This window comes from Pagrus major, chromosome 15 (assembly GCF_040436345.1).
Source record: "Pagrus major chromosome 15, Pma_NU_1.0".
NCBI classification, from domain to species: Eukaryota; Metazoa; Chordata; class Actinopteri; order Spariformes; family Sparidae; genus Pagrus; species Pagrus major.
Window position 1 is genome coordinate 14,902,111 of NC_133229.1, and position 72,089 is coordinate 14,974,199.

The 72,089-nt window shown below is 39.6% G+C and overlaps 3 protein-coding genes across 11 annotated transcripts; 1 reads left to right on the plus strand and 2 right to left on the minus strand.

The window, feature by feature from the left end:
• Nucleotides 1-19,200: 19,200 nt before the first annotated feature.
• ttl (tubulin tyrosine ligase) lies at nt 19,201-27,396 on the minus strand. The gene is made up of 7 exons (XM_073482486.1): nt 26,648-27,396; nt 26,339-26,417; nt 25,970-26,202; nt 25,573-25,708; nt 25,204-25,473; nt 22,591-22,734; nt 19,201-22,070 (listed from the first exon to the last, which is right to left on the minus strand). The coding sequence occupies exons 1-7, from the start codon at nt 26,814-26,816 to the stop codon at nt 21,869-21,871; spliced, it is 1,233 nt and encodes a 410-aa protein (XP_073338587.1). The 5' UTR covers nt 26,817-27,396; the 3' UTR covers nt 19,201-21,868.
• A 330-nt stretch (nt 27,397-27,726) lies between these two features.
• Nucleotides 27,727-31,556, plus strand: fignl1 (fidgetin-like 1). Of its 3 annotated transcripts, XM_073482095.1 has the most exons (3): nt 27,973-28,269; nt 28,356-28,467; nt 29,052-31,556. In XM_073482095.1, the coding sequence occupies exon 3, from the start codon at nt 29,069-29,071 to the stop codon at nt 31,010-31,012; it is 1,944 nt and encodes a 647-aa protein (XP_073338196.1). In that variant the 5' UTR covers nt 27,973-28,269; nt 28,356-28,467; nt 29,052-29,068; the 3' UTR covers nt 31,013-31,556. The 3 variants fall into 3 exon arrangements, with proteins under 3 accessions (XP_073338198.1, XP_073338196.1, XP_073338197.1); XM_073482097.1 differs by lacking the exons at nt 27,973-28,269; nt 28,356-28,467 and adding an exon at nt 27,727-27,775; XM_073482096.1 differs by lacking the exon at nt 28,356-28,467.
• A 4,143-nt stretch (nt 31,557-35,699) lies between these two features.
• ikzf1 (IKAROS family zinc finger 1 (Ikaros)) lies at nt 35,700-56,428 on the minus strand. 7 transcript variants are annotated; one of them, XM_073482553.1, is made up of 8 exons: nt 53,901-54,012; nt 49,500-49,553; nt 49,217-49,330; nt 42,138-42,407; nt 40,405-40,572; nt 38,416-38,541; nt 37,773-37,907; nt 35,700-37,235 (listed from the first exon to the last, which is right to left on the minus strand). In XM_073482553.1, exons 2-8 carry the CDS (start codon nt 49,537-49,539, stop codon nt 36,532-36,534), a joined length of 1,557 nt encoding a protein of 518 aa, XP_073338654.1. In that variant the 5' UTR covers nt 49,540-49,553; nt 53,901-54,012; the 3' UTR covers nt 35,700-36,531. The 7 variants fall into 7 exon arrangements, with proteins under 7 accessions (XP_073338654.1, XP_073338660.1, XP_073338659.1 ...); XM_073482559.1 differs by lacking the exons at nt 42,138-42,407; nt 53,901-54,012 and adding an exon at nt 56,363-56,428; XM_073482558.1 differs by lacking the exon at nt 42,138-42,407 and having other exon boundaries at nt 37,803-37,907; nt 53,901-54,030.
• Between the last annotated feature and the right edge of the window lie 15,661 nt (nt 56,429-72,089).

Genomic DNA, 72,089 nt, shown 5'->3' on the forward strand with positions numbered 1-72,089 from the left:
TGTTATACTGGTAGAATGAGACACAGCAGTTTTTATTGGATTTTAGTGGAATTTCTATTTTTCATGAATATTTGAATGAAAAATCAGAATTTTTGGCGAATACACCGCCCGATTTTTTCAATAACTCCCAGGTCATTTGAGCCATCGACTCGAAATCAATGGCCAAATGTCTTGTTATACTGGTAGAATGAGACACAGCAGTTTTTATTGGATTTTAGTGGAATTTCTTTTTTTCATGAATATTTTTTCTTCAAAAAATCAGCATTTTTGGCGAATACACCGCACAATTTTTTCAATAGCTCCCAGGTCATTTGAGCCATCGACTCGAAATCAATGGCCAAATGTCTTGTTATACTGGTAGAATGAGACACAGCAGTTTTTATTGGATTTTAGTGGAATTTCTATTTTTCATGAATATTTGAATGAAAAATCACCATTTTTGGCGAATACACCGCCCGATTTTTTCAATAGCTCCCAGGTCATTTGAGCCATCGACTCGAAATCAATGCCGACATGTCTTGTTATACTGGTAGAATGAGACACAGCAGTTTTTATTGGATTTTAGCGGAATTTCTATTTTTCATGAATATTTGAATGAAAAATCACCATTTTTGGCGAATACACCGCCCGATTTTTTCAATACCTCCCAGGTCATTTGAGCCATCGACTCGAAATCAATGCCGACATGTCTTGTTATACTGGTAGAATGAGACACAGCAGTTTTTATTGGATTTTAGTGGAATTTCTATTTTTTATGAATATTTGAATGAAAAATCAGCATTTTTGGCGGATACACCGCCCAATTTTTTCAATAGCTCCCAGGTCATTTGAGCCATCGACTCGAAATCAATGGCCAAATGTCTTGTTATACTGGTAGAATGAGACACAGCAGTTTTTATTGGATTTTAGTGGAATTTCTATTTTTCATGAATATTTGAATGAAAAATCACCATTTTTGGCGAATACACCGCCCGATTTTTTCAATAGCTCCCAGGTCATTTGAGCCATCGACTCGAAATCAATGGGCAAATGTCTTGTTATACTGGTAGAATGAGACACAGCAGTTTTTATTGGATTTTAGTGGAATTTCTATTTTTCATGAATATTTGAATGAAAAATCACCATTTTTGGCGAATACACCGCCCGATTTTTTCAATAGCTCCCAGGTCATTTGAGCAATCGACTCGAAATCAATGGCCAAATGTCTTGTTATACTGGTAGAATGAGACACAGCAGTTTTTATAGGATTTTAGTGGAATTTCTATTTTTCATGAATATTTGAATGAAAAATCACCATTTTTGGCGGATACACCGCCCGATTTTTTCAATAGCTCCCAGGTCATTTGAGCCATCGACTCGAAATCAATGCCGACATGTCTTGTTATACTGGTAGAATGAGACACAGCTGTTTTTATTGGATTTTAGTGGAATTTCTATTTTTTATGAATATTTGAATGAAAAATCAGCATTTTTGGCGAATACACCGCCCGATTTTTTCAATAGCTCCCAGGTCATTTGAGCCATCGACTCGAAATCAATGCCGACATGTCTTGTTATACTGGTAGAATGAGACACAGCTGTTTTTATTGGATTTTAGTGGAATTTCTATTTTTTATGAATAGTTGAATGAAAAATCAGCATTTTTGGCGAATACACCGCCCGATTTTTTCAATAGCTCCCAGGTCATTTGAGCCATCGACTCGAAATCAATGCCGACATGTCTTGTTATACTGGTAGAATGAGACACAGCAGTTTTTATTGGATTTTAGTGGAATTTCTATTTTTTATGAATATTTGAATGAAAAATCAGCATTTTTGGCGAATACACCGCCCAATTTTTTCAATAGCTCCCAGGTCATTTGAGCCATCGACTCGAAATCAATTGGCAAATGTCTTGTTATACTGGTAGAATGAGACACAGCAGTTTTTATTGGATTTTAGTGGAATTTCTATTTTTTATGAATATTTGAATGAAAAATCAGCATTTTTGGCGGATACACCGCCCAATTTTTTCAATAGCTCCCAGGTCATTTGAGCCATCGACTCGAAATCAATGGCCAAATGTCTTGTTATACTGGTAGAATGAGACACAGCAGTTTTTATTGGATTTTAGTGGAATTTCTATTTTTCATGAATATTTGAATGAAAAATCACCATTTTTGGCGAATACACCGCCCGATTTTTTCAATAGCTCCCAGGTCATTTGAGCCATCGACTCGAAATCAATGCCGACATGTCTTGTTATACTGGTAGAATGAGACACAGCAGTTTTTATTGGATTTTAGTGGAATTTCTATTTTTCATGAATATTTGAATGAAAAATCACCATTTTTGGCGAATACACCGCCCGATTTTTTCAATAGCTCCCAGGTCATTTGAGCCATCGACTCGAAATCAATGCCGACATGTCTTGTTATACTGGTAGAATGAGACACAGCAGTTTTTATTGGATTTTAGCGGAATTTCTATTTTTCATGAATATTTGAATGAAAAATCTCCATTTTTGGCGAATACACCGCCCGATTTTTTCAATACCTCCCAGGTCATTTGAGCCATCGACTCGAAATCAATGCCGACATGTCTTGTTATACTGGTAGAATGAGACACAGCAGTTTTTATTGGATTTTAGTGGAATTTGAGCCATCGACTCGAAATCAATGGGCAAATGTCTTGTTATACTGGTAGAATGAGACACAGCAGTTTTTATTGGATTTTAGTGGAATTTCTATTTTTCATGAATATTTGAATGAAAAATCACCATTTTTGGCGAATACACCGCCCGATTTTTTCAATAGCTCCCAGGTCATTTGAGCAATCGACTCGAAATCAATGGCCAAATGTCTTGTTATACTGTTAGAATGAGACACAGCAGTTTTTATTGGATTTTAGTGGAATTTCTATTTTTCATGAATATTTGAATGAAAAATCAGCATTTTTGGCGAATACACCGCCCGATTTTTTCAATAGCTCCCAGGTCATTTGAGCCATCGACTCGAAATCAATGGCCAAATGTCTTGTTATACTGGTAGAATGAGACACAGCAGTTTTTATTGGATTTTAGTGGAATTTCTTTTTTTCATGAATATTTTTTCTTCAAAAAATCAGCATTTTTGGCGAATACACCGCACAATTTTTTCAATAGCTCCCAGGTCATTTGAGCCATCGACTCGAAATCAATGGCCAAATGTCTTGTTATACTGGTAGAATGAGACACAGCAGTTTTTATTGGATTTTAGTGGAATTTCTATTTTTCATGAATATTTGAATGAAAAATCACCATTTTTGGCGAATACACCGCCCGATTTTTTCAATAGCTCCCAGGTCATTTGAGCCATCAACTCGAAATCAATGCCGACATGTCTTGTTATACTGGTAGAATGAGACACAGCAGTTTTTATTGGATTTTAGCGGAATTTCTATTTTTCATGAATATTTGAATGAAAAATCACCATTTTTGGCGAATACACCGCCCGATTTTTTCAATACCTCCCAGGTCATTTGAGCCATCGACTCGAAATCAATGCCGACATGTCTTGTTATACTGGTAGAATGAGACACAGCAGTTTTTATTGGATTTTAGTGGAATTTGAGCCATCGACTCGAAATCAATGGGCAAATGTCTTGTTATACTGGTAGAATGAGACACAGCAGTTTTTATTGGATTTTAGTGGAATTTCTATTTTTCATGAATATTTGAATGAAAAATCACCATTTTTGGCGAATACACCGCCCGATTTTTTCAATAGCTCCCAGGTCATTTGAGCAATCGACTCGAAATCAATGGCCAAATGTCTTGTTATACTGGTAGAATGAGACACAGCAGTTTTTATAGGATTTTAGTGGAATTTCTATTTTTCATGAATATTTGAATGAAAAATCACCATTTTTGGCGGATACACCGCCCGATTTTTTCAATAGCTCCCAGGTCATTTGAGCCATCGACTCGAAATCAATGCCGACATGTCTTGTTATACTGGTAGAATGAGACACAGCAGTTTTTATTGGATTTTAGTGGAATTTCTATTTTTCATGAATATTTGAATGAAAAATCACCATTTTTGGCGAATACACCGCCCGATTTTTTCAATAGCTCCCAGGTCATTTGAGCCATCGACTCGAAATCAATGGCCAAATGTCTTGTTATACTGGTAGAATGAGACACAGCAGTTTTTATTGGATTTTAGTGGAATTTCTTTTTTTCATGAATATTTTTTCTTCAAAAAATCAGCATTTTTGGCGAATACACCGCACAATTTTTTCAATAGCTCCCAGGTCATTTGAGCCATCGACTCGAAATCAATGGGCAAATGTCTTGTTATACTGGTAGAATGAGACACAGCAGTTTTTATTGGATTTTAGTGGAATTTCTAATTTTTTATGAATATTTGAATGAAAAATCACCATTTTTGGCGAATACACCGCCCGATTTATTCAATAGCTCCCAGGTCATTTGAGCCATCGACTCGAAATCAATGGCCAAATGTCTTGTTATACTGGTAGAATGAGACACAGCAGTTTTTATTGGATTTTAGTGGAATTTCTATTTTTTATGAATATTTGAATGAAAAATCAGCATTTTTGGCGAATACACCGCCCAATTTTTTCAATAGCTCCCAGGTCATTTGAGCCATCGACTCGAAATCAATTGGCAAATGTCTTGTTATACTGGTAGAATGAGACACAGCAGTTTTTATTGGATTTTAGTGGAATTTCTATTTTTTATGAATATTTGAATGAAAAATCAGCATTTTTGGCGGATACACCGCCCAATTTTTTCAATAGCTCCCAGGTCATTTGAGCCATCGACTCGAAATCAATGGCCAAATGTCTTGTTATACTGGTAGAATGAGACACAGCAGTTTTTATTGGATTTTAGTGGAATTTCTATTTTTCATGAATATTTGAATGAAAAATCACCATTTTTGGCGAATACACCGCCCGATTTTTTCAATAGCTCCCAGGTCATTTGAGCCATCGACTCGTAATGAATGCCGACATGTCTTGTTATACTGGTAGAATGAGACACAGCAGTTTTTATTGGATTTTAGTGGAATTTCTATTTTTCATGAATATTTGAATGAAAAATCACCATTTTTGGCGAATACACCGCCCGATTTTTTCAATAGCTCCCAGGTCATTTGAGCCATCGACTCGAAATCAATCGGCATATGCATTGTTATACTGGTAGAATGAAACACAGCAGTTTTTATTGGATTTTAGTGGAATTTCTATTTTTCATTAATATTTGAATGAAAAATCACCATTTTTGGCGAATACACCGCCCGATTTTTTCAATAGCTCCCAGGTCATTTGAGCCATCGACTCGAAATCAATGCCGACATGTCTTGTTATACTGGTAGAATGAGACACAGCAGTTTTTATTGGATTTTAGCGGAATTTCTATTTTTCATGAATATTTGAATGAAAAATCAGCATTTTTGGCGAATACACCGCCCGATTTTTTCAATACCTCCCAGGTCATTTGAGCCATCGACTCGAAATCAATGCCGACATGTCTTGTTATACTGGTAGAATGAGACACAGCAGTTTTTATTGGATTTTAGTGGAATTTGAGCCATCGACTCGAAATCAATGGGCAAATGTCTTGTTATACTGGTAGAATGAGACACAGCAGTTTTTATTGGATTTTAGTGGAATTTCTATTTTTCATGAATATTTGAATGAAAAATCACCATTTTTGGCGAATACACCGCCCGATTTTTTCAATAGCTCCCAGGTCATTTGAGCCATCGACTCGAAATCAATGCCGACATGTCTTGTTATACTGGTAGAATGAGACACAGCAGTTTTTATTGGATTTTAGTGGAATTTCTATTTTTCATGAATATTTGAATGAAAAATCACCATTTTTGGCGAATACACCGCCCGATTTTTTCAATAGCTCCCAGGTCATTTGAGCCATCGACTCGAAATCAATGGGCAAATGTATTGTTATACTGGTAGAATGAGACACAGCAGTTTTTATTGGATTTTAGTGGAATTTTTATTTTTCATGAATATTTGAATGAAAAGTCACCATTTTTGGCGAATACACCGCCCGATTTTTTCAATAGCTCCCAGGTCATTTGAGCCATCGACTCGAAATCAATGGCCAAATGTCTTGTTATACTGGTAGAATGAGACACAGCAGTTTTTATTGGATTTTAGTGGAATTTCTATTTTTCATGAATATTTGAATGAAAAATCACCATTTTTGGCGGATACACCGCCCGATTTTTTCAATAGCTCCCAGGTCATTTGAGCCATCGACTCGAAATCAATGCCGACATGTCTTGTTATACTGGTAGAATGAGACACAGCAGTTTTTATTGGATTTTAGTGGAATTTCTATTTTTCATGAATATTTGAATGAAAAATCAGCATTTTTGGCGAATACACCGCCCGATTTTTTCAATAGCTCCCAGGTCATTTGAGCCATCGACTCGAAATCAATGGCCAAATGTCTTGTTATACTGGTAGAATGAGACACAGCAGTTTTTATTGGATTTTAGTGGAATTTCTTTTTTTCATGAATATTTTTTCTTCAAAAAATCAGCATTTTTGGCGAATACACCGCACAATTTTTTCAATAGCTCCCAGGTCATTTGAGCCATCGACTCGAAATCAATGGGCAAATGTCTTGTTATACTGGTAGAATGAGACACAGCAGTTTTTATTGGATTTTAGTGGAATTTCTTTTTTTCATGAATATTTTTTCTTCAAAAAATCAGCATTTTTGGCGAATACACCGCCCGATTTTTTCAATAGCTCCCAGGTCATTTGAGCCTTTGACTCGAAATAAATGCCGACATGTCTTGTTATACTGGTAGAATGAGACACAGCAGTTTTTATTGGATTTTAGTGGAATTTCTATTTTTCATGAATATTTGAATGAAAAATCACCATTTTTGGCGAATACACCGCCCAATTTTTTCAATAGCTCCCAGGTCATTTGAGCCATCGACTCGAAATCAATGGCCAAATGTCTTGTTATACTGGTAGAATGAGACACAGCAGTCTTTATTGGATTTTAGTGGAATTTCTATTTTTCATGAATATTTGAATGAAAAATCAGCATTTTTGGCGAATACACCGCCCGATTTTTTCAATAGCTCCCAGGTCATTTGAGCCATCGACTCGAAATCAATGGGCAAATGTCTTGTTATACTGGTAGAATGAGACACAGCAGTTTTTATTGGATTTTAGTGGAATTTCTATTTTTCATGAATATTTGAATGAAAAATCACCATTTTTGGCGAATACACCGCCCGATTTTTTCAATAGCTCCCAGGTCATTTGAGCCATCGACTCGAAATCAATGCCGACATGTCTTGTTATACTGGTAGAATGAGACACAGCAGTTTTTATTGGATTTTAGTGGAATTTCTATTTTTTATGAATATTTGAATGAAAAATCAGCATTTTTGGCGAATACACCGCCCGATTTTTTCAATAGCTCCCAGGTCATTTGAGCCATCGACTCGAAATCAATGCCGACATGTCTTGTTATACTGGTAGAATGAGACACAGCAGTTTTTATTGGATTTTAGTGGAATTTCTATTTTTCATGAATATTTGAATGAAAAATCAGCATTTTTGGCGAATACACCGCCCGATTTTTTCAATAGCTCCCAGGTCATTTGAGCCATCGACTCGAAATCAATGGCCAAATGTCTTGTTATACTGGTAGAATGAGACACAGCAGTTTTTATTGGATTTTAGTGGAATTTCTTTTTTTCATGAATATTTTTTCTTCAAAAAATCAGCATTTTTGGCGAATACACGGCACAATTTTTTCAATAGCTCCCAGGTCATTTGAGCCATCGACTCGAAATCAATGCCGACATGTCTTGTTATACTGGTAGAATGAGACACAGCAGTTTTTATTGGATTTTAGCGGAATTTCTATTTTTCATGAATATTTGAATGAAAAATCAGCATTTTTGGCGAATACACCGCCCGATTTTTTCAATAGCTCCCAGGTCATTTGAGCCATCGACTCGAAATCAATGGCCAAATGTCTTGTTATACTGGTAGAATGAGACACAGCAGTTTTTATTGGATTTTAGTGGAATTTCTTTTTTTCATGAATATTTTTTCTTCAAAAAATCAGCATTTTTGGCGAATACACCGCACAATTTTTTCAATAGCTCCCAGGTCATTTGAGCCATCGACTCGAAATCAATGGGCAAATGTCTTGTTATACTGGTAGAATGAGACACAGCAGTTTTTATTGGATTTTAGTGGAATTTCTTTTTTTCATGAATATTTTTTCTTCAAAAAATCAGCATTTTTGGCGAATACACCGCCCGATTTTTTCAATAGCTCCCAGGTCATTTGAGCCTTTGACTCGAAATAAATGCCGACATGTCTTGTTATACTGGTAGAATGAGACACAGCAGTTTTTATTGGATTTTAGTGGAATTTCTATTTTTCATGAATATTTGAATGAAAAATCACCATTTTTGGCGAATACACCGCCCAATTTTTTCAATAGCTCCCAGGTCATTTGAGCCATCGACTCGAAATCAATGGCCAAATGTCTTGTTATACTGGTAGAATGAGACACAGCAGTTTTTATTGGATTTTAGTGGAATTTCTATTTTTCATGAATATTTGAATGAAAAATCAGCATTTTTGGCGAATACACCGCCCGATTTTTTCAATAGCTCCCAGGTCATTTGAGCCATCGACTCGAAATCAATGGGCAAATGTCTTGTTATACTGGTAGAATGAGACACAGCAGTTTTTATTGGATTTTAGTGGAATTTCTATTTTTCATGAATATTTGAATGAAAAATCACCATTTTTGGCGAATACACCGCCCGATTTTTTCAATAGCTCCCAGGTCATTTGAGCCATCGACTCGAAATCAATGCCGACATGTCTTGTTATACTGGTAGAATGAGACACAGCAGTTTTTATTGGATTTTAGTGGAATTTCTATTTTTTATGAATATTTGAATGAAAAATCAGCATTTTTGGCGAATACACCGCCCGATTTTTTCAATAGCTCCCAGGTCATTTGAGCCATCGACTCGAAATCAATGCCGACATGTCTTGTTATACTGGTAGAATGAGACACAGCAGTTTTTATTGGATTTTAGTGGAATTTCTATTTTTCATGAATATTTGAATGAAAAATCAGCATTTTTGGCGAATACACCGCCCGATTTTTTCAATAGCTCCCAGGTCATTTGAGCCATCGACTCGAAATCAATGGGCAAATGTCTTGTTATACTGGTAGAATGAGACACAGCAGTTTTTATTGGATTTTAGTGGAATTTCTTTTTTTCATGAATATTTTTTCTTCAAAAAATCAGCATTTTTGGCGAATACACCGCACAATTTTTTCAATAGCTCCCAGGTCATTTGAGCCATCGACTCGAAATCAATGCCGACATGTCTTGTTATACTGGTAGAATGAGACACAGCAGTTTTTATTGGATTTTAGCGGAATTTCTATTTTTCATGAATATTTGAATGAAAAATCAGCATTTTTGGCGAATACACCGCCCGATTTTTTCAATACCTCCCAGGTCATTTGAGCCATCGACTCGAAATCAATGCCGACATGTCTTGTTATACTGGTAGAATGAGACACAGCAGTTTTTATTGGATTTTAGTGGAATTTGAGCCATCGACTCGAAATCAATGGGCAAATGTCTTGTTATACTGGTAGAATGAGACACAGCAGTTTTTATTGGATTTTAGTGGAATTTCTATTTTTCATGAATATTTGAATGAAAAATCACCATTTTTGGCGAATACACCATCCGATTTTTTCAATAGCTCCTAGGTCATTTGAGCCATCGACTCGAAATCAATGGCCAAATGTCTTGTTATACTGGTAGAATGAGACACAGCAGTTTTTATTGGATTTTAGCGGAATTTCTATTTTTCATGAATATTTGAATGAAAAATCAGCATTTTTGGCGAATACACCGACCGATTTTTTCAATAGCTCCCAGGTCATTTGAGCCATCGACTCGAAATCAATGCCGACATGTCTTGTTATACTGGTAGAATGAGACACAGCAGTTTTCATTGGATTTTAGTGGAATTTCTATTTTTCATGAATATTTGAATGAAAAATCACCATTTTTGGCGAATACACCATCCGATTTTTTCAATAGCTCCTAGGTCATTTGAGCCATCGACTCGAAATCAATGGCCAAATGTCTTGTTATACTGGTAGAATGAGACACAGCAGTTTTTATTGGATTTTAGTGGAATTTCTATTTTTCATGAATATTTGAATGAAAAATCAGCATTTTTGGCGAATACACCGCCCGATTTTTTCAATAGCTCCCAGGTCATTTGAGCCATCGACTCGAAATCAATGCCGACATGTCTTGTTATACTGGTAGAATGAGACACAGCAGTTTTTATTGGATTTTAGTGGAATTTCTATTTTTCATGAATATTTGAATGAAAAATCACCATTTTTGGCGAATACACCGCCCGATTTTTTCAATAGCTCCCAGGTCATTTGAGCCATCGACTCGAAATCAATGGGTAAATGTCTTGTTATACTGGTAGAATGAGACACAGCAGTTTTTTTTGGATTTTAGTGGAATTTCTATTTTTTATGAATATTTGAATGAAAAATCAGCATTTTTGGCGAATACACCGCCCAATTTTTTCAATAGCTCCCAGGTCATTTGAGCCATCGACTCGAAATCAATGGCCAAATGTCTTGTTATACTGGTAGAATGAGACACAGCAGTTTTTATTGGATTTTAGTGGAATTTCTATTTTTCATGAATATTTGAATGAAAAATCACCATTTTTGGCGAATACACCGCCCGATTTTTTCAATAGCTCCCAGGTCATTTGAGCCATCGACTCGAAATCAATGCCGACATGTCTTGTTATACTGGTAGAATGAGACACAGCAGTTTTTATTGGATTTTAGTGGAATTTCTATTTTTCATGAATATTTGAATGAAAAATCAGCATTTTTGGCGAATACACCGCCCGATTTTTTCAATAGCTCCCAGGTCATTTGAGCCATCGACTCGAAATCAATGCCGACATGTCTTGTTATACTGGTAGAATGAGACACAGCAGTTTTTATTGGATTTTAGTGGAATTTCTATTTTTCATGAATATTTGAATGAAAAATCAGCATTTTTGGCGAATACACCGCCCGATTTTTTCAATAGCTCCCAGGTCATTTGAGCCATCGACTCGAAATCAATGGCCAAATGTCTTGTTATACTGGTAGAATGAGACACAGCAGTTTTTATTGGATTTTAGTGGAATTTCTATTTTTCATGAATATTTGAATGAAAAATCACCATTTTTGGCGAATACACCGCCCGATTTTTTCAATAGCTCCCAGGTCATTTGAGCCATCGACTCGAAATCAATGCCGACATGTCTTGTTATACTGGTAGAATGAGACACAGCAGTTTTTATTGGATTTTAGTGGAATTTCTATTTTTCATGAATATTTGAATGAAAAATCAGCATTTTTGGCGAATACACCGCCCGATTTTTTCAATAGCTCCCAGGTCATTTGAGCCATCGACTCGAAATCAATGCCGACATGTCTTGTTATACTGGTAGAATGAGACACAGCAGTTTTTATTGGATTTTAGTGGAATTTCTGTTTTTCATGAATATTTGAATGAAAAATCACCATTTTTGGCGAATACACAGCCCGATTTTTTCAATAGCTCCCAGGTCATTTGAGCCATCGACTCGAAATCAATGGCCAAATGTCTTGTTATACTGGTAGAATGAGACACAGCAGTTTTTATTGGATTTTAGTGGAATTTCTATTTTTCATGAATATTTGAATGAAAAATCACCATTTTTGGCGAATACACCGCCCGATTTTTTCAATAGCTCCCAGGTCATTTGAGCCATCGACTCGAAATCAATGGCCAAATGTCTTGTTGTACTGGTAGCATGAGACACAGCAGTTTTTATTGGATTTTAGTGGAATTTCTATTTTTTATGAATATTTGAATGAAAAATCAGCATTTTTGGCGAATACACCGCCCGATTTTTTCAATAGCTCCCAGGTCATTTGAGCCATCGACTCGAAATCAATGCCGACATGTCTTGTTATACTGGTAGAATGAGACACAGCAGTTTTTATTGGATTTTAGTGGAATTTCTATTTTTCATGAATTTTTTAATGAAAAATCAGCATTTTTGGCGAATACACCGCCCAATTTTTTCAATAGCTCCCAGGTCATTTGAGCCATCGACTCGAAATCAATGGCCAAATGTCTTGTTGTACTGGTAGAATGAGACACAGCAGTTTTTATTGGATTTTAGTGGAATTTCTATTTTTTATGAATATTTGAATGAAAAATCAGCATTTTTGGCGAATACACCGCCCGATTTTTTCAATAGCTCCCAGGTCATTTGAGCCATCGACTCGAAGTCAATGGGCAAATGTCTTGTTACACTGGTAGAATGAGACACAGCAGTTTTTATTGGATTTTAGTGAAATTTCTATTTTTCATGAATTTTTTAATGAAAAATCACCATTTTTGGCGAATACACCGCCCGATTTTTTCAATAGCTCCCAGGTCATTTGAGCCATCGACTCGAAATCAATGCCGACATGTCTTGTTATACTGGTAGAATGAGACACAGCTGTTTTTATTGGATTTTAGTGGAATTTCTATTTTTCATGAATATTTGAATGAAAAATCACCATTTTTGGCGAATACACCGCCCGATTTTTTCAATAGCTCCCAGGTCATTTGAGCCATCGACTCGAAATCAATGGCCAAATGTCTTGTTATACTGGTAGAATGAGACACAGCAGTTTTTATTGGATTTTAGTGGAATTTCTATTTTTCATGAATATTTGAATGAAAAATCACCATTTTTGGCGAATACACCGCCCGATTTTTTCAATAGCTCCCAGGTCATTTGAGCCATCGACTCGAAATCAATGCCGACATGTCTTGTTATACTGGTAGAATGAGACACAGCAGTTTTTATTGGATTTTAGTGGAATTTCTATTTTTCATGAATATTTGAATGAAAAATCAGCATTTTTGGCGAATACACCGCCCGATTTTTTCAATAGCTCCCAGGTCATTTGAGCCATCGACTCGAAATCAATGCCGACATGTCTTGTTATACTGGTAGAATGAGACACAGCAGTTTTTATTGGATTTTAGTGGAATTTCTGTTTTTCATGAATATTTGAATGAAAAATCACCATTTTTGGCGAATACACAGCCCGATTTTTTCAATAGCTCCCAGGTCATTTGAGCCATCGACTCGAAATCAATGGCCAAATGTCTTGTTATACTGGTAGAATGAGACACAGCAGTTTTTATTGGATTTTAGTGGAATTTCTATTTTTCATGAATATTTGAATGAAAAATCACCATTTTTGGCGAATACACCGCCCGATTTTTTCAATAGCTCCCAGGTCATTTGAGCCATCGACTCGAAATCAATGGCCAAATGTCTTGTTGTACTGGTAGCATGAGACACAGCAGTTTTTATTGGATTTTAGTGGAATTTCTATTTTTTATGAATATTTGAATGAAAAATCAGCATTTTTGGCGAATACACCGCCCGATTTTTTCAATAGCTCCCAGGTCATTTGAGCCATCGACTCGAAATCAATGCCGACATGTCTTGTTATACTGGTAGAATGAGACACAGCAGTTTTTATTGGATTTTAGTGGAATTTCTATTTTTTATGAATATTTGAATGAAAAATCAGCATTTTTGGCGAATACACCGCCCGATTTTTTCAATAGCTCCCAGGTCATTTGAGCCATCGACTCGAAGTCAATGGGCAAATGTCTTGTTACACTGGTAGAATGAGACACAGCAGTTTTTATTGGATTTTAGTGAAATTTCTATTTTTCATGAATTTTTTAATGAAAAATCACCATTTTTGGCGAATACACCGCCCGATTTTTTCAATAGCTCCCAGGTCATTTGAGCCATCGACTCGAAATCAATGCCGACATGTCTTGTTATACTGGTAGAATGAGACACAGCTGTTTTTATTGGATTTTAGTGGAATTTCTATTTTTCATGAATATTTGAATGAAAAATCACCATTTTTGGCGAATACACCGCCCGATTTTTTCAATAGCTCCCAGGTCATTTGAGCCATCGACTCGAAATCAATGGCCAAATGTCTTGTTGTACTGGTAGAATGAGACACAGCAGTTTTTATTGGATTTTAGTGGAATTTCTATTTTTCATGAATATTTGAATGAAAAATCACCATTTTTGGCGAATACACCGCCCGATTTTTTCAATAGCTCCCAGGTCATTTGAGCCATCGACTCGAAATCAATGCCAACATGTCTTGTTATACTGGTAGAATGAGACACAGCAGTTTTTATTGGATTTTAGTGGAATTTCTATTTTTTATGAATATTTGAATGAAAAATCAGCATTTTTGGCGAATACACCGCCCGATTTTTTCAATAGCTCCCAGGTCATTTGAGCCATCGACTCGAAATCAATGCCGACATGTCTTGTTATACTGGTAGAATGAGACACAGCAGTTTTTATTGGATTTTAGTGGAATTTCTATTTTTCATGAATATTTGAATGAAAAATCACCATTTTTGGCGAATACACCACCCGATTTTTTCAATAGCTCCTAGGTCATTTGAGCCATCGACTCGAAATCAATGGCCAAATGTCTTGTTATACTGGTAGAATGAGACACAGCAGTTTTTATTGGATTTTAGTGGAATTTGTATTTTTCATGAATATTTTGTAGAAAAATCACCATTTTTGGCGAATACACCGCCCGATTTTTTCAATAGCTCCCAGGTCATTTGAGCCATCGACTCGAAATCAATGGCCAAATGTCTTGTTGTACTGGTAGAATGAGACACAGCAGTTTTTATTGGATTTTAGTGGAATTTCTATTTTTCATGAATATTTGAATGAAAAATCACCATTTTTGGCGAATACACCGCCCGATTTTTTCAATAGCTCCCAGGTCATTTGAGCCATCGACTCGAAATCAATGCCAACATGTCTTGTTATACTGGTAGAATGAGACACAGCAGTTTTTATTGGATTTTAGTGGAATTTCTATTTTTTATGAATATTTGAATGAAAAATCAGCATTTTTGGCGAATACACCGCCCGATTTTTTCAATAGCTCCCAGGTCATTTGAGCCATCGACTCGAAATCAATGCCGACATGTCTTGTTATACTGGTAGAATGAGACACAGCAGTTTTTATTGGATTTTAGTGGAATTTCTATTTTTTATGAATTTTTGAATGAAAAATCACCATTTTTGGCGAATACACCGCCCGATTTTTTCAATAGCTCCCAGGTCATTTGAGCCATCGACTCGAAATCAATGCCAACATGTCTTGTTATACTGGTAGAATGAGACACAGCAGTTTTTATTGGATTTTAGTGGAATTTCTATTTTTCATGAATATTTGAATGAAAAATCACCATTTTTGGCGAATACACCACCCGATTTTTTCAATAGCTCCTAGGTCATTTGAGCCATCGACTCGAAATCAATTGCCAAATGTCTTGTTATACTGGTAGAATGAGACACAGCAGTTTTTATTGGATTTTAGTGGAATTTGTATTTTTCATGAATATTTTGTAGAAAAATCACCATTTTCCATGAAAACAATGGCCGATTATTTCAATACCTTCCAGGTCGTTTGACCGATTGACTCAAAATAAATGGGTAAATGTCTTGTTATACTGGTAGAATGAGACACAGCAGTTTTTATTGGATTTCAGTGGAATTTGTATATTTCATGAATATTTTAAAGAAAAATCACCATTTTTAGTGAATTACTGTCATTGCTATTGTTTCAGGCTCTTGTCTCTTTTTTGTGTTGCTGCATTGTGTGTGTGTGTGTGTGTGTGTGTGTGTCTTCCACTCTAGTCTGCAACTCAACTTCACAAAGACTAAGAAGTTGGTGGTGGACTTTCAGAAGCAAAGGACCCAATCAGCATCAAGTAACTGAGGTGGACATTGTGGACGATCATAAGTATCTTGGTGTCCTCATAGCCAATAAGTTGGACTGGACTAAAGACACTGATGGTCTGTAGGAGAAAGGTCAGAGCTGCCTGTATTTTCTCAGGAGACTCAGATCTTTCAACATCTGCAGAGCCATGTTACAGATGTTCTATCACACATATCAAGTGCAGTATCACTTCTTACCATCATGTGTAATACTACTTCTCATTACTATTACCGTTTCGTCTCAAGTGCATAATTGTGTTGATTATCACGTGCAATATAAATCTTTTTTTACAATCTTCACTATCACTGTCAATTTTACTTCAAGTGTCATCGCCAACATCATTTTTTCTATCTTAGTTCATTTTTAGTTTACTCTTGTGGGTCTTACTTCTGTTGTTACTGTATTAGGCACTGGCTTTTGCCTTTAACTCCTTAAACACTTTATATTTTGTATATTTCACTAATATTGAATACTCTTATTGTCTTAAACTGGACCGGGTGTGACCCTGGCCCGGGGAGCCCACTGGTGTTCATGGCTTTTTTCTTTAAGAAGAGGATCACTGGTCTAGTGGTACAACTGCAATAAATAAAACTATTCATTCATCACATTACCTGTGTCTTTTTCACGTTTTTCCTCCTCCATTGTTATTTTCATGTCCTGGGCTCCAGAAGGCATCTGTCTTTCTGATAACATGTGATACAGAAGTCTACGTGGTGCTGAGCAGAGTTCTGACGTATATGGGGTATCTTATCTAATCAGCATATGATGGATTGTCACTTCATCACAACTAAACACAGAGGAAGACCATGTCAAAATAATCAGATCAGTCAGATCCACAGCATATATTTCTGAAGTTACTCATGACTCAAGTCATGTTTTTAAGTACTTTAGTACTCTACTGTAAGTAGTTATTTTGATCACTATCTTTACTTCTACTTTTGAAGACCCACTTGTTTTTGCAAAGTAACATTACTTATACTTGAGTACAGTTTTTGGCTACTCGACCCACTTCCTCCTCCATGTGTCTGCATATTAAACCTGCAGCTGTCAATAAGACAGCTAACTGAGCAGGAGACTAAATGAAGACCAGAGATGAAACTCTGGACCTCACTGATTTCTAAACCCTGGCTACGGCCTTGACTGTAAGTGCATTAAGAGCTTCCCAACAAGAGCAGTTATTTAATGTAAAACCAAAGATGATTTATTAAAAGCACCCAACGTGAATTTTTCCTGCTGCTCCTGTAAAAGCCAGAAGCCACAAGTCTAAGTTCATTCTGCACCTGAGCACTGGCAGACAGCAGCTGAACAAAGTGCTGAACTGTTGACCAGTGGCGACTTCCTAAAACAGAGTTGAGCTGTGGACATTTTCAGGAACCAGCTGTTGAAGTGTCTGAGAAATGGCCTTTCGCCATGAGAGATGCCTGTGCTCTGCAGGTATTTCTCATGGCGGAGGCCATTTCTCAGTCGTGTGCAATATTATGTTATATGGGTGGAAAATATGTTCTTGTTAATGTAGTGACTGAGAAAAACATCAATTTTGAGGGGGGCTTTTTTAAAACTCAAACCATATATTTATTTTAATAACTAATCATTTGATGACTATATACTGTACATACCAGATCATTCTACCATTACAATAGGATCACCCAGTGAAATGCAGTAGTTGCCTCTTCCACACTACACACATCGAAAATGTATTAACAGATAATCAGATATTTAAATTAGAACAGAATTTTAACAATAAGATAAGCAATACAATAGAACAACATACATCGAAGTGTCACTAAAGGGAAAAAAAATAAAAGAAAACAATGTATTTACAAGGAATATGTACAGTTACATATATACACATTTAATGTCAATATTTGCACTAATAAGACTTTGTTATAGTGGGAATAATTACATGGTTGATATCATCAATCCTTATCAAATTTGACTGGATTATCTTTACATTTTAGGTTTCTTAATTTGTTGTTGAGGGCTAATTCAGTGTGCCATTAACTAAACTGTACTCAGTAAATAGACTTTCACTTGTAAACTGGTCTTTTCTGCCCTCTAGTGGATGTTCTTACCACTATACTACAGCTGCTGCTCCAAAGAAAAAGGTTACATGCCAGAACTGGGACTCAGACCCCCACCTCCAGAGGAGACTGCACCCTGACTGCAGCACCCTAGACTGCTCATTCATCCTGACTGTTGGACTCCACCAGAGACTCCAGTTCCACTCCCAGGCCAGCACCAGCTTTCCTGATGAGATTACTGAGTATGTTGGCATCAGCTGCCTCTACCCTGCTGCCCCGGCACACTACAGTGTAGAAGATGATGCTGGCCACCACTGAGTGATAGAACATCTGTAACATGGTTCTGCAGGAGTCTCCTGAGAAAAGGTCTTTTGCTTCTGAAAGTCCGTCACCAACTTCTTAGGCTTTGTGACAGTGAGTTGCAAATGGTTTTTGTCCACACCACTCCACAAAACTGTCCACCACACTGCTGTACTCAGCCTCCTGTCTTCTTCTGATACAGCCCACAATGGTTGTCCAAAGACTTGAAGAACAGACAGAGAAGGTGAGGGATTCCAAGGGGGTGAGTCATTGTGAGCCAACGTGTTTAAGAAAATTTGTCAAATATGTAACCGCATGTTTAACCTGTATGTGAACTTCTTGTGCAGAACTGCCTAAGGATGCAAAATACATTTTAATGTAAAATGAAAGTTTTATCGCATTATGTATTTTCTGTAGATTATATTCCACAACTGTGGGTCTTTATCCTTTTTTCTGGCATGCCCCCCTTTCAGAAGCTGTAAAAAGTTAATAACTTTTTTCAGTTATTAACAATGGTAGGGAAAAGAAATAATAAAAAAGAACCCAAGTTGAATTTCAGTGAAATAAAGTTCACCAACATAGCATCAGCAAACTCATTAATTTTCCCTACATAAACCACATTCATTCAACTTTTTTTTCTTCATATTGTCCCCTAGGTCTTAAGAGACTCTACTCGTCCCATTTAGTGTTGCTTCATATTGAGAGGTACGTATATATATCAGAGAAACAGCACATTTTGGGAATTGCCCCCATTTACATCTTACTTGGAGTCAAATGTGAAGATGATATTACCTTCATTTCTGCAGTGCAGAGTTGGTCTCGTATGTGTTCAAGTGAGTTTAGCAGAAAGACATGAAGCAGGAGGAAATTAGATGGACCATGTAAAGCAGATATGTACACATGAAAGAAGCTTGATAATAGCAATATCTTTTATTCTAGTAATATTGTTTCTGATAAAGACAAATGTTCATGCATGGTTTTGGATAAAACACCACTGAACAAAAACACAGCACAGACATCCCTCTGAGTATGATACTTGCTTTTGGATCATGTTGGCCAGTTGATGTGATAATATCCGGATTATAGCCACTACAAAACATTACTTGACACTGGAAGTACAGCATGAATGTGATCTTTGGTAAAGATGAGGAAATCCAGGAAATATATGAAACACATGAGAAAAACATGACAAACTGAGTCAGATGTGCAAAGAAACTCTGAATAAGAGGAAATGACATCATTGAATTTAAAAGAGGTCTAATAATAAATGAGGCAAATTCACTTCAATACAAACAAACAAATGAAGGTGCATTTAAATGCTGGAGGTCCATTGCTTCTTGTTATCAATTTGCAATTCCCTCTAAGGCACCCTTCCCTTTGATGGAAAGACATTTCCCTACAAATTTAATAAAAACATATACTGGTCGTTTGCTTTTGAGACTTCCAAAATCAGCAAACACTTGTAACTCATTTGCCAACACAATCATGACATAAATACCCATTTTCTGCTAACATCAATATCTCTCCAAACTTTCGAACATCATTTCAGCTACAGCAGGGCTCTGTAATACATCATGGATATGGATCCATCATATGTTGTTACCAACTGGGATTTATCTTTTTAACAGCCCTGTTCATTTCTTTCCAATACAATCTGCTCTATTCATCTTTCTCACCTTCCACCACTTACATAGCCTTCATTCCCAAGAGTCATCTTGTAAACACAAATACACAGTGATTAAAAACATAAATAAATGCTCAAATGGTGTCCCTTATCTTATGTTACTCACACATGTGAACTGAGGTTAAAAGAGAGGAACAGTAGGGATTAAAACATTATGAAAGACAGACTACTAAAACTCCTATTAATGACTTATTCTGTGTTTAAAATGAGCTCCTGGACACACAACAGTTGAATCACTACCCGACGTGCAGCTGTCACTAACTTTAAGTTTCGTCTCAAAAGAAAAAACTAAATATTCCTTTTGAACAAACAGTCCAAACAGTAACATAAAATACATTTGACACGAGTCATCTTGGACAGTTACACCGCTACGGTCTCACCTATTCACGTAGAGATTTAGTTCAAAGAAAAAGACTGAAATATGTTAAGGACCCCATGAAACAAAAAAAATCAGTCATTCATGAAATGCAAGAGTGTGTCAGACAGCAACACGACCTAACGACAGCAGTAACTGAGGAGTAGGCAGTGACTAGATGAAGACCCATGTCTGTATACTGTGACTTCCCTGCAGTCTTTTACTGTCCACTTACTTTTCTTTGGTAATAACGTATGTTTTTTTTTTGGTTTTTTTTGTCTCCGTCAGCTCTGTTATCTTACAAGCAAATGTTTATCATGTCCAGTCAGTTTCATTTCATGGGGTCTTTAAATGTTTTTAATAATCAATAACACACTTTGTACAATCTACTCTACTCTCATTTAAACGGTTCAAACACATTTTAAAAAAGACAGTCTAGCTTTTCATCCATCGGAAATAAACAGACATGAGGGCAGCTCTTTACTAACTGGGGCAGAAGGTGTGGTGTATGAGGATGCATACTACTACATGCTTTCACACAACATGCTCTCTTCAAATTACAAATAAAACATCTTCAGCTGGACTATTTAAAAAAAAAAAAAAAATTGTTGAGAAGAGAATAATGTCAGCTAATACTGCTAATATCGCTCCCCTTACGGATGTTCTCTTCTTCTCTTTGCTCACTGCCATATAGGTCAGAGGACAGGGACAGTTCAGCAGAACTCTGGAGGCGGACTCACTCATGCCCCCTGCTGCCCTGAATGTAAATAAAATGTTGTGTCCACATGGTCAAGTAAGGAGGAATGTTGATTTTCAAGGCAAACCTTGAAATGTTTAGCTCATCAGACACATTGGGTTAGTGTTTTAGTTTTTTAAGTTTAAACGTATCCATCTTTACAGCCTCTTGATCACTGTTAGCATTCCTCATTGAAACTAATGCTTACAGATAAGCTGCAATAAAATAAGATTAAAAATGAGAAACGTGTCTGATGAGAAATTACAAAAAAAAAAATCAATAAGATCTCAGATATCAAGGGATTTGTTTTCTGCTAATACTTGTGGACTGATCATGACTTTTTTGAGAGCAACAGTGCAAAGGCTTATAGAACAAGAACAAGTCACAGTAACAGAGCAAGCTAACTGGCAGTCTTTTTAAGGGAGCGTGGCTGGAAATGTAAGGCACTACAGTCTCAGGTGGAGCGTCTCTGCATCCTTCAGACCTCCATTAATCTGCTTGGGGAGAAACTGGCGGTGGAACTGAGATGGAGGGGCGTCTGTCGTCGTTCAGAAACTCCCAGGAAGTTCGTTGATCCGTTTATCACAACCATCCTCACATTCAAAATATGCATAATCAGGAGAGCAGAGATCGATTCTGTAGTTCGGTGTTTTCCATAGAAAGAAAGACTCCTTCCAGACGTGATGGGAAAGGTACAATTAAAGGCTCAACTCGCTGGCATGTGCTACACTTCAGGTGGAGTTTGGGAGTGAGGACAGAGCATGAAGAAGCTTTTAGTGCGGAGAAGACGAGGGGAATATTTGTGTGCTTACAGTCGGGTGAAAGGACCCACGTGGAGAGGCCCTCTCAGTTTGGGAGAGGAGCAGGAGTTGGTGGTGAACGAGGAGGAGGATGGGGAGGAGGAATAAGGAGAAGAGGAAGCAGATGAGGAGTCGCCACCGCTGTTCAGGGTGAAGACACTGGAAATGGCCACATCCACAATACCTTGACACAGCTCTGGGTATAGTTTCCTGTTGGGGAAAGTGATAATACGAGACTTCATGAGTTTAAATACAGTAGATAGGAAACACTCATATCCTATCCGCTCTAACAACTGAGCTAATGTGGCGCCCCATATCGTCACATTTTAATATAGCGTGGCATGAAATCTTGTCACATCCCTACTAACATTAGAAATGAATTTAAATGACTGCTTGCATTGAAGCTTCAAGTTCACTGAAGAGCCAAAGTACTAAAAATAAAAGTTCATGTTCTGTAAAACGATGATAACATTTTCAAAGCTTTCCTATTTCTGACTCTGACCTTCCATGGAAGAAAAACAACAAAACAAATATTCCAACATTTTAGCCGGGATATTTTTAGTTCATTAGAGAAATAGATTAAAAGCTTGTTTCTCTATATTGTAAACAGAAGCCAAAGAAGTCCAAGTATTGACTGGAGCAATAGATGTGAATATGAAGCGAAGTACAAGGCAGAAAGATTCACAGAGGGGGAAAAAAAACAGTGAATGATGAGCTGAATGTTACTGACTGTGCACAGGCTGGGGCTCCATTGATCTCAATGAGCCACACTTTGAAGCTCTCGTCCACCATGAAGTCAAATCCAAAGAGCTGGAAGCTCTGGTAGGACAGGTGCTTGGTGCTGATTGTCGGCTCGATACATGTCAGACAGCTCCTGTGAAACCAGACAGCAAAATCATTACCAGTCATCTGTCTGTTAATAATAAAACACACTGCAACAACTTCATTCCGGGAGCAAAAACTAATTCATTCGGAGCATTTCATGCATTAAGACCTTTACTGCCATTTGAAAAGGAAATACACGATATAAAACCCTCTTGTCCTGATCACAACTTTTCTTTTAAGTGATGGTGGCTGCTATTTAGAAATCAGAGTAATATTTTTACAGTAGCAACACATTAGAGAACTAGTGTGACTTGTCTATGTCTAACTGTCTAATACACCAATAGTGTTACGTGTGCCTCTGTTGTGCGTGTGTGTTGTTCTGCTCTCTCTCTCTCCCCAATTTTCATTCCCCTCCCTCTCTAACTGAGCACACCTGAGTGTGATCGGTGATTGGCTGGAGTGGGGGAGGTGATAAGAGGGCGCAGGGACAGGGAAGCTGACACACACACGAGCAGCAGCGCACTGGTGAGAAGTGGTTTTTGTTTCCTGGTTCTGAATTTCGGAACGTTGGTTTCTCAGCCTCCACGCACGCTGGGGTGCGGGGGCTTTGTGGTTTTGTTCTATGTTGCTAGGTTTGGGTTGAAGGTTACCGGTGGTCCTGTTTTCGGTTTCCTTTGTTTAGGGTTTATTTTTCACGTAGGCAGGTTAAGGGGGAGACGTGGGGATTGACGGCCCATTGCGTGGCTGGTCCACCGTCTAACCATCCTTTTTTTCCTTTTTGCCGGGACCTTCAGCCCCTTTTTGTTTTATTTTTCTGTTAACTGATTTAATAAAAAAACCTTTGAATGAAACCTGAATCTTTTGAGTGGTGTCCATTATATGTTGCGCCTCCAACCCTTAATTTTGAGCTATAGGTTAATCCCTGATGATGGAGGCCGTAACAAATAGTATGAAATGTTGTATGTGTACAAATAATGCTGCTCTGTTTTAATAATAAAACTTTGGCACTTTAGTAGCATGAATGTTTTAAAACACACGTCAGATGTGAATTAATTTGTTCTCCCTCATATTGTATTTAATGAGACTAAAGGTCTACAGCCATGCTAACAACTCTTTGTGAGTGGACTTGAGCTACAAGGTTCAAATTGGTATGCTTACATGCCTACAAAGATAATGCTAGCTGGCATGTTGTTTGCCATGTTCATTAACGTTTGCTAATAAGCACTCAACACAAAGATCAGCTAAAGTTGAATGTCATTAGTTTTGCAGGTATTTGGTCAGATATGCAAGTAGTGGACAAAATTTAATTTTCACCTGATGATGGTGCTAGAGAAGAAGTTAGGGGAACACTAAAGTCATTGTAATGTATCTACGAGGAACGTTGAATATCTGACCAAATTTCATGGCAATCCTTTTAATAGTTGTTGGGATATTTCACTCTGAACCACAAATGTCAACCTCATGGTGGTGTTAAGAGGAACAGTCAGGGATCACCAAAGTAAGTAGGTTTCATCCTCTGGGGACCATGAATGTCTGTTCAAAGTGGTGGACCGACACTGCCATCCCTAGAGCACTGGCAAGGCTAAAAAGTCTGAATGTCCCTAAAGCAGGAGTTCTTAAATCAGCATATGATCGAGAGCCACACAGGGAAAAACCCATGGACTTGTCTTGTGATTGATCTCATTCACCTGTTCAACAAAGTAAGAGTCGATTGATTTTTCCTGAAACCTCCTTTTCTCCTCAACCACACAGAGTTTTTCCGTGGCGGCTTTTTCATCTCACTTCCACATTAAACTGTGGAGTTGTCCACTAGAAAAAGCACTAGCACTGATTACAGAACATTATTCCTGAACCACACAAGATGCCACTAATTGCCATCAACCAGTGGCTTTCTACACGTTGTCATTCCTAACCAGACCATTTCTCGTTAGGGGTGCAGTTTGCAGTAGCCGAGTGTTGGATTAAATGAGGGCTATTGAAACTGAAAATATTGAAATGGAATCATTAAAATATAACGCATGCATTTCATGTCATGATCAGGGGTTGCACAAAATGTTTCTGAGGGCTGCTATTGGCCTGTGGGCTACACTTTGAAAACCTTGCCTAAAGGGTGACTATCAAAGCAAAAGCACCTGGCAAACATCTTACAAATTCATCAACAACTGACATTGTGTTTTTGTTTTTGGTTAACAACCCTATCAAATTTCCACAAAGATAATATGATTTTATGCTATGAAGCAGTGAACATCTAAATTTGTTTACGAGCTGAAATCAGTGGCTTTCACATTTGCCACAAACTACAGCAAGCTTGTCTCATCTCATCTCTATTGTCTGTATCCAGCTTTATAGAAAAGTAATATGTTACTGACCAAACAAGCATCTTGAACAAGAACAAATTATTTACTTACACTGTAAAGGAGGACATATTTAACTGAACAACTCACTCAACTTTTTTGCACACAAATATGCAAACTTTTGTTTTTAGGATGTAGCAGCAGCAAAAACATGAAGAACCTACTTTATGATCTGCTTGATCTGAGGTAATATGGTGGTCTCCAGGGTGACATTGTGAGTGTTCAGCAGGTACAGCCTGAACTCATCAAAGAACATCTCGTTTCCCTCCTCGTATCGCCCGTAGTTCTGGGAGTGCTCCTTCTGGATGCAGTGGTTGGTCAGGTGGCTGGTCATGTCCTGGAGGTCAGAGCTGTTGTAGGGCTCTGAGGAAGTCCGCAGCACACCCTCCCGGTATAAATAGATGTTGTACTGATGGTCCACTAGCACCCAGCTCCTAGAAATAGCATGACATAAGCCATAAGTATCTGTGTTACAAAAGTCCAGACAGATGAGCACACTCTCTGTGGGTCTGAGTTAAACATAAAAGACTTGCCTGATGTCAAATTTCCGATGTCCCGGCTCCAGAAGCAGAGGTTTCTCCAAGTACTTCTGGATAACATGAACCTGTCCCTGATTATCGATGTACTCCAGCAGCTGATTAGCATCATGGGATATCATAATACCAGCACCTGTTGCAATGAGACCAAATATGTTAATGTGTTAAATATACCACACCCTAAATGTAAAAATACAGACAATACAAACAGTAGAAGGGGATTTCTAAAGAGAAAATGTTGCCTTTAGCAAAGCAAAACTTTTCAAAATATCGCAGAAAGAGAATGCAATCTTTTTGATTCGAGGGTAAAACAATTTAAGAAGACATTGTAGGGACAATGATAACTATCTGGGATTTAAACCTGTGAAACATGAAAAAAATATATAGATTTTACCTTTTGCCCCAGCAGAAGATTTGGCTATCCACACTGTGCCCTCTCCACTTTCTTTTTTAGAGTAATAGGAGGCCAGGAAAACTTCCCGCTCATCCGTCTTGGGATTGTTCTTCAGATGACTAATGCCATTCGTAGCTGGAGCAACAGGGGTGTTGAGGTTAGTGGGATAGATGATGTAGGACTCTGGGAACCAGTTACAGGAGTCGGACAGCTCTGGGCTTGTCTTTATTAGCCTAATGGTAGAGAAACGAAGAAGAGAAAAGGTCAGCTAATGTAACACCCACATGAATAATTTATTTGCAGAAAAGTAACGTGAATGATAGCAAAACAAAAGATATAGATTTCTTATTTACAAAGACTGATACATACTTGACCAAAGACGCCTTCCTGCACAGCTTGTCTGCTCCTCTGTAGTAATTCACCAGCTGTATCAGTCCTGGCTCATGACCTGTAAAGTCAAAGTGAGGACATTTCAAAATCCATTAAAACATCCACTGACCTGTGTTCATTCTGCACATCTAACTGAGACACGCACTCTTTCCACAGGATGATGTAGCAGGCAGCCATGGACAATCACAGCAGCTGTCTCATCCTGAGTGGGTGTGCACCAAAAATAGCACAAACATGCTTTTCAGTCTGCTGTCAGTGTCATATGAAATAAGAAAAGGCATCCTTTACCTAGACGCCCAAAGGGCAGTCTGTTCCGTTCACCAAGCATTAAGTTGAATCTGGGATTATCTCTTTTCAGCCTCTTCCATTGTCCAGTGGAGACGAGGATTTTGGAAACTTCTGCATAAACAGTGCTGTTGTCATCACGGGTGACATAGGTGTACATTGGGGAATTCATAATGCCACGTTGACTACGAGGGGAAGTATGTAATATAAACGAGTAAATCACTTAGCTGTCTAGCTGGTTATGAGGCTATCTGGTTGGCACTGCAGCAGAGAGACCGTTCAGGGTTATCTCCTCCGTCCGTGCCATAGTGATGAGTCAGTCATATCTAGTCCACACTTCCCAGTTAACTCATACTATTTTTCTGAAGCTGCGATTCGTAAAGGTGAACATGTATTTATATAAAACACCATAACATATGAAGGACGGAAAACGTTGCTCAGCAGATAGGGTCCCTTCAGTAACCCCAGACAAGGGTGTGACTGACTGCTGCTACCGGCTCCTGGGGCTGGTCCCGTCTGGATTAATTTACATCCCGTCTCGGGTTTAGCTACAGCTAACGGACCGCGACCACTGTGGACAGATATCCAGGAAACTTTTCCGGTATCCCTTCTTAAAGACAAAGACTTTGATGATAAATAATGCGAGACGTTAACTAACTACCTAGTTGGCTACACAATATCACAAACGCAGCCTATTTTCCCACCGGCGGCGCATATCTCTGAAGCTCAGTCTGCAGCCGCTGTCATCCACTGTCGACAGCATAAACAAAAAGCTCCACGGTTGTGGTTAGTGTAGTTCACGCATACTGATATCACGTGTAGTTGATTTTTAACTACTTCTTATTAACACTAAAAGTACATCAACATGACTTGGACTTAGATTTATGTACAAGTATGATTTCTTTAAGGATAATTAATGTCGAAATTCGGTAACCGACTGAATTTCAACATCGATGGTACTACATGTCCCAGAATACAACACGATAAATCGACCCTCTAATCGTTAAATTTGGTTAGCGTGTTGTGACCACAAGATGGCGTCGTAGACCTTGCTATAAGTGAGCAGTACGGAGCCAGTGTTGATACGGAGAAAATAAGCATTGAAACTTAAGAAAAGGGTTCTCAAGCTGGGTAAGACTGCATCGAAGTTTCTAATTATTATCAACCAAGAAGATTTCCGTAGAAACTGATATATCGTCATAATTATCAGATAGTGCCCAGTCTCTGGGCGAACCTGAAGGATAAATGGAGCACTCCCTAGTTGTGACAAGTTATGGGCCCCGTTCAGATACTTTCAAATACGTGATTTGCTTAGTTTAGCCCCTCATAGCCTGTATCTTTTCATTTTAAATTAACGTTTTCCCCGTGTAATACGTGTAGAGTAACGTCAGTCACGGGTGGGTTTCTGCATTTGATGAAAACGATGATTAGAGACAAATGTAGGTTTTTGAAGAACGAATTGGAACGTGGCCGGAAGTCGTACTGTTTAGAAGAAACGGGCGGCGGGAATAACTACAGCCAGAGAAAGAACAACAGGTTTCAACGAGTAAACGTCATAAAACTTCCGTCTGTAGTGTCGCACCTATTTATTTCTGTCATACTATCATAAGAAGATTTCCCTAATAGTAAGTGACGTCCCTCATCCTCAGTATTGTGGCCTGTTGTGTGGTGCGGTGTATTTCTAGTGAACACTAACGCCTGTCCTGATCAGTTTGTTTACTGCAGGTCATTGAGGCTAAGCTAGGTTTTCCTGTCAGTCAGATGAATGATAACCTGAAGCTAAAGGACACTGCAGCAGCTCGTCAGTTTTGAACTTCCCTCAGGTACAGCTACATGCTACTTAAATTAGGTTTTTAGCATTATATCATAATTAAAGGGTCGTTCCACCAATTTTACTCAGTTGTTTAAATTACTAGTCATTATCTGTACTACTCTGTGGTTCTGGGCGACCTTTGTCAAGACTAACATAATAACCCTTGTGTTTTAGAGGTTATCTCAGCTGGGGCATGGAGACTAACAAAGCATGCTTTAAAAATGGAGGTGTTTCAATGACATGGATATATATCAGGCAGGGGGAGTCTTAATGAAGAGATGCTATTGAGTTGGGATGCTAATTAGTGGGATCCAGCCTTCTTAGAGCTGCTAAACACATTACATTGACTAAACGACAGGATATCTCAGCTACTGCTGCTGCTTCAATTTTAACCACACTCTTAAAGTCTGTTGTTCTGAGTCCCTGAACTTCATCAAAGTGCAGTGTTAAATCAATGGATCCCTGTGTCATATATCCATGAAGATCGACAGATTGTATGTAACATTTTGTGTGTATGTGTCAGGGTAAATGTGTGCCTTGGCTTTTAATGATGTCATTTATTTTTAATAACTTTTGTCCCCTCTCCTTCACCAGACTGGAGCAGGCCAGGCATGAGTGGCGCACACCTGGACGAATGGCAGAGGAGGTCCTTTGACATTTCATCTGGCAACTGTACACCTGAACAGACGGCCGATGCCTACCGGGCCCACATCCTCTCCATTCAGTATGCATGGGCAAGCTCCCAGCTCTCTCAGGCCGGCATGGCCAGCCTGCTCAGGACCTACTCGGAGCGCTATGCCGCAGTGCTGGACTCAGATGACCCCCGCACAGGGCTTAACAACTATGCTGAGAGCGCACTGCATCTGGCCCGCAGTCAGAGGAACTACAGTGACAAATGGGAGTCGTCCCTGACCATGGAGAGTGTGCTGGAGCTGCCCTGCATGCAGAAGATGATTCAGGCAGGGACAGGGGGAGGAGGCACTCTGGTGGCACCAGGAGATGCTAACATATCTGTGGGGCAAGAGAGCAGAGTCGGCTCATTGTCTGCTCCCTTTACTGGAGTCAGGTCAGAGGCTGCATTGGTCAAACCTATAGGAGCACCACAGCCCAAGGCAGAGGTTAACAATACTGCCAGTAATCCTGTTAGTAATATTACATTAGAGAGGCCAAGAGGCTCTGAGGGGATCTCAGGTAATCCAAACACATTCTCCCGACCTCCAGCCCGACCACAGACTGTGTTTAGTCATCCTTCAGTTCCTCCACAAGGAAACCCAGGCCCTGCAGGGGGCACGCAAAACTATCAGTCTTCTTTTTTCTCCACCTCCAACCCGTCTAAGCGGAAGAACTTTTACAATCCAGATGGAGGTGACGGTGGCAGAGGGCAACACGGAGCTCAAGCAGGCACCGACCCGCGAGCTGGAAGCAACTTTAAAACGGCTCGTGAGCAGTTCATCGTTGATCAGCAGAAAAAACATTCCCATCAGCCCCAGAGAGGTCAGGCCCCCGGGATGGCAGCAACTGTGAAGAAATCTCTGGGTGCTAACAGGCCTCGAGGTGCATTTTCTAAATTTGTGTCACCTATTCCACGACAGGAGGAGGAAGAAGGTGGAACAAGTCATAATTCCAATCAGGAACCACAGATCCTGGATGAGCGTCTGAAAAATTTTGAACCGAAGATAGTCGAGCTAATCATGAGTGAGATCATGGACCACGGGCCTCCTGTTGCCTGGGACGACATAGCAGGCCTGGAATTTGCCAAGACTACCATAAAGGAGATTGTGGTGTGGCCCATGCTGCGACCTGACATCTTTACTGGACTCCGTGGTCCTCCCAAAGGCATCCTGTTATTTGGACCTCCGGGGACTGGAAAAACTCTGATAGGAAAATGCATAGCTTGCCAGTCAGGTGCCACCTTCTTTAGCATCAGTGCTTCATCACTCACATCCAAGTGGGTGGGTGAAGGAGAAAAAATGGTGCGAGCCCTGTTTGCCATTGCCCGCTGCCACCAGCCTGCTGTCATCTTCATCGATGAAATTGACTCACTGTTGTCCCAGCGGACAGATGGGGAGCACGACTCATCACGCAGGATAAAGACAGAGTTCTTGGTTCAGCTGGATGGAGCAGCCACGGCAGCCGAGGACCGTATCCTGGTGGTGGGCGCCACCAACCGGCCTCAAGAGATAGACGAGGCTGCCCGACGACGCCTGGCAAAGAGGTTATACATCCCTCTGCCTGAAGCAACCGCCCGATCGCAAATAGTGACGAACCTCATGTCTCAAGAGAAGAACCAGCTGAGAGAGGAAGAGCTGGACTGTGTTGTAACAGCCACAGAGGGTTTCTCAGGGGCTGATATGACTCAGCTGTGTAGAGAGGCAGCCCTAGGGCCCATCCGCAGCATCCAGCTCAGCGACATTGCCACCATCACTGCTGACCAGGTGCGACCAATCCTGTACACTGACTTCCAGGAGGCCCTGAAGACGGTACGACCCAGTGTCTCATCAAAAGACTTGGAGCTGTATGAAGACTGGAATAAGACTTTTGGATGTGGACGTTAAACTTGGCTCCTCATCCTGATTGTCTATTGCCTCTGTTAACGCTTGGATGGATGTTATTTTAAACTGAGTATAAATAAATTTTCAGCTCTGGATAATTCTAGATCTCTGTGATCAACAACTTTGTGACAGTCTCACCAAAAAGCTTCACAAAGATCAGTTTCTAAATGCAGACATGTGCATTAAGATTGTGTTATATTGAGCTGTTTCTGTTATTTTGTCCACCCTGTGACCAACGGGCATTTCAGTTAATCTCTTTACAACCAGCCTGATGTTTGTGATCTGTTATTGACACGCAGATCTTTGTTTGGATCTTAATTTTACTGGTCCTTTGTGGTTTGGTGTTGGCATTCGACACCATGTTATGTGTGCATGAATTCCTTTATAGCAATTAGCATCTTTTTTTGAGGATGAACATTCAGCATATTTTCACCTATATTATATGCAGTATGTTAAGACTTAACTTTTGCCATTGCTTTAGTTTGTTTCAATTAATTGCATTGCTAAAGTTGTATTTTTTTCATAATAAAGTTACATTTTGGCCTAATCTGCATTTGCACATCTCTGTATCATTTTGCCTGAAATGAAATTGTCCTGAAATTGTCCTGAGGCTGGATGTGCCAATCATATCCGTGGAAGTTTCACAAGACAAAGTTAAAACTTAACCTTTGCTTTGCCTCCCTTCCTGTTCATGATTAAGACAGCAGTGGACTCAACAGGAAAACGTCTTACTGCAATACATCTCTTTTATTAGACAATAAGCTCCATGAGTTTAATTTTAGTGGTGACATTAACCCACAGGGTTCATGGCTGATGTAGATGTCTATATTTCAAACTATCTGTCTAGTTCATTTCTCAGCCATCCGTATTAATCAATAAGACGGACACTCGCCAACTGTTGGTACTTGTCAAAAGAGATTCTTAACATTGTTGATGTTTTTTGACTTGACTGCCTCACTGCTCATAAACACATGGTTCTATTGAAGGACCATTATAGATTGTGCACACATGAAATGAAATTCTCATGTAAATTTAATGAAACAATCTGAAAATCTGGAAGACCATGAAAAATGGCTTTCATTTATTTTTCATCTTTTTGTCAAGTCCCTGATAAATATTTCAGATGTGTGTGGTTGGCCACTGTATTGAAACTTTGTTGAATTAGCCAGCAGTGAAAGTAGTCACACAACCGCCCCTCGGGCATCTCCGAACACGGGGACTCCTCACAGCTGGACCGGGACAGATGCACAGAATTCCTCTGGTGCTGGTGGGATCCGTAGAGTATGGGCTGAAAACGGTGCCATATGGTGTAAGCTTGTAGCTCAATTTGACTGTGGCTGTGCAGCAGTGGTCACATCTGGAGTTGTGTGGTCACAAACATTGACATTACAAAGTACATTTATTGAAAAAACAACAACATAATTTTATGGATATATGCTGAAATTGAGGTAGAATGTATCACCTAAGACTACGGGGATGGTGGGGATTTTTTTCTTATCCTCCTTTGTGTTTTGAATTTTTTAATATTTTAAAGCAAAATGTTTTTAAAGGTACAATCCTTAAAATGTTAATGAAATCAAACCACATTTTTAATATTATTAATGGTCTGCATTTTTCAGCAACAGCCATTCAATGCATTAATATTCTGTAATTACTCCTCCATATAGTAGTTTTCACTGTTGGTAGCAGGTCTGCCATTTCCACACCAGATTCAAATTGCCTTGACACGCATGAGGGGTTCATAGGAAACAATGCAGCACGTAATCCAGTGCTACCTACATTTTATTTGGGAACACTACTCGAGCCGTGTGCAGTATGAAATCAGAATACAGTTATTATTTACAGCTTAATAATTAGTACTGAAACAAATGAGTTTGTTTCTCCAGTCTTCTGTTGAATTTAATTGAAGTCGCTGCTTAACAGTTGTTTTCAGTAAATAGGACCTGCTGTCAACCAGTCATCCAGTTATCAAAGTGTCACCAACCAATCCTGACTGAAATCTCAAGGATAAATACCTTGAAGTATACAAAGTCAACTCATACTCCTTTTGGCAAACAGAGTGTGACTGTTACACGTTTACACATGTATATTAGATAGGCTTTTAATACTGGTGCATCACTGTGTAAGCAGCATTGTACTGTTGTATCTGGTTGAGTTGCAACCACTTTTAACTGTTATTTACAGTTAGGTCGTTCAGTTCAGCGGCTCCAAGTGGGTCACAAGATAAATCCGAGGGGTTGTGAGATAATTAATAGGGCAGGAAAGAAGAAAAACAAATGTTCTGCAACACAAATATAAGTTTGTAAGTTCTTCAAGACACTGTTTTTAATACATTTTCACAAGCCAGACAAGTTTAATATCTAATCTTAAAAAAAATGTAAAATTAAATATTATATATTATAATAAAATAAATTAAAAATGTGAAAAATAACAGTACATAAAGCTGTAAAATAAAGGTAGTGGAGTTTAAAAGTACAATCATTTTGTCTACTGCAGTAAAGTACAAGTACTTCAACATTGTACTTAAAGGGTAACTCCTCCTATTTTACATATTAAAGTGCGTTTACAGGTCTGGGGAGTACTACTGCATATGTGAAAAGAGTGGTATTTTTTGTCTTTTGTGGCTCCAGTGGAAGCTACATGTAATAAATCATGATAAATTGCCTCCAGTGATGTCACTCAGTTGCATCGTGGGTAATGTAGGCCAGGTTTTGAAAAGGAAGAATGTGTGGGTTCTGCTGTATCAGTTCTGTTAATTTGTTTATAAACTATCCATAACGAGTCCAACAGTGTGGGAGGAGCAATACAAGACCAGTGTACTGCTTTTCTAAACCTGGCGCCTACATTACCCACAATGCAACTTAGCCACTGAATGGCATCACTGGAGACTTATCAGATTACATGCAGCTTCCTCTGGAGCCACAAAAGACTTTATGCTGCTTTTGTCGCCAAGACCTGTAAACACACTTTAATGTGTAAAATTGGTGTAGTTATCCTTTAAGTCCGGTATTTTATTTACATTCAGCCACCAAAGACTCTGTACTTGATGCACAAATTCAGGTATACAGAAGGGCCTTTTTGCTCATTGCTGATTCCCAGACAGACGTCCAGTCATGTGAAGAAAATCAAGAGGGGCAATCAAATGTGATATTTAATTGTGCAGCCAGCCCACCAGTGGAAACAGTGACCATAATTCAAAAAGTTTGCAGTGAATTCTATTATGGTCGCCCATTAATAGGACACAGTCATGTAAAGTGTGAAAAACCACCAACATCTTGTTGGATCCAGTCAGCAGCACAATTGGAAGTGGTTAAGTCTGATTCTTAAAGGAGTTTTTCAGTCAGCTGGCTGAAAGGGGAAGTGAGATTTGGGATTCTGGCAGGGCCAGCGTTGGTTGGCCAGATTATCCTTCTCATGCAAATGCCCTCCCTCCCCTGTTGGGTCCCAGTCAAGCGTGGGGGGGCTCAGTGCTGGCCACAGCTGCTTCCCGTTTCTGCTAAATCACACAGCAGCCATCTGGACGAGGCTGTCGCCGCACAACGCCGCCGAGCTCCTCTGCCGGCCTCGGCTGAGCCTCTCCAGACAGGCCTGGCCCTCAGAGCCCCGGCCCCTGCCTTCTGCTCCAGTGCCTGATCCTCCCTGTCCCAGCTCTGTGCTGCTGCTGCTCCTCAGAGGACCAGCAGGACTCTTCAGGTCCTGAACACGGCACATGTCGCCATGCTGGTGTGTGTGAGTGTCTGTTTTGTGTGTGTGCATGCTGCTTATGCTAGCAGTACTCCCCTGATGTCTCAATTTTAACACGAGGGTCCCTGTGCAGACAAATGCCACTGTGATGTGTTAACTGTGTATTCTCTGCCTGTTTGGTATCCATTGTAAATTCTAATATGATCTGAAGGAATGTTTTTAGTTGGAAATCATAGAAATGATGCTTAATAATGACAAAAAAGAGAGGAAAAAAACAAAATGTAATGCTTTTTTAGGAAAATCTACTATACTTCACAGCCACACACGTAAATTGTACAGCATGTGGAGAAGCGTTTATTAATTCACCTCTCACTGTAAATGTTCTTTCAGTGTTTTTCTGTTTTGTACTCAAATGCCAGTCATTCACTCCTTCTTGGCTCTTCCCTGACAGGTAGGAGTGAGCAGCGTCTTGAATGACATCTAAATGTAATTATTTCAGAAAGTTCCAGAGTGTGAAATGAAATCTCCACATTTCTTAAGAAGGTCAGACGGTATAGTACAACTCTGAGAAAGTTTGCATTAACGCCAGGGATCATTTTCACGAGCCTGGCCTTAATTTACGGCAGACTTCGAACAATTTAACGTGGACATTTCCATAATCTTTGACAAGTCCAGTGAAGAAAAACTATCCTATTAAAATATCTACATCCAAGTACCTACAGGTCTGTCAGCAGTAAGCCTTTACTCATTTAACAATTTCATCAATTCACTGTAAAATAAAACACGTCCCCACTCTTTGTGCATATATAAAATATCCTTTATTGATATTTTATGCAAGCATAAAGCTCCTTCAAACCTCAAATGTCTCATCTTTATTTTGAGAATGAAACAATTTATAGCCATCATCAGAAAGAAACATTAGGACAGGGTAACAAGTTCTTTTGATAAAACTAAAAATAACTTCCAGCAGCAGTCATGTTTTCACCTCAAAAAACATTTAGTACAATTGGACAGATGAAGCTTTTATTAACTACTCTACAGACAAAGATCGATCACCGTAATAAATACAAAAACAGACAGGCATGTAATTGTGATATAAATAATATGTAGGTCATTACAAATACGAGAACAGGTTGAAACTTTGGAAGGAAATGCGAGGTTATCTACAGTGATTGTGAAGTTTCTTCTGATTGTATTTATACCAACATTTAAATGGGGTTTTCCTGCACTGAAAACTGCAGTATGGAATCTTTTACTGACATCTCAGACACTTATGACAGATAATATTTGCGAATGTAAGGTTGGAAATCTTTTCTATTTTAAATCTAGAAAAAAGTCGCTGCCTGGTTTCCAAAAGAAAAGACACATTTATACATTTTATACATGAGGCAACTGTAAATACACGTTTTAAAAGGATGTGACAGAGTAACTTGCGTTGTCTTCACTGAATATTATTTTGTTTCTTCCACACAGACAGATGAACTACTTCCTTTTGAGCACGGCATGAAAATAAAAGCATTTTTTAATAGTTGTGTCCAGGGGCGTAGTATAATATTTGGGTAAGTATCCTCTATGGGCCCCTCCCCAAATCCACAGCTGGTCATTCTAGTATCTTTGTGAACTCTCCTCCTGTCCCCTTCTTCCCTCCAGTCCATCACCCCTGGTTGTGTCCAAAAAACATGCATACTTTGTATAAAAAACACAACTTTCAGACATCAACAATGTATTTTACGTTTTGTATTTATATGCATTTATTTTAGGTGCATGTCAATGAGTGAGTGTGTAGCATGTTTTCCATATGTACACTTGTTTGTCTGTGTGAAATCGATCGGCGGGGCTCAGTAGCGATGCTCCCCTCGCGTTATGTGAGAGGAGAACTCGTATCGGTCTTGACTCCGGTGACCACAGAGGTTGCACTCGAAGGGGTCTCTGAAGCCATGGCAGCCCATGTGAATGGTGTACATGACGTGGTCCAGGAAGAGAACGCGGCAGTGTTCGCAACGGTACGCCCTCACCTGCTCCCCGTCTGCCGTCACCACCTTGAAGCCCTCGGAAGCCATCTCAATGCTGGCCCGGATGGCCTCGTACTGCCTCTGCTGCTCCTCCTTCACCAGAGGGAGCACGCCGTTCCTCACCCCAGAGGTGATGTGGTTGGTCAGGTAGATGAGACCGGGGGCCGTCCCGCCTGGGCGATCCTCATTGTTGCTCTCGGTGTCTGTGGAGTCCTGGCCGCTGTGGCTGGGCGAGCCGTCCTTCTCGCTGGAGGCAGACTTGGAGTTGGAGAGCAGCAGCAGGTTCTCAGCTGCGCTGTCTTTGGCTGACATGCCCGTCCCTGTGTGGCCGTCGGGCGCCGCCTTGTGGAGGGGGAACATGGAGCCGAGGCCCACATCGGAAGAGGAGGCCGGGGAGGTCTGGACCAGAGGCCGGAGCGACTCAGCCCCCAGGTAGCTGATGGCACTGTTGATGGCCTGGTCGATGACGTGGGGCTGAATCAGCTCACCTGCTCCTCCATCGTAGGAGAGGTCCGACAGACGTTTGTCACCTGAGAGGCCAGACAGAGACAGAAGAGCAATGTGAAAGTTATACTAAAGCTTTCACCTACATCCTGTGATTTTACCATCTTATCACTGAGCCTGCACCTCTCTAGCTGAGTCTGAAAATGACTGACACGTTTTTTCTGGTCACCTGTTGGTATTTCTAGGCTGAGACTAGCATTTCTCTCAGCTCCTTAATATTTCTTTTTCACCTCTTTTATTATGGAGATTTTAATCATCTTAATGTAAAATTAATACACAGGATTAAGCACTCATTAAATATTAAATCATAGTCTTTTCTAGCAGCAATTAAACAATTTAAAGGCACATTTCCTGATCAGGCTGAACTGCAAAAATAGACTTTTGTCTTTTACACTGCATGTATTCTGCAGATCCAGGGTGGCAAAGAAAAATGCAAAACTAACGAACACAAAACACACTGCAGCTTCACCTAGGTAGCTTTCATTGATGCAGCAGTTACACTTATTTATCATCCAAAGTAGCGACATTGTATTTACACAAAGGAAGCAGATTTCAGCCCTTACCAACAAACTTCTGTGGCATAGTGCTCTTACGTTTAGCTACATTATTAGCTAGTCTGTCTAGCACCAAGGCTCTGTCAGATCCCGTCTGGCTTAAGTCTTCCCTCTGCTCATTCTGGTTGCTTTCTTCCTTTATTACTGGAAAGCAAGACAGAAAAGTAGATTTCAGAGTCAAAGTAATTTGAGTTTGTCCTGTTAGCTTAAAGTGATGAACTGGCGCCTGATAACACATGACGGTATCTTTCTCACAGAGCACAGAGCGGACTATTCTGACACATGTAAAGCACTTGGTCTGTAAATCTGTTCATGCTCACAGATGAGGTGTGGATGTGTTTCTCAAGAATTTTATAGTGTTTTCATTCAACTTGTGACTGTTGAGTATATATGGACAAATACGGAACTTGTTACCGACATGACTTTATTGACTTAATTAGCTCTGCAGTTATTTTGAAAAGCTAAAAAACTTCTGCATGAGCCTATATTTAAACAGAATTGGGAATAATTTAACCTGACCTGTTGGAGCATTTACTAACAGCAAACATTGACAGGATGGTACACATGCCTAGTGAGTCCTGCTCTCCCGGTAAAGTAGGTCATCAGATTTGGGTGAAAGGTACTGTAAGTGTGTGTCTCGTGAGGCACCAACCTGTGTAGATGCTGTTCTGCAGCCCCATGCACTGTAGGTAGTTGTGACATCGCTCCTTGTGCTCCTCGAGAGAGCTGCGCTGCTTGTAGCTCCTTCCACAGTAAGCACACTTGTGGGGTTTTCCGACTGCAGAAAAAATTATTTGTGTCAATTATTATGTCAGTGAACATTCGTCTGTGGGATGGCGATGGTGATTAAATTAATATATTTGGGTTTGTCACACAATAATGATTCAACCTGCAGTTAGTTTAATCTGCTGTTCTAGATGTCTTTTTGGAAGCGCTTTCCTGGAAAAACACAGGAAGTGATGGCTTCAACATATCCCTTTTTGAATGGAACAAAAACAAAGACAACCTGAACAGTATGAACAGTGGTGAGACAAAGAAAAAGGGAACCAGCTACAAAAACTTAATCGACAGAAAACCCAAGAAAAAGGCCTGGCTGCCCCGCCCACACTGTTTGATGAAAGGGTGATTTTTCCAGTGCAAAAACTTCACATGTAGATCATTTTACATTCCTCATTATGGCATGGGCATGGCTGTAGCTACTACTGAGGTCACTGAGGTCATGTCTTCTGTATTTTGGGGGAATTTGGGAAACAACTTGGGGGAGTTTACATTTCTACAAAAAAAAACTTTGCATGGCGGGTTTTTTCTAAGCTAATTCCTCAAAAAAAAAAAAAAAAAGGAATTGATGTTTTCCTCAACAGAGGGTTATTCCTGTCTTTGTAGTGAGGCAAAGAGCCACTGCAGGAGTTGTGTGGATGACTATGGGAAAATATGATGTGAAACAAAGTTGAATGATATGATTGCTCAGTGGGCTGACCCTTATTTTAATTAAAATTCAACTTGGATCCTTTTTTAAAAGGTGCTTCCCCAAATATTGTAAATTATTAATAAATATTGTGGGGTGGGGGGCGTGAACTTTATTCAGCTTCTGAAGGGGGCACGACAGGAGAAGTTTGAGAATAACTGTCCTGGAATATAATCTCCAGGACAGTTAATTTGCCGAAATAAATAGTTGAATAAATAAAATGTTAAAAATACAAATAATGAATAAAATAATATGGGACCAACAGCCCTGTATTCCTCTTTGGTATAGACCAAAAACTCTAGAAAAAAGACCTCAACGAGCCACTTTGTTTTAGTGGGTGTCATTTTCATCATCACTATGCACATGAGCACCGTAGTTTATTTTTGGTGTAGTCACTTCCCGATTCCTGCTGCTGTAAATACTCAGTAGCAAGTGTTTCTTAATCCACAGCTGAAAGTAGTTCCCAACTCCAGTTTGAGTAATGTTTGATTTTTGGAGTTTTGGAAATTGCTCAGCCTTTTTAAAGAAAGGAAACTACATATTTGTGAGCTGTGTTTAAAGAAAGTCTTCAGCAGGAATGAATGGACTTGGAGCTCAGTCACAAACAAAGTAGCGAAGTCAAAAAATGCCGAGTGTGAGACGGACTAACACACTGTTGATTTTAAGCCTTTAAAGAATTATATTAAATAATTCCAGTCTTATCCTTAAAGCATAGGCCACCCTAGATTGTAAGCTTTTTGATGCAACCTTTGCTTTTTCAACTCATTCACTTCCATGCCGATACATATCAACTTATGGCATTTCAAAGCATTTCAGATGGATAACCCATCACAGAGATCATAATGCTCACTTTTATTTTTCTCATTTATTTTTGTTAGTCAAGGCAGCTGGAAGTGCAAATTGTTTTAAGTTGAAATTGGTGTGCAAAAAATTTTAGCAGGTTATTGTTCTGTTAAACTATTTAGAGCAGGCTTTGTAAGTGTACTATTGACACCCAAAATTTTCATTAACACATACTTCTGCAAAGCATTTGCAAAAAAAAAAGTGACACCACATCTACACCCTGTCAACTTCCCCTTATAGAGCACTGAGCGCATATGCACTGCAGAGCGTGTCATGCCTTTTGTAAAGGCTCCACCCAGCAGTTTTCTGTGTGGGTGAGCTTCCCATACTCACCCGAGTGGGTGCGTAAATGGCCGGTGAGGGCGTCCCTCCTGCGACAGGCGTAGCTGCACAGGTGACACTTGAAGGGTTTCTCCCCTGAATGGAGCTTGATGTGACGCAGTAGGTTGCCCTTCTGGGTGAAAGAGGCACCGCACTGGCTGCACTGGAACGGACGCTCTCCTGCAGACAAGAAGACAACAGACGCACATTACTGCAGAGAGATGCAGAAGAAAAACACAGAAAAAAGAACAGGAAAAAGAATAACTGGCACACAATTTCATATGTTTCTTATGTACCCTACCAGGCAGTCCATGATTTTTAATATTTTTCTTGATTGCACCACTCTCCCTAATCTCACTATGTTTGATCCCTCCACTGACAACGATAAAGGCAAAGTCTTTGTCTTCTCTACGTGGATGAAAAAGCGTATTGCTGCTGTGGGAACGCGGGGTCACTGCACTACAAGCATCCCGAGTGCCAGAACAAGCCGGATGATGGAGCGTCTCCGGGGCAGAGAGCGATCCAGCAGCCTGCGGGAGGGTTTCACAGCAGAGTGACACTCCATCTCTCCATGCTCCCCCTGCCCCACCGACTTCTGGCGCTCTGATCGAACAAGAGCCTTTCAGACTCAGCCTGCCAGTTCCGTAATGCACCATTGCCTAGGTCAATTTGATCTGAAAATCTCATTTTTTCCTCTTCTTCGTCTCTAAAATAAGAGCGGCACATCACAATGCAAATTCAGCCTCATTTGAATAAAGCGAAGGAAACACTTTGTGTTGAGAGCCAGTCTTCCTGATCAGCGCTTCTGGAATAAACCAATATCCAGCCTCTCCGAGTGTTGTGGCATTCTGTGAGAACGTTTTAATATGGCTTTTTTTTCAAAGGCCCCCCATAAAATAAGAGTCACCAGTGAAGCAGCAAAAATATATAAAAAAAGAAATTCATTAAAAATGCATTTCAGGAGCAAAGACTCGCCACAGAATATTTTCTATTTAAATAGGAGGCACTTCATTATATCTTTTATTGTACTTTCTTTTGCATTTACATTAGTCTAGTGTTCCTTTCTTCCATTTTGAGTTTCATTAGTTTCTAAAGCTTGACAGTTAAGTGCCTTTTTCAAAAATGTTCCCCACCACTGGTTTGGCTTCATTACAATAGAATATCAATTTTGAAATTTGAAAAACTTTTAATAGCCAGATAATTGTCAGTTCATAGAGATTCCATTTAATTGAAGCAGATATCCTGTTTCTCGACTGAGGGCATGTTTTTTCGGACCAAGTTCGTCTCTCTCGCACAATAATTTGATCAGTTGCTGTTGCTTGTCATGTGGTAATTCAGAGTCATTTAGATGAACAATAATGAATGCTAATGGTATGCTCAAAGTCTATTTCACGCACGATAGGAAGGATCTACATGCATACAGCCAAACGCAAGGATGCCATTGAAACTACTACTGAGGATAAGGGTGACTGCAAACATAAGAACAGTTTATTTCAATGACTATATCGCTAATGTTTGTGTGTAGGCAAAGAAGACACAAAGCTAAAGTATATACTGCGTGTGTTAATGCCAAACAATAGCAGGAGTCAACCACTCACTTTATTTCTGCCATTTAAAGCCTAAAGAAGAGCTCTAAACATGAGGGGGAGCCACAGCAGACATCTTTCTACCCCTGATCCATCCTCTCACACTAACAGTGAACATGGGTGAAAAAGGAAGGGCAAGAAGTATTGCAGATGGCTTACCAGTGTGGCTTCGCTTGTGCACCATCAACACATTGGGGCCAATGCAAACTATCCCACAGATATCGCACTTGAGCTTCCCGTTGGGCAGCCGGATACCGCCGGCCGAGGAGAAGGCCTTTGCTTCGGGGCTCGGCTGTGAGCCGTTCACCTTGGCCCCAGAGGCATCGATCACGCGCAAGTCTTCCGCGCACTCCTCCTCCTCCACGCCATTCATGTCACAGGCCAGCCCATTCTCCTCATCACTGCGAGCCTCAACTTTAATGTTACAGGCTGGAAAAGAGGGCAAGGGGGGGCCACGGTTTAGAATACGAGCATGGTTCTTTCATGATGTTATACACTAAAGATGGGCAATTTATCAGTGTGATATTGATGCTGTGACAGGAGAACAGATAGAGCTGCTTATTGAAACACTGTCATGTAGCCTTAAAGTTGTCCTTTGTTCTGGTCTGAAAGGCTTCAGAATAGAAAAGTCAAACGATTTTGTGAACCTTTCTGTCTGTCCTCACTGAATGAATGAATGTTCCTTATAGATGTTGGGTCATGAAATCCACTTTGCCGAACTGAACTTCTAAACATGTAAAAGATTTTTTGAGATTAGTCTCTTATTTTGTTGGTAGGACTAAACATTCAGTCATTTATTTAGTTTTATTTAGTATCTAGTTATTTAGATTTATTCTTAAACACTATGTTTTTTTTTATTTGATATTTTTCTCATGTGCCTGACCAGTTGTGACTGTTAAATTGGTCTTTGTCTTATTGTTTGCCCTTTTATATTTGTGGGATGGTTTCATAAACTTTTTTTAATTTCACTCATACATTTCCTTTTCCTCTTTTCTCCGAATGAGACATGACATTTAACACATAAAATGCCATGTCATTCTTTTCGTTTCTTGCTCTCATAAAACACCCAATTACTCATTTTACAAAGACTTCGATGTATTGAGCAATTTAAAGGGGCACTATGTAGTTTTGGAGAAGAAAGTTAAACTCATACTTTTAATATTAATGAGGTAATAATTAAAACTCAGAAATATTTACTGTTTCCATAACTGAGTAAACAAGCTGTTCCAGAACACTGTTTGAAGCTGGAAAGGTGGCAGGGTCCGCCAAATATAAACAAAGTAAAACAGTATGAAACTGTGTTTGTCCTTTAAGGTCAGTTTGTTTATTCAGTCATGAAAACGAAGAAAGTTTGTTCATTTAGTTTGTTTAGGCATAAAACTGATCTTTCATATTATTGTTTGGATTCAGTCAGCATGGTATTGTTGTAAATATGGTTTTGTTCATTCCCTATTTCTCTTAGGGAAACACTGTAATAGCATTGCAAATACACTAAAAAATTAACTGCAGCAACCACAGCTTTGTAATAACAAACTTCCTTCAGAGCATAATACGACATGTCCCTTGTTAACCGGGATGCTGCATCAAAACTTCAAAACTTCCCCTTATTTTAGGCCTTTTTGCGAAATAACCTGAGAAAAGTCAACAAACATCAGATAAGATCAACCCACGGCTACTGTTTATTCTCTTTAAAGTAGCATATATTTCATAAAGATACACAGGTGGATAGCATGTAATGTGTGAGGATGTCAGCAAAGAGATGAAGAAACGCACAGATCATCTCACACCATCACACTTTGGTGAAAAAATGACAGCAAGATAAACAGGAAACAGAGACACAGGAAGCTGTGTGAAACTAGGGACGACAGCGGTGTCTATCAGAACAACAGAGGACGATGAACACACACAGGCGCACGCAAGACACACTCACATCTGAGCTTTTCACCATTTAGAGGGGTCTTAATCAGTCTGATTTCAAGCTTTTCAGAGTACAGAGAGTAAATGCTGCATGACTGGCTAATGTAACTGTTATTCGTGGAACAATGAGAAAGTCTCTGTTTGAGGTCTGGTGTTCCCAAAATGATCAAAAAAAGAGAAGTGTCCTCTGTGTTGAACTATCAGCTCCTTATTTTCCCACCAGTGAGCTTTAGAAACAACTGACAGATCATGCAAGTCCCACAGCTACCAGCCTGTGGTTTGCATGTCACGGTGACAGCCTGATTTCCCCATGCCGCTACCTCTTGTTTGTACAACTGAAGAGGAAGAAGTGGAAATCATGAAATATAGGAATCTATGGAAAAGGGGAAGCTTCAGAAAGAGGGCCTGTCTAACTGAAATACCAAGAATTATGGAGAAGTGACAGAAAGGGAAGCACAGGAAAGGAATTGTAAAACAGCCTGTAACTGAAACATGTTTTACTTTATTTTTTTTAGTTAGGAGTCTTGGTTTCACCGAGAGCCACCACGGGAACATAAATCCCCAAATGCACAGTGACCGATAGAGAACACGGGGTGGAGCGACATTTACAGAGGATCGTGAGATGTTTGTGATCGCTTTTCCGATCAAAGTCACATAATCCGATAGTCCATCTCCACACATTTTTTTTTTTTTATTCGCTGTTGCATGACCAACAATCTGCTCATCTGTTTAACTGTTAAAAATTATTGGACAAACCCCTGTCTTTTGCTGAGCAGATGAGATAAGGGAGACACCAGCCACACACGCAAAGGGAAGGAAAGTCTTCACAGTTACGACACAGACCTGTGAGTGAATAGTTACCAAATATACTACACAACCAAAAGACAGGCCTAATTACGATGCACAAAGGCAAATGATGCATTTAGGTGGGGATCTACTATATTTCAGCACAAAACTATTATCACTGCATTATGTTGTTCATTTCATTTAGGAGTTAAGCTTAAGCTTTATAGACATATAACCTGTCAGATGAACTGAAAGTACCTCCTCACCTACACTACCATTTATTTGAACCATTCCTACATTACTCTTATCAAACTGTTCTTTGTTTTTCCTTAAATTTGACCAATTTTAAGTCCTCATTTATCCATCACTTTTAGATTTTTCACTATTCATCTAATACCTCTTAACTACTTCACTCTTTATCCATTAAATTAAGCTAACTAGCTATTTTAGCTATGTATCCATCACTGTGAACTACCTGTATTTCACTTGTAATCCATTTTAACCATGTCTCTGTTACTAAGTATTTGTTAATTTTAGCTAAGGTTACCTTATTTAACCATTTATCCATTAGCCTACTTAAAGCTAGCTTCAACTATTTATCTGTTACTTTAAGTTCATTTTATTCTCACCATGTTACTTCAGCTAATGTCATCTATTTTACCTACTTATCCATCACTTTTGCTAACATTACCTGTTCTTTAAGTTAACTGCTCACTCAGTAACACACACTCGCAACATGTGGTGTTCAGGGTTTTTTTTAATCTTTAAATTACTTTAGCTGCTTCACAATCTTACCACATTTTCCAAGCAACGGCAGAGGTAAGCCCCGGGGGTTGGGAATCACTGACTTAACACGTTTATACCTTACGTGACATTTTGTGAAATGTGCACGTGTCTTACTCACTACGTTTGCAGAAGTGAAAAGAGAATTACCACCTGCACGAAGCAGCCGGAGTCATCTTTTTGGAGATTTTTACATTGTAAACTTTGCAAACGTGTGTGTGAATTTCTCACCTGAACCACCAAGGTTCTTTCAGTCAGGCAAATGCACTTTAATGACGATGTAAGTGGAAAGAATTTAAACTAGAGGTTTTTTTTAATGGCAAGTGACCAAGTTTGTGCAATTTGCATAGCACAGGGCTCGAAAGCAAAACTCTCAACTCTCCTAATTCATTTATGGTTTTAGCCACAAAACCTCTGAATGACAGAATATTCTGAGTAATTGAGGTACTTTTCTACTGTCAACAGGGAGTTGTGAAATTTCGTACCAATCAAAAGGCTTCATCAGACTATTGTCACCCAGTATTGGCAAAAGAGGCATTTATCTGGACATGGGAATGTAGTCAGTGATCCAGGAATGACTCCTCAATTTAAACCCAAAAGCAGGTGTATGTTGGCATTTTGCATATGTCGTTTATGTCTGGAACAATGCACTAAAAAACCTTTATGTTTATCTTGGTTGTCAGTTCCTAAAACACTGAATACACCAGCGAGGTTATCAGCCGGCTAAAGCAGACAGAAGGGAACCATGAACGCCGGGCTGCCACCCACTTCTCATGGATATGGGGAAGTTGTGACTGAATTGGGAGAAGGAAGAAGGCTTTTTACTTTACATGATGTTTGTCACTGTCACACATCCTGATTTGCTCGTTTTGGGAAGCAAGTGTCAGATCACAACGTAGACAAACAAAAAAGGGTGCAATAAAACGGTTATAATGTTGATCTAATGCCCAGATTGGAGTAACTCATTCTGTAGCTGAGAAGGAAACAATGACACATGCTGAAAGACGTGATTAACTTAAAAAAAGCTGTAGCATTAGTGTTAAAGAAGCATTTTTGTATAAAAAGAAATAATCAAGCAATACTGATGGACGTCGATGGCAGATTGGAGACAACTTAGCAAGTGTGTTGTAGTTCTGCAGTGTGGAAACACAGGGAGCCTGCTGGAGGTTCCTGTTACTGACTAGTGCTGCTCTCACTGCCTGAAAATAACCCTGTGTGCAAGATAGTGGAACCACATGTGTTAAACCACGCTAGCAACACACTCAACACGACTTGCAGGAACACCAAAAACAGCCTGCTTTTCCCCTCACACTTAAAAAAAAAACTCGCCTCCATGTTTTCGGGAACTAGACTCAGCTCAGTCTCCCCCTTTGTCTCAGGTTTCTGAAATAGCAAAAGCTCCGTCTGAATCACTGAAAGTGAAAGAGAAATCATTTCACTGGGATGTTGAGAAGGTTACGGCCTTGTGACTTAAACCAAATATGTCTCTGTGCTTATTTCCACTTTAAGCCACCCAAGACAAACCCATTAATTTAGCTCACATTTTGGTGGCAATTTACCGAACATACTGAGCCAGAATAGGCTTCACTTAGCGTTATAAACCTCCGACATGCTCTGAGTCATTTGTGTGTGGATTGTAGCATGGTAAATGTGCAGCAACAATGCTGATCCCAGGCTGTGAAGACTTATTTGTAACAGGAAACAACCTAGGTTTTGAGGTTTTTAGCTTTCGATACTTGAGGTCCCGTGTCCCACATATAGTCCCCCTGCTTTTTGCCTTTTTTTCACGACAGAGAACTGAGCAGCACATGATCCTGGGTGATAATTATAACTCACTCTGGCTTTTATCACAGAAGCAGCGATGCATAGATGTACCAGATACTTGCACTTCCCTTCTTTCGCACTTTGGGCTCTTTTTCTCTGTCCCTATATAGACACATGCGAAGTGATCATACCGTTCAGGGAATGAACAGAAACTCAAGCTCATACATCCACAACGTCAACTGTGGCCTCTTTAGTTTCTTTATCACCACTGATGTAAGTCAAACATTTAAATCATCTGCTTTCTGACTATTTCCTTTTTTTTTTTTTTAATTGTACTAAACATCCATCAGGTGACTGAGATGAGATGTACACAGTCAAATAAAACATGGCTCTACAGACGCTCCCTAACTCGATTTACCATGTTTTAATTGTTCTGATGACATCGCAACTCAACACTTCCCTGCCTGTGCTGAGCTCGGCGCCACACAGCTCAAACAGAGATCCTTTGTGAGTAAGCATGTGTCTGTGTGTGTATGTATGTATGTGTGTGTGTGTGCAGGTGCGTGACCTATGTGGTGTAGTGATGCGCTGATCTCTCTCTGAGCTTGGCCCTGTTCCTGAACTCTTTATCTCCAGGAGTGTTGAAACTGCCTGATGGCAAGTTCTTCTTAGGAAACTCTTACACATCCTATTTCAGTTTCCTCTGACATTTTATTTTTGACTGTGTGCTGCTAATCTTTGCCGTTATCTGGATGAGTGGAAAAACACCGGTAGGATGGTCAGCTGTCATTCTTGTTGTTTTTTTTGCAATGAAGTAAAAAATTTTGTCCTGAAATTATGAAATGTATAATCCACATTTTCATGATCCTGAGTAGCACATTTTACATCTTTAATCTTTAACATTTTCTCAAACTTTTTTATTCTTTATGCACTTATTTCCTCTTGCTACCGCTGTGATTGGTTAAGATCTAATTAAATCAATAAAATAAATAATTAAATGGGTTCACCTGATCTGAATGCATCCTCAAAGCTAAGATGCTCCCTAACATTTTGGAGTGGGCATATTAAAGTGTTAACAAGCTGTGAATTTCATGAATAATCAGTGATAATAAGCTAAATAATATATTTTATTATATATATTATTAACCTATATTATTTATCCTATGAAAACTGTGTTTTACATGTCTCATCTTGCTGTCTTGTAAAACCGGTTAGCTATCAAAGACCAGTAATGATTCCACCTTGAACGTTTCCTGTTTCTTTACAAGCCACCCACGTTAGGAGACTTGAGATAAATATACGCCGCCGATGTGAATCCCCCTAGCATGCTTCATCCTTATTTTCACCATGATATTCCCTGGCTTGATGTTCACAAACTCAAATCAAGGCCACATTAGCTATTCCTTAAGATTCAGCTTATTAATGACATGCCATGGATCAAAGGGATTTTTTTTTTCTTACCTAATTTGCCAATGACCTAAATGTGTCTCTTTGCAGCTTTAAATTAATTTTTCCAAGGGATTTGGAACGGCAGTTATCTCCCACTGGATATGTATGGGATTTAGTTATGAAAACATTTTTTATGCCTTTTTTAATATATATGTTTTGCTTTTGATACTGACATTACTTTCATTTAGCCGTTTTACTGATTTGGATGCTTTGGGAATGAATACATTAGTGTTGGGAAAGGCACTACAGTGGTTCTGACTGATTCTGGTTGCTGCTTCATGGGGTACACTCAACCTAATGTAGCAATCACACACTTAAGACTTGTTTATTCTTAAAGGAGCACTATGTAGTTTTGGGAAATAAATTTGAATCAAAAGAGAAAGATCTTCTTGTGTTACTTTGTTTATATTTGGCAGATTTTGTATCATTACCTCATTGATATTGTAAACATTCTTCTCTAAAACTACATAGTGCCACTTTAACTTACACAAGCATCAGTGATGTTCTGTGGGTGCGTTTGTTGAGATGCTGCCTCGTACCTTTGTCCCCTCTGTTGTTCTGCTGGTGGGTGGAGCTGGCTGACAGGTCCTCAGGGACGGCCATGGGCTCCTCCGCCTCCTCGGACGCTTCGTTGGCAGGGGGGCTGTCCCTGCCTGGGGAGACACACACCAGCAAACACCCATCACTCACCACGCAACCCCTCGACGTGTCTCATTCAGGGGCAGCAAAATTACCTCCGGCTGATGTAAGAGCCTGTTTGCGGGCCTATTGTATCTACCTTTCGCACTCTACGGCTCAATCATGCAGTAGGTAGTCTTTTACCTGGCATCTGGGCCATTTCCTGGGCCTCCTCTGTCTCCATGCGGTGCAAGTACTCTAATGGGAGAGAGAAAGAGATGTAGATGTGTGTAAGTTTAATCAAGTGCAGGCTGAAGAAACAACATTATAAAAAGCTAGAGTGGAGTAAAGAGTGTACTTCTCGGCGTGACTTTGTCACCTCAGTGAGATCACTCTTGTCACAGCAGCGGACGCACCACTGTCCCCCACATTACATTACAAAGAATTACAGACATTTTCATTACAAGTCTGACAGAGAGACTGAGCTTTGAGAGCGGCTTGGCTCCGGCTGATGGGGGCCCGCTGGTAGCGCGGGGGTTGCTGGGAATGGGCTTTCAGACCACATTTGTTATTTATTGTTAATTTCCTGCCACGTAATCATCCAAAAATGCAAACTGACTGCCGCAAAATTAAGCAGAAAATTAACTGGCCCCGGGTCACGAAGATGCGGGTGTTTGCCGTGCCCAGCTGATCGGCGCTCATGTTCTCTCTAATTTACTGAGCATGCATCGCTGAGCCCGTGGCCTGAGCACAGACGCATGGAAGCCACAATGAGAAACAAAGAGAGAGAGAAGAAGACAGAAGAGCAGCGAGATAGATAGAGGCAGAGATGAAGATAGCAACGGGAGGGCAAGAGTCAGAGAAGCAAACGCAACAGGAAGGTGCACAGAAAAGAGGGGAGGCAGAAAAGCAGGCCGAAGGACAGAGAAGTTCTCTTTATTTATTTTTTTGAAGCAATCCTTTGGCCAGGGCTGAATATCTGAGGAGTCACCAGTGCTCGTGGCCCCATTAATAATGGATGGCCCTCAAGCCTGCAGCAGATGGGCCCGACAGCCTCAGCCCCAGCTCCGCCACTTCAAGAAGCCCTTGGTGGGGCCGCTGCCCAGTCCAAGCAGCCACTCAGGGAGAAGTGAAGCTCCCGAAAATAGAGAAACAAGCCCAAGGGAGAAGGGGAACCTAGGCCTTCCTGTTTTACTGACAGATGGCTCCACACATTTGGAACAAATAGTGGGAAGCGACGGGGCCGCTCTGTCGCAACGCACAGTATTCTGCGGAGTCAAGTCAGGAGCTCGAAGACGCCCAGGATGCAAGTGTGAGCGGAGGAGGAGGAGGGGGGCAAAGGTCACTGGTGCAGATGATTTGTTCAGCACAACACGGGGGTGTTGCGTGTTACTCTGCTGAGCTACGACTCTGCAGCGGCGTTCTTCAGCATCTGGAGTTTGCAGGTTGGGGGCAGAGGGGGGTATATTCTCATGTGCCCTTTTTTCTGGGCAGATGGTGCGAGGGGAAACACGGATGCGTTGGTGTGGGGGCTTCGACAGAAATAAAAAAAGAGAGTTCCTACATTCAGTCACAACCCACTTGCGTAGGCATGTGGAAAGTAAGGTGCATGAAGAATAACCAGGAAGTAGCATCTTAGCTTGAGCCCAAAGTGATACTGTTATCATGCTGTCTTCAATTTCTGTATGTTACAGATATTTTTGTTACTTTTTTAAAAACTTTTCCCATATTGTTTTTAGTTGTACCTCCATCTTTAGACACTGTGCCTTAATTTTTTTTCATTTAATCAAATCAAACAAATTATAAAAATAGCAGGATTTTTTTGTACCCCCGTTGCTGTGTGTGTGTGTGTGTGCGTGTGTGTGTGTGTGTGGGTGTGTGTGTGTGTGTATGAACTGGGGGCAGGTGGAATCTTTCAGCCAGTGAAATGGAAGTCACAGAAAAGACTTCTGACATATAGCGCAGGGGTACTGGAAAAGTTTTGGTCTGAGTACGTCAAGTGAGGAGAGGCAGGAAGAGGCTTGTGGGTTGACAGAATTCTCGGTCCCCCTCCTGTGTGTGTGTTTGGTGGTGGTGTGTTTAAGGGGGGGGGAGGTTAGAGGCGTCTTCTCATAGTGAGATGTAAAAGCTACACCAGGGAGCAGGGTGGAGATGAGAAACAACGAAACCGTTAACAGATACTGAGGGACCACACCAGCAAAGTTTGGATACCCAGAAGGAAGCTTAAACACTGGCGTGTGTGTGTGTGTGTGTGTGTGTGTGTGTGTGTGTGTGTGTGTGTGTGTGTGTGTATGAATAAGATACACAACACACAATTAAAATTAATAAAAAACTGGAATACAGGAAAAAACAAATGTCCCAAGAAAATGTCCCAAAAAGACATTTCTCAAGTGTTTGAATTAAGTTTTGTGTCATTAAAATTCATTTTATTTACATTTTTTTTAGTAGTAATTCAACATTATGGTGTAAATCTATAAAATCTGTAACCTTTAATGAAATGATTAAACCCTATTAAGAAAAAATTAAAAAGTGGCCAAGGAAGCTCATGTTAAATATCTGCACGTTTCTGCTTATGACAATTAGATTTTTGGCTGCAATAAAACATGTTACAGCAATTAAATACATCAATAAGCGTGCTATATCATCACTCTATGACTCCAGTTTCATGGCACATTATCGCTGACCTCACTCTGATTTCACACACAAACAATATGATTCATAATTCAAATAATTCATACTCACACTCACACTAAAAGTTTCCATTTAGACAGCTACGATCAGTCTTTCTGATGATTAATGAAAATATCTGAATTAATGGTTTTCACTCTTGTGGGTTTCATGAGGAGTAATGAAGCTGTGGGCGCTTTCTTATCAACCATTAGGAGAGGAGATTATCCTACACTGGCAAGCAATGTGGTGCATGGTCACCTTTGTTCGTATGCACACATGGAGATTCTCATCAGTAATTCATGAAATGTATGGGTGTAAGTGGGTAGATAGTGTTAGCGGATGTGTTCGGGGAGCCTATCGAGGGGGTGAGGGGAGAGTAAAGGTGCACCGAAGAGAAGTTTCCTTCATTTGCATCTGACACACTTCACTACTCTGCTATTCAGACAGTACAATCATTTTAATAACTGTCTGCCTTCCTCTGCCCCCCCTCCTCCTCCTCCTCACCCCTTCCTACTTCTGTTTCTACTGACAAGAAAGATGATGTATCTACAGACAGATTTGCAGCAGTTTCAGCACTTCTCTTTCCAAGCGAGCTATGAAAAAGTCCTATTTGTGCAGGTACCGGGGTTCCTTTCCGAGTTTTAAGTCGATCTAACATCTGAAATCAAACGTGTTTTTGTTAGTTTTTGTTTAATATTTGCATGTCAGTTGGATTTTGAGTGAATTTACAGAATAATTAACTTCCCTGAAATGTTTCACACTCAGAGAAAAATAAGTAAACTTCAACTGCATTCATGCTTACTAAAGCAGATGACATAAAATGAAGATGGTCGCTCACAGTTTTAGACTCATAGACTTCATCACACGAACACCACTTTTAAAGCTAAAATTATGATGTTTTAGCTGAATTTTATTTTAATTGGATCAAAAGCCAATTTGGCCTAAAAACTTTTTTTTTTCAGGTTTTGCGACAAACACTTTTATTTCCTCCACAAGTTTGACAGTGAATCTTTCTGTTTCTTTCGTAAGGGCGTTGATGAACAACTTTCCACCTCAGTGTCAGCAGTGTAAAAAGTTTTAGAAGTCCTGCCTACATTAGGTATGTGCCTTTTCCTTCTCTTCACACAGACGTTTAACAACCGAGACTGTGGCTCCAACAGGTGAAATCAAAGATTAACGGTACGAGACATTATCAGATTTATCGATTATTAACTGAAATGAGACACGAGAGACAGCGTTGGTGTGTGCGTAATGATTTCCTGTTCAAGCAGCGCTACAAATTTCTTCACACACGGTTTGGTGTTTGGTCCCGACAAATATACATCTTCATGACAAGCTTTATTTTTTGCTGTAAATTCGTCTTTTAATATTTTAGGATTCAGGCTCAAACTGATAGAGAGGGACTATCTGAAGTTTACTGAGTGCGGACATCTGTTGCAACAGGTGCTATAACAGGAATGTAAAAACGCGTTAAACATCTAAAAATTACAAAGAAATCCGCGGATAATTAGCAGGAAATCTTATAAATCAGGTTAATATTTTTACAGAAATTAAAGAGATTGGGAAATAATTTATCCATATGTTCCCAAAAGAAAAAGACGCATGGAAAATGGGGAACATTCCACTATTTCTGTTAAATTTCTGGCTATTTAGAAACAAAATGAAGTGTGAAAATGAACTTATTTTCCACTATTTAATTCTAAAAGGTAGTCTGGTTTGTTAATCCGTTACATGTCCTGTACCAACAGAGAATAACGCGCACTAAACGGGATGTGATGCTGCGGCGCACCTGCACCGAAACTATAAGGAAAGTCTTTTCCAGTCAGGTGCAAACGTCTCCTAAAAACCTTGAGAAGACACGAGCTCATTTTAGAGGTCTTGATTTAGCCTTTAAGATAAGAGTGGAGCTGAAAAGCGCGGTGGAAGTCACTTTACCTGCTATTCCTTGAGTTTGCAGTATGAAGTTCTTCCAACTCTCCCCGGCTCCATGTGCAGAAGGTCGCAGCGCCGCGGCGGCCCCATGGAGCTGCGCCCTGAGTCCCTCCCCTCTCCACTGCACTTCCTCGTTCCAGCCCAACATGACTATGTCTCTGAGCTCGACTGGGGCATTTTGCTTGCTTTTATCCACAGGCCGAGTCTGCGGCGGGGAGTCGAGCCGCCGAGCCCTTGGCACTTGCTTTGTGCCGTGCCAATAAAAGCTGACACCCAGTAGACCATTACTGGCAGCCATGCATGAGATGGGATGAGGCGCGCGAGGAGAGTGGACCATTCATTGTTTATTTATTTCATTCTCACCGACGAAGCTGACGGGGGGGGGACTCCTTACTTGCATATTGGACAGCTCCCCTTCTGTCACCTGTTCTGGCACGCTGAAGCAGTCCATGAAATTAACACACAACTGTTTTCTTTCCCACATAATGAGTTTTTTTTCCTCTTCCATTTGACTTTGTTCTTTCTCTCCAGTGATTATCCCCTTAGTGTCACAGCCTCCTGTCCCACCTCAACACATCAGTAAAGTGTCCAGACTATGTCTCAACCTGAGCAAATAGTTTGTTTTTTTGTTTTTTTGTTGTTTTCTTTTCAACATTTGACTCTATGTTACTTTCAGATTTAACATGCATGAGCACTGAGTTACCGCTCACTCCTGCAGGCATGCATTAGTATATTCTCTGAAATGTGGTTTTCCCTCTGGTTTTGTGCACAAACCAACACCTGCTCTGTGAGTCCAAACCCATCAGAGATATTTTAGTTTCAGATGCTTCCATCAATATGAGCTCTGCCAGACTCTCTCTAACTGGAACATTAGAGTTTTTGCCTGCTGCAGAGTCTCATCATCTACATTCAAAACTGCTTGGAAGTGACTTGAAACTGAACACACAGCATAGAATGTAAATCAGTAAACTGTCACCACAAGCCGGCTGTTTACAGCTCATATAACTGGATCAGGTGCAGTTCTTCATCCCCTTCCTCCTGTTATCATCCATGCCTGATTATGTAAACGTAACGTATAAGAACAGTGTGCTCGACTACAGCACAGCAGCGGCCGTGCATCACTATATAGACGTTTCAGATGTTGAATAATTGCCATCCTATTTTCTTAGCATACCAATCTAAGAGTCAATCCCACAGTGATGGAATGTAACTACGTACGTACATTAGGGTTGCGCGATATGGAAAGAAAGTCACATTGCAATTATTTTGACAGATATTACAACTGCGCTATGAGTCACAATTAGTAGGAATGATCATTTTTGCATTACAATTTTCATTTTCACTGACAAACTTGGACATTTCTTGGGGTCTGTACCAAACAAACATCTGTAGAACAGGATTTGTAGACCAGGACGTCTTTGCAGCACCACAGCGCTTCATTATAATGTTTGTCACACATTTTACCTTTATCAAGTACACGAGTACTATACTTAAAGGCTAACGCCACCAATTTTACACATTAAAGTGTGTTTACAGGTCTTACAGGAGTACAACTGCAAATGTAAAAAAAAAAGTACTTTAAAGTCTTTTGTGGCTCCAGACTAAAACTGCAAATAATCAGATAAATTGCCTCCAGTGATGTAACTCAGCTGTATTGTGGGTAATGTGAGCCAGGTATTGAAAAGGAAGAAGAATGTTGTGGGTTCTGCTGTATCAATTTTGTTTATTTGTTTGTAAACTGTGCATAACGAGTCCAACAGCGTTATAGGAGTAGTATAGACCAGCAGACTGTTTTACCTGGTGCCATTTCCCACAATGCAACTTAGCCACTGAGTGACATCACTGGCAGTTTATAAGATCATATGCAGCTTCCTCTGGCTTTTTATTAATTGGTGGAGTTATCCAGTCTGAAGTTAAGTATTTCCATTTTAATGTAACTCCAATACATCTCAGGGGCTAATATTGTACTTCTACTCCACTACATTTGTCTGACACCTTTAGTTACAGTGAAAACCATGTTTCTCCAAAATTGATGATTTTGAATTTTACTGTAAACTGAAAAATTAAACGTTTATGGGTTGAGAACAATCTCTGACATCTTAAGCTAATTCAGGTAAATAAAGAAAAATTTGAATAAGCCAGAAGATGCGTTGTCACAAAGCTGACTTCTCTCACAGCTACAAACATATGACGATCTAATTGGATACGATGCATTTCTGTAGATTAAGTAGTTAAAATTAGCTCAACCTTAAACAGCTACAGCACTAAAATGCAACATACAATTTAATGCGGCAGTAATATTAATACAAAAACATCAAATAAAATAGTAAAACACTGACAGGGAGCATTTAACTGCAGAATAACTTCTACTTTTGATACTTTAAGTAGAGTTTGCTGATAATTCTTACATACTTTTACTCAAGAAAGGACTATTTTCACTGTGTGGTATTAGTACTTGTACTTACAGGTCTGAATACTTCTTCCACCACTGCAATCTCATAGTTGAAGAGTGATGAGTGCCGATATAGTGTCTGAGATCATTCAAAGAAATATAAATTGTGGATTAATATTGATGGAAATTCTTAAATAAATAATGAGTTACACCTCTGGTTTGGCAAAAGTAACTCACCTCTCATTTTCAGATATGTCCTGTCATTATAATCTCATATGAATATCTGCTGGAGTGGATGTTGGCTGTAATTACTGTGTTTCAAATTACTCATGCACCCAAAGCTTATACTATTAAAGTGGATCTTTTTGCCACCCAGAAATGTACGATTAAGTCACAGGAGTTTACACTTCATATTGTTGAACATGTGGTGGTTTTACTGCATTTACCTTCCACTGTTTTCTCTGCTTGTGACTGTTTTTCCCACTATCCCACAGTCCTCAGGCCCCTCAGAGCAACTCTTATCTCAGGAGAGGCCGTGTGTGCTGGATTGCTGAGTCACCTTTCATAGGAGGCTGCCCTTATCTCCTAAGAAGCACAGCATTCAGGCAGTTGGTTGCAAAAGGAGGAACTTTGGGCAGGAGAACTGTGGCCTGCTGTGTCTTCACGGCTCATAATACGGATTGCAGCAACGCTTGCTGACTTCCTCAAAGCTTCTTGGCCACCTCTGCTTTGTCTGCGAGGTCAGACGCTAGCAGCTTTTGGAAGTAAGCAGGTGTGAAAAAGCTGCAGGATGAGCCACTCATGAGGCCACACAGAGGGAATGCTGGGACTGAATGTGACTCAGCGCTATCGGTGAATGCAGAGGGGGTCCAAGCATGACTGTGGTCTTCCTTCAGATACCGTCCCAGTGACACAGCAGCTTCACTCACTGTGGGTCTAAGAGGCAAAATGCTGTAAGGACAATGATTCAGTCGAGTTTTTAGAGAAGCTGCTGCAGAGGTGGGATCAATATTGACCGCTGGCTGAGTTGCTGATCATCATCCTAACGTCTGACTTTATAAAACGTGTAAATTCTTATTGGTCATGTGGAAACACTTACAAATTGAAGGATATTTCTGCAGAGGGCTTTAATGTTTTATAAGATTACTTAATTCTGCAGCATTCAAGATTATGTTACATGTACGGACTGTAATCCACAACTGCAAATCAAACTAAACATTACCCTCTGTGCCTTCGGGTTAATCCACAACCTGAAGTAAGCCATGTTGCTGTAATTAATATCATTACCTGGCAAGTCTCAAAACATCATCAGGCAATGTAGCCGGGCGACTACCGAACAAAAGGCTCCGGCTGCTTCTTATTTCATGGATCTTTAAGCAGTATTCACTGTTTCACATTTGGAAGCAAGAGCAGCATGTAACCCTTAATTGGTTTCAACACCTTAATAAGTCAAAGACGTTCAAGGCTGATAATCACATTAAATAGTCCAATTTATCTAAAAAGTCAATTGCAAACTGAAAAACTCCCTTTCTTTAGGAATGCATTATGCTGTGAGGATGTCAGAGTAAATTAAATTCCCCTCTGCACACTAAAGCATCTATTTCCTTATGGTAATTATCTGCTGGAATAGACGTGTCACTAGAAGGAGTCAGGCATGCTTGACATTTAGCCTTTTTATGGAGAGGCGATGAGTAAAAATTAAGATGAGGAAAAGGAAATTAATCTCCAGCCCAGGCAGGCATTGAGAGATCCTGGAGGATAGCGGCTGAATCAATCATGATGTTTGTGAGCCTGTTTTGAAAAGGAGCCCGTGATGAGATTCAGACCACAGGCTGGAAAATCTGACGAGGAGGGGGAGGAGAAGTGGGGTAGCTTCTTTAGCAAATAGAGTTATGATTGCTGTGAAAAGGTTTTACGCAATTTTATTGGTTTTAAACACAACAGCAAACATACAAACTTGGGTACAATACTAATTTAAGAGAAAAAATAAAGGGACATAAATTTTTTTTTGCTGAGAGTTTAATGAGAAGATTTATGACAAAACATCCTAAGTACGTGAAATAATGATCAGTAATTTGTTTTAAAATGGTTTAGTTCATGGTAACTAAGTCTGGTCCCTCCATCATTTCATAAAGTGGTTAATGTGGAATGCTGGTTTTCTAAATTTAGCCTTAAATTCAACATTGTTCAGCACATTAATTGGTGGTTACTAGACGTCAATCACTAACAGAGCTGTGAGCTGATATTGAGCCAAAAGGAAGAGTGCACTCTCTAGATTTGATGGATTTACAACAATGCAAAGGAGAGGATCAATCTGAAGAAATCTGCAGTGTACTATGTTGGTATGTTTAATGACTCTGAGCTACTAAAGGGAAAATGTACACATCTTTTACACATGAAGTCTAGTTTACTTGTCAAGAGTGTTAATGTGTTACAATACAGTCACATAACCCGGTAATGTTCGTTTGCAAGTGGACATGTGCGCTATCTCACCGGGAGTGTTCTTAGCTGGCTTGCTAACGTTACCCATTAAAATACATTTGGGAGTCACCTGTGTCTGTTTGTTGTACGTGCGAACCCTGTAGGCTCATTAAGCTAACAGTTGATAGTCAGTTGATAATCCTAAAAGGTAGGCAGATGTCTTGTTAAAATTATTTTGTTTTCTATTTCTGAACGTAAACTACAGAATGACACGTGACATGTAGGTGGAAAGGAAGTTGTCTAAAGCCCTTAGTGCAGCTGCGTGGGTAATGGAAGTTAAGTGACAAACAATGTGTCTAATTATTTTTGCTTTTGATTAACTTGTTAAGTAATTTAATTACTTTTTCAGTGTGTAATATGTAGTGAGTAATTTGAGTAGCTTGCCCTTGCTCCTCACAAAGAGTACGATACGGCTTGAACAAAGTCTTCTGTAGCTCTAATGGAGCTTTCAAAGTTTGAAAAAAATAACCCTAATGATGTCTGCTGCATTATGGGAAATGTAGGATCCAATATTTTTTATTTTGACTTATACTAGTTATTAAAATGTAGGATATCTCAGCCTCTGCAGCTTTAATTTTGACCCTTCTTTTTCAAATCTGTCTCTCGTGAGACCACTAACATTACGGAAACCAAATACTTAATCACTGAAGCGCCTTTTTCATGTCAATAAATGTAAGATAATGTAACTGAGATGTGGATTAAAATCTAGATGCATTAGTGATCGCACAACTCCTCACAAAGTCAGCAGTGTGTTCAAGTAAAAAAAATCCTTGTGCAATGTAAATCTAAACAAAATATAAATGAAGAGAAACAGGAAAACCAGCTCATCCCTATTTCCTGTCTAAGCGTGAAGCTGCACAAACCACAGACATAAAGCTATAGCTGGCAGACACTTAATAATGTCAATCTGCGTTACAGACACAGCTATAGAAAACCAATGCCTCTAACTGATGTGCACAGCATAGACTGCAAACTGTATTTAACATGTTCCTCCTGAGCAAAGTATCTTTGGTTAATACCAAAATGTTACTCATAATGCATCTATTGTACCTGGTGATGTATACTGTCAGATATGTAACATTAGTGCAGGAAATCCTCACTTCCCTAAATATTTTCTGGATGGTCCCTTTGCCCTTCATGACTGAAACACAGAGTGTGGGCTAAAATACACACACACACACACACACACACATACACACACACATACACACACACAGCGAGCGAGTAAGTGAGTCAGTGAGAGAGCGAATGTTTAAAAGGACAAAGCAAGAGCTCACTACCCAGAGTTAGAAAACCACTCATCTAAATCAGGGAAATTATGATAATGGGGCATCTCATTATTCTCCAACTCACTCCGAATCAGTCACTGACATCACATCATTATAGACGTATTCATATAAACAGATTGGATGGCATAAAAAGGAAGGCTGGCACCTTCAAAACTTTCTCATCTGCTTTGTCTAATGCCTCCCCGTGTGCTTGTGTGTGAGGCAGGAAGTGCAGGTCTCAGGAAGGGGTTGCAGGGGGTCACAGTGGTCACCGTTCGGGAGAGGGGCGCCGCATGGCCAAACGTGGGACTCCCCGATTCTTCAAATGTCCTGTGAAAATATTATGATTCTGAATAAGTAAGCTATAGATTATTTTGGATCAAGTAAAAATCCAAGAACCCAATAGTAAATCTCATCTTGAAAAAATAAGACTGCTGCTTAAGACACACCCATAGGCACTCGTGTAGTGAGTAAGCTTTGGCAAGCAAGAATCCTGAGGACGTCTGACCGTTGCAGCAGACAGTTAATCAATCCAAGAGCTTGTCTTTTTTCTGGTTTGAGGAAAAAATATGGGAGGCCAGCCTAATCAGCAGAGGAAACAGATCTCAGGGGGTGTCGGGCACCAGGAAAATGGATCTGGGTTGTGAAAAACCACGATTACCACGAGCTGCTCTGGATTCAGCCATCTGGAGATGCCTGCTCCAAAAGCCGGTAAAGTTCGCTCAACTGGGGCCCAACTAGGAAACAGGTTTACACCTCCTTAACAGACAGCCAACACTCCCAGAGCGGCTTGCACTACACAGCATGATGTTTTAAGTGTTTAGCTTTTTCATTCATATAAACTCAGATTTTTACAGTTAAGCTGGCTGTTAAAACTCTTATTTTAAGACATTGTATTTTCTAAAATTAAACATTTTCCTTTGTTTTTTAAGCCATGTGAGAAAATCAGAAATCTGCTGTGAAATCTACGCAACAATGTTATTTTGCCCTTACATTAACCTTCTTGTCATCTTCGCCCCAATTTTCCAAGACTTCCAATTTCCTTCCTGTCTGTCTTCAGGAATGACATGCACTGTTTTTTCATCTCTTTATTAACATTTCCAATTACTGTAGTCTTTACCAACTGACCATTAACTTGTATGTCACCAGCCCACTCATCCAAAAAGAATAAGATGCACATGCAGCGGATGCAAAGACTTGAAGCTTAAAGTGATGCCACCCAGGGAGAAAAAAGACAGCGAGCTAAAAATAAAGCCAAAGAAAAATCTAAGGGACAGAAAATTATCATTCATTATTTTTTATATTAATCATAGTCCTTTTTTGACGTTGTATTCATCTTGCATGAATGAATCTTCCATTGAACAATGACACTCCTTTATTTCTCTTAAAACACAGATATCATGTATTTTTCTTGATATGTAGGACTTGGTTTTGTAATTTGTACCTTTGGCTGGACCTGAATTAGACTTAAGTGCCGCTGTGCACCATCTTCTTGTGACTAGTAGCAAAATGATAATAATGTTTTTCTTGGTCAGGGAAAAATGTAAATTAATAAACTCATGGTAATCTCTGTGAGGAGTTGCCTTTGCATTGTTTGGAGTCAAAGCTTGCTGCTCTGACATCAGACACCTGCCTCCTCAATATGCAGTGATTGTCATAAAGGTTAAACCTTTTATTAAAGGACTGCTTGGCTTCCGTTTTCTTTTTAAAAAATCTCTTGATATGCCCGTTAAATTCTATACTGGCTGAAAAAACACCTCAAACAATTAAAAATATTCATTCACTCAGTGAATTCACTGTAGTCTCTATTTTAATGATGATTACTCTGAGCTGTATTTAATTTTCAAAGGCACAGCAGGAAAATATGAGCACATCTGTATGTTAAAGTCAGAATATAACCTGAGGTGTGATGTCGGTGGAGAGCATTAGAACGCCCTCCAGTGGACATTCATGATAGTGTTTGTCCAATGTCTTAAACCCATCCAAAGATAATGTGTATGAGGATATGAGTACATGTGGGAGAAAAACATTACAGGAGATACAACAGAATATCAAAATAGAAAAAGAAGAATACAGATTTATGAAATAATTGCCAGAAATGACTGAAAACACACTTTCGAGATATTGGCTTCATAAAGTGACTGTGAAGACTCACCCTGAGGAGTGTGCAGGGCTGCAGACAGCTGGAGCAGCAGAATTAACATAGACACCCTTGCCTGTATATCCAGGGATGGTGGTTCGGCTGGCACAAATCACAAGTTTACACACTGCTTATAATAATCTGTTACACGAGGCTGAATATCTCCATGTGAGAGGAATTTTAAAAAAGTAACAACTGTTTCGTTCTCCAGAGTGTTATAAAATATTTCAAGTGCAAAATAAATTTCATGCCCACTGAGCTCTGGCGATCCACAGAAAATGTATATGTGTGTGATTATGTTGTCTTACCGTGCTGTAGCCGTGTACGGGGGGATGATGCTCCTCTTCAGGGTCAGGGGGTGAAAGTCTTCATCCATGTTGTCAATGTTATGCATGTTCTCAGAGCCAATCGTACCGCTGCAAAAACATGAGAACAGATACACATTTACAATACATTTCTTAAGTGTTGAATCTCCTGGTATATTGATGTTTGTCTGATTTCCTTCAAAAATGGCTTCATTAACATACAGTAGATAAATCTAGGGATGTACAAAATTGGATTTTTGCAGATATCCGACATGCGATATGTTTCGACCTTTCCACCTAATTTCAGAGAACATCAAATCTCTCTCGTAGTGGAATTGACATATCATCGTGCCGACTCTCATCATGATGGCCCACTGGTAGATGCAGACATGCAATGCTTTTCAGAATGTACACATTCATTGGGCAAAATAAGAAAACGACTTGGTCGGTGGTTCACGTTATTGTGCGTAATTAAAGCATCATCTTAGAGTTTAACCTTCATGACAATCACTGCCCAAGTTTTAATTTTCTTCACAGATTGTTGTCTCTGTCTCCTGCCCAGGGACTACAGATGTAAATACGCTTATAACTGTGCACTGTCCCTGTCAAATAAACAAATAAATAAATCCTCTCAGGCTGTCATATTTGCAGCAATATTATTTCTCAGCTGATATTTTATTTTAAAGCCGATGTAATGCTGAAATACCATGCATCCCTAATAAAAACTGTGTAATTCAGATAATAAATGTTTGAATATTTTATATGGTCTGGGCCCCAAATGAAGAATGAAATGATTGAAACTTTAATTACGTTGATTTCCTGTCTCCCCACAGTGTTACATGACAGGGGAGAAGAGTGATGCAATCATTTTCGATATTTAATTTTCCAGTTTTTCGGGCCAGCAAAAAAGCAAAAAAGCAAAAGTGACCCGAGATCATTACTGAACCACAACCGTGCAACTGGGCTCTATATATTCTTGGATCCAGTTGTTGTTCTTTGGGCCCCCTGCAGTCTTCTCAGTGATTAGACTAAATAGGTTTAAGCAGTACGTAGCGTGTTCAGCTGATATTCTGTGATCCTACACTTACCTTCTCTTTCTTTTTTGCAGTTTTAAGAGAAGCATAACTGTGCACTTTACACTGACACAGAAGCCTCGTCCTGTTTAAATTTGCACGTTTTGATACTAAACTTCAAATTTCTTGAACTACTAACTGGGGATTTCTTCTTTGTCATTTAACTGTTGCTCTGAGGTATCTCTGTCTCTTCCTGTCCTTTCAGTTGTCAGTCATGTTGAACATTGTGATGCGTTTTGTTCTCCATGTACCTCTCCATTACTTTTTTTGATAACCCTTCACACAAAACAACATCTCTTCGTAAAAAAGACTTTCTACAACCTAAAAGCATGAAAGACAATTAAAAATACAGGGTAATCCTCTCAGCCGTCTGACTGTCCCAAATAAAGCTTTTCTGGCAGGTGATTCCAAACTTTTGAATGACAATGTGTGTAAGACATTTGTGGTGATCCCTCAAACAGGAAGTACTCACGTGTACAGAGGGATCTGACCTGACCTTGGACATCCACTGCAGCTGGAAAGAAGAGAAAGAAGATGTTGATCCAAAGCTGTTGATTATCATTTACCAAACTGTTCTTAAGACAGAGCTCACTGTTTGTTGGAAACTTACAATGAAACAGGTTTCTTGGCATCATTCCTACACCGAAGCTGCTGTCTGTTCCACTCAGCTCCAACAGACTACAGAAGGACAGTAGGATTAAATACTTATTAAGAAAGTCAGCTCTTAAACTTCACCACATAAACACACAGAGGTAGACGTGACAATGTTCAGGTTGGCAACCTGTAATCTGACCTGAACTTCAACAATATTCTCAATCACCTTCGAGGCAGAGCTCTTTGAAAAAGCTGCATGCAGTGTTTTATCATCAGGACATTATTACCACATTGATTTGAAGATATTTGACGCATACGTCTGGTACTATTGCAGATTTTTTTCCTTTCAACAAATCCCATGAAAACACAAAAACAATATGTTATTCTGTCTCTCAGCACTTCTCCAGCCTGACTGTGGCTCTCAGCCAGATCAGAGATCAAATCTTCTATTGTTTCATTTTTAATTTCCTGAAACAGCAGGGCACTGTACAGCAAACAGTACTCAAACACGTGTAAACAGAATACCATCATTCATGTATTAATACGCATTTTGTGCACTAGTCAGTAATGGTGGCAGGTTGGCATATGGGGGATTGACTCAGATTAAACTACAGTGCCCATTTTCATCGCAATGAGGATCAGTGCCAACGGTGTGGCTCACTGTTTCTTTTTAATATTTTTTTGAACATCACTAAAAGCCCATAGCACAGACGGGTAAGCGACAACAGGGTAGAGTGGCCATTAGGAGTATCGAGTGTGTTTCCCGGTGGAGTGCTACACAACTGGACCAATGCAGTGAAAACACACACACACGAGAGAGAGAGAGAGAGATACAGAGAGCGATGGAAAAGTTATAAAGTTATGAGAGCAGAAGTTGAAACCCTGAAAAAAACAAAACCACAGAAGCCTAACTACAAACAAAAGTCATTACGTCACAACAATGTTATGTCTTGAAAACTTGTTTTACTTGAAGTAGAATTGAGGAATTCGATCTTTTCAAGGAAGACATTCTTTTGAGGGTTGTAAATGAATTCACGCATACTTGGGATCAAAGCTCGCTCCCCTACAGCTGCCTTTTCATTGTTTGAATATTTTGTCTTGAAATAAAAATACATTATTATTGAGGACACACTTCATGACTTCTAAAATGAAATCAGTTGGAGGCATGGTTTCCTGCCAGCGAGATAAATAGTATTTAACAGCATGTATGCCTTCTGAATGCACAATATTGGTGTACAGAGATTCCACATCAGGAGTAACTAGAGAAGTGTCTTCAACTTCACCAGTTTCTCACAGCTGATTCAAAACATGTGTTGTATCCTGTACATGAGATGGAAGTTCATGCACAAATGGTTTTAAGAAATAGTCAATATATTGAGGATGCTGGCTCAGTCAAAGTCAAAGTCTGCCAGGGGGATTGTCTTTGGCGTTTTTATGTATTTCTGGTAGTATGTAAAATGCAGCCATTCTGGGATATTCACTACTCACATGCTGTGATCCAACCATGATCTTTAGCTCTGCTCAGGAGGGCTGTCAGGTCACATTTCATACTGAAAAGGGAATTAATTTGAAGTTCTTGGTCGTACTTACAGATGTGACATGGAAAGGCTCATTTATTTTTTTGTCCCAAAGTGTACCATGCCTTCAAATGTAAATGGAATAAATCAATTTTGGTTTCAAATTCATCTGGGTTGTGTGTGAGGGAGAAGGATTAGCCTTTTGGACAAAACTTGCATGTGAGAAGGACTTAGCTCCTTGTTGGACAAAATGATTACAGCACATGGTGGGTCCTACGCATCTGGCTGTGCAGACCCTCTCTGGTTGATCCTCTCCATTGAGAGCGTCCTCTTCTTGGTCATTGGCATGTTTTTCATGTCTTGGAGGTTGTTTGGAGAGTGGTGGCCATTCTTCTTCCAAAAAACTGCTGCTGGTTGCAGCTGTGTTATTACATTGTGAGGGGGTTGGATTCACCATTGTTGCTGGTGAGGTTAAATGACACCGACCTATCGCTGTGACGCTGTTTTTTCTTCTCAAGTGGATTCTTATAACTTGAGGTTTTTGACCTTGACTGTAGTTTTATAGCTTATTTCTTTAAAAAAGATGAGTTTCCCTTTTTTTACAGGTATATTCTTTTCGGAGGAATAAATCTATGTATTTATGGTAAATGTCTACAAATTAATTTAGTTTTTACAGTGCAGTGTAACACAGTAGAATCAATCAAACTGCAGAAAAATTACCTCGGAAACATTTATCCCTTTCACTAAAACCAAACACGAAACACATACACTTTGTGTGGGTTGAAAAGTGACTTTCATTTTCAAACAGTTTGTCTTTTATTTTGTTTGTTCAGGGTTAGATAGATTTTTGCTTTCTCAAAAACCATCAGTGATTAATTGCTTCAGCACAACAGCCAGCTGAACCTCTCCCACATCTGGAGAAACAACTGGCTATGTTTGACTCTCCAAGGCTCACCTGCCACAGCTGAGGTCTACTATTGTAGCGCCTCGTTGAGGGACGCTCACTCACTGGGTCTGCCATTTTCTCCAGGGTCGTTTCTGGTGCCTTCAAGCGCCGGGGTAACTTTGTATCCCAGCTGACTTCCTCATAACTCCTGCAGACAGACAGGGAATTGCAGCCATTAAACATCAGAACCATGTGCCTTGAGTGTTATTGATTAATCTTGATTCCCAAAAGTTATTTGCTTTAATTTGAATTGTTAAATAGCCCTGTTGTTGCACAAAGTATACTAGACAGCTTATTAACTGTAGAGCTAATTCTTCCCCAAGGCTTTAAGCAAGGCTACACTTCATCTACATCATTTAATTGAGCAGCAATTAACACAACAAGAGGACACACTGCTCCCTGATGACATCACTGGAGCACAAAATCAAACCCAGTCGCTCTCAAAGACACTCGAAGAAAAATGACGGTGTGTGTGGACTCTACATAATGAATCGTGTGGGAGGTGAGCTTTGTTCTGCTTGATTGTTTTTATCATTATTCAAATGAGACAAATAAAAGGTCAGTGGTCTGACCTCTGTGTCGCAGAATTGTATCTGAAGCATCGAACTGCTGGTGAGTTGTCCGTCCACAGCCTCAGAGCAGAGGAGAAGCCATCCTTAAAAAAACAATATACATTGTTTTAATATTAATTATATTGTCAGTGGTTTTATATTGTGTCCATTTGAAAGGGTAAATACTAAATAAATAACAACAGCTCGCCAGTGTGGCAATATTTCAAGTTTAAAGCAAGAGAAAATGGCGAGCCAAGGGACTTGAATGAAACCACATTGCCGTAAGATGATAATGTTGTCTATCACGACAATATTGTGATATAAAATTTTGGATATCGACCGGGCCTAGAAGAGACCACCAAAGTTATTAAAACTCATCCATTGGGGGCTTGAAAGTCTACAAAGTTTCAAGGCAATCCAGCTGTTGGGACATTTCCCTAAAAGACTACAACACTGGAAAATCACTGAATCACAAGATCACCAAAGTCACTGAGATGAATCCTTAGAGAATCATAAATATCTGTGCCAGATACCCCACTGTAACAATTCAGTCAATATTTGTTGAGATATTTAGTCCCTTGAGCAACTCTGCTACTTGCTTAAAACTACACGTTAGGATGAGGTCAAAACATCAGATACGTTCTCTTCTTAATGACTGGCTCATCTTAATGAGCCAATCAAACAATTTAATGTTTTTACACATCAACAAACAATATTGTGTTCAAACTCACTCCTTCCACATCTCAATCTGCTTCAATACAGACACCAATCAGGCCTCCATTCACCAGACAACACTTCAAACTCTCCACTGCAACTGAGCACTGTAAAGCCTCTCTTAAACCATAATAATGTATGTCAAGGTAATTATAATTACACCAATTAGCAGACTCGGAAAACAAAATAATGCTAATAAAGCATGATTATGTTCTCACTGTGAACACCTGCCCACATAGCAGTGTGTTAATGTGATGCTTTCACATGTGTGGTGAGACCCAGAGGGAAGGGTGTGTTAATGGACTACTCTTTCATATTTAATACGTGTTCATGATTTAATAGTGAAGTGATTAATTCACCAGTGATGTGATGAAATGTAATAATAACTAATTTGTCAGGAAACCAAGCCAGCATTAGTTCAACCAAATGTTTGCTGTGTCTGTATGGCACTAAAATGAATGTATAAATCAATGAGTGCGTATGTGCTCAGAGAGTTAAACAGGAAAAATGAAGGAAAATGAAAACAACAACCTGTTGAGGATCACACCGTATATTAACACAAAGAGAGAATGTGAAAAGTATTAAGTTAATAGGTGCTGTTTTGCAAAACACTTCAGTCGAGTGCCACTTCACCCACCTGAGGTCCAGTGTGTTTATCAGGGAACCTGCTGTGCGAAGACGCTTCAGTCGATGCCCTCGGCGAGTGTGGTTGAACTTTAACAGGACTGGTTGAACCTTAACATAACACAACAACAATAAAGACTCTGAGACACAGGTAAATTGCCTACTATAACTATGCACAGTAGCAACTGCTCTCAAGGCCATATAACCCTGCGAGGAGGCCCTGGGGCTAAACTCAGCCATGGCCCCCTAATGGAGCCCTATTCCTCAAACTCTCCGTGAATTGTGTATAAACCCCGTTGCCTTTAAGCGCCCATGAGGTGCAGAGCAAACAGCAGACTACAAATCACATCTTAATAATGCAGTGTTAGGCTTAGAGAAGCAGAAAGCAACTAGCACTTCTGTTATTGATCACTACCTGCCACAGGTTTGCTGCGTGTCAGTTTGTTAGTGATAATTTGGTGGAACAGAAATATTAAACATTAGCAAAGCATCATGACAAGAGAAACATTTAAAATTGAACCTAAAGAAACGAACAGTTGCAACAGAAAGATACGTAAAGTTTTGTGGCTCAGTGGTTTTGTAGAAACGTACTTTTATTGGTGATGATTGTGTTGTGTTGATTTTCATCGGTAAATATATGTTTCACTTCTAATACTTAAGTTCATTTATGAAGTACAATTAATAGCCTATTAATTATACCTACTATTCGTATAGGTAACTTTCTTTTACTTTTACCAAAGTAATGTTTTAACATGTTAGTTAAGCAGTACAGCATCTCTGCATTAAAAGTATAACAGTGGAGGGAAAACAACACTTGAGGTAACAGACATGGTTATACATTTTATTTTATGGCACTTTTACACGGTTTTAAATATCCTACCAGCTTCCTATGGGTGCTGCCATTGTTGTGTGACGTCAGACAACCTCCTGATGTAGGGGTAGATGAACTTGCCAGAGTTTTCAAGTAGGAATTTTGACTTTGAGCAGAGTTTCATTGTCCTTTTTGTAGTCGGAGGCTGGCAAATTTTACAAAAGAACATACTGAGTCACATGGCTAGTGGTAGCAGCTAACGCTAATTAACTTACTAGCTAACAACTCTTCTAGCTAACAATTAGCCTAGCTTAATTTGAGACTCTATTTGCTGCGAAAACAAAACACAGCAACTATAGTCAACTTACAGTATTTGATATTTAATAAAATAAAATACTTAAATGTAAGCTAAAAGATGTATTTGAGCAGGAGAAGCATTCACTGTTTTCCAGCATGCCTCAGTGTGTCTTCACTAATACTACTGCTGTCTGATGACCAGGAGGGGGCACTGCAGCGCCCAAAGTCTTGTCAACTGTTGTAAAGGCAGTGCAGTACAATAAGGTCATACTAATAATAATAATAATAATAATAATAATAATAATAATAGGTAATTTTACTCAAATATTAGTAGTTTAAAATGTTAAAAGCACCTTAACACATGGGCTAAACAATATGCAGGAAAAAAATTACATTGTGATCATTTTGACAGATTGTAACATTGAAGTATGAGTAACAATTTAATGGAAATGCTATTGGCATTTCCACTGAAATCAATACAAATGATAATGAAGTGATTTTTGCTGCCGTCTGTACCAAATAAGCGTGTTCACTTGCATCTGGAGAATATGTAGGCAGGAGCATCGCTGTAGCACCACAATGCTTCATTCATAATGGTACGGTGTAGTGACACATTTAAAAAAAAAAAATTTTAATTGCTGCTTCTAAGATTTAGATGTTGCGATTTTGACAAATGTTCACAGCAGTTGTTCAGACCTACTTAACAAATCCTCTTTCTGTTGACTTTCAGTGCTTTAACCTCTCATCTCATAGTGTTGATGTGATATACAGGTATACTCCAGTACACAGTGACATCATGAGCAGCGATGCTGGATGACTTCCTGTTGCGTTCAAAGTGAGACAATACTGACATATCTGCGCATCACTTTCGTAAAAGATCATTCAGTCAAAAAATTGTGATAATTATGTCTTTGATGAGCCCAAGGTGACCTATTCAAACCCAAAAAACAACAGCCCAATTCTGAAAAATGAAAATCTTCGCATTTAAGGAGTGGGTGCCAGAGAATGACTAATTGTATCATTCACAAATCATATCAGCTTTAGTCTTGTATCACTGTACTTCGTGCCCCTTAGTGTTTGGGGCCCTGAGGCAGTTGCCCTGTACGTAAACCAGCCTTGACTTCTCCACAAAGATACATTCTCCTATTTCATAACTCCGACTGCATCTTCTATAAATCATGATAGGCAAGTATTGATATTAATGGTGTTATTTGAGGCAAAGGTAAATATAATTTCCTGGTTAGTTCCATGGTTAGTTACCATTGAGCCTTGCTCTCAAGACTGCATCAGGGATCTTCCTGGAGTTCCAGGCCTTGTCTTGTCTCAAGTCTTCACAAACATCAGAGTAGTTTGAGGCTGTTTGTGGCCTCTTTCTGAGACCTGGAGGGACCCGCAGGGCTGAAGCCACATGATGGAAATCTATGAATTTCTGTCGACCTTTGACCCCCAGGTCTACCTCTGCTCCAGCGCTCAGCTGACCGCAGCATGGAACCAGCAGGGGGATGTCATCTCGTATAGGAGCCAGGGTGACCTGCTCAGCAGGTGGGTGAAATCTAGAAAAAGGAGAATTTGCAAGTCCAGGTTGGGCTCGACTACCGGCCCCGTACAAACTGGAGTTCAGTCGTTTGATGACATGTAGCTCTGCAGAGAACGGCCTGAAAGGCTCCAAAACTGCAGTCATTGTTGCCAGGGGAGAGCGTGTGTAGCTGTGTGTGTGTGGTCGGCAGTGCGGTCCATATATCTTCTGTCAGGCGTAATGATATAGTGAGCGATGGTTGCCCAGAGACCGTCTCTGTTTACTGCTCGGATCAAATTACTGATGTGCACAGAGGCAACATGACCTGCAGGCTGCGGAGGTGTGTAGCTCCACATACCTATGCACAACATTTATGTGTGAACATTTATTCAGTATTTGGAGAACAGAGATATAATAAACACCCACTGTATCTCTCCTAGACACACCAATGATTCACCTCAGGGGAGCATTCACGACCAATAATGTTTCCTCTGAGCTGCTATATTTTTGGCAAACTACAACTACTAATTTATCACACTGACCAAATAAAAATGTGTTTTTTTCAGTCTTCAGGGGCAGCTATTGTCTCTGGAAAATTATTCCACACAAATGTGTCTTGATGGCAAATAATGATGAGAAGGTTTTGGCCCCGCCTCAGGGTTTAGATAACTGACCTTCCCCAGAGAATGCCTCATTACTTCTTGTGATGAGTTAGGAATTGTTTATTTTCTTTTTTTAAAAAAAGGAAAATGTTTTCCTCCCTTTTGAAGATAGAAGTTGTCCGCTTTTCCTGCAAGTGACCACTAGATGGAGTAGTAGAGCCTGTATTGGCAGATGGTGACACTAGAAACAGGCCTGTGCATGCTGCCCTGTCCCTTATGATTTAAATGACAGTTTACAAATATAACAGCAAAAAATGTCCCAGCTGTAATATTATGATGATACATTATGACAATAAAAATA

What these genes read in the sequence shown, in the direction of transcription:
- fignl1 (XM_073482097.1), top strand. Translation starts at nt 29,069, where the DNA reads ATGAGTGGCGCACACCTGGACGAATGGCAGAGGAGGTCCTTTGACATT.
- ttl (XM_073482486.1), bottom strand. Translation starts at nt 26,816, where the DNA reads ATGAATTCCCCAATGTACACCTATGTCACCCGTGATGACAACAGCACT. An exon ending in CAGATCAAGCAGATCATAAA is followed by an intron (nt 22,735 to 25,203) that starts GTAGGTTCTTCA and finishes CTGGTTTCACAG; the next exon opens with GAGCTGTCTGACATGTATCG. An exon ending in GGAGCCCCAGCCTGTGCACA is followed by an intron (nt 22,071 to 22,590) that starts GTCAGTAACATT and finishes TTTCCCCAACAG; the next exon opens with GAAACTATACCCAGAGCTGT.
- ikzf1 (XM_073482553.1), bottom strand. Translation starts at nt 49,539, where the DNA reads ATGGAGACAGAGGAGGCCCAGGAAATGGCCCAGATGCCAG. An exon ending in GAACAACAGAGGGGACAAAG is followed by an intron (nt 42,408 to 49,216) that starts GTACGAGGCAGC and finishes CCTCTTTTCCAG; the next exon opens with CCTGTAACATTAAAGTTGAG. An exon ending in TATGCCACAGAAGTTTGTTG is followed by an intron (nt 37,236 to 37,772) that starts GTAAGGGCTGAA and finishes CTGGCCTCTCAG; the next exon opens with GTGACAAACGTCTGTCGGAC.